The 69,940-nt window shown below is 48.8% G+C and overlaps 2 protein-coding genes and 1 long non-coding RNA gene across 11 annotated transcripts; 1 reads left to right on the plus strand and 2 right to left on the minus strand.

The window, feature by feature from the left end:
* Window positions 1–3,607: 3,607 nt before the first annotated feature.
* BEST1 (bestrophin 1) lies at window positions 3,608–16,229 on the plus strand. Of its 7 annotated transcripts, XM_070487181.1 has the most exons (12): window positions 4,724–4,837; window positions 5,212–5,369; window positions 6,412–6,599; window positions 8,089–8,183; window positions 8,663–8,896; window positions 9,534–9,688; window positions 10,084–10,161; window positions 10,505–10,657; window positions 11,910–11,990; window positions 12,294–12,445; window positions 14,164–14,814; window positions 15,860–16,229. In XM_070487181.1, exons 3-12 carry the CDS (start codon window positions 6,448–6,450, stop codon window positions 15,876–15,878), a joined length of 1,770 nt encoding a protein of 589 aa, XP_070343282.1. In that variant the 5' UTR covers window positions 4,724–4,837; window positions 5,212–5,369; window positions 6,412–6,447; the 3' UTR covers window positions 15,879–16,229. The 7 variants fall into 7 exon arrangements, with proteins under 7 accessions (XP_070343283.1, XP_070343282.1, XP_044605991.1 ...); XM_070487182.1 differs by lacking the exons at window positions 4,724–4,837; window positions 5,212–5,369 and adding an exon at window positions 3,608–3,689; XM_044750056.2 differs by lacking the exon at window positions 5,212–5,369 and having other exon boundaries at window positions 4,727–4,837.
* A 93-nt stretch (window positions 16,230–16,322) lies between these two features.
* Window positions 16,323–19,273, minus strand: FTH1 (ferritin heavy chain 1). The gene is made up of 4 exons (XM_044750060.2): window positions 18,861–19,273; window positions 17,189–17,335; window positions 16,740–16,865; window positions 16,323–16,646 (listed from the first exon to the last, which is right to left on the minus strand). Exons 1-4 carry the CDS (start codon window positions 18,972–18,974, stop codon window positions 16,485–16,487), a joined length of 549 nt encoding a protein of 182 aa, XP_044605995.1. The 5' UTR covers window positions 18,975–19,273; the 3' UTR covers window positions 16,323–16,484.
* A 15,876-nt stretch (window positions 19,274–35,149) lies between these two features.
* LOC139040799 (uncharacterized) lies at window positions 35,150–44,411 on the minus strand. Of its 3 annotated transcripts, none has more exons than XR_011495125.1 (7): window positions 44,207–44,411; window positions 43,600–43,848; window positions 42,350–42,450; window positions 41,095–41,201; window positions 37,913–38,034; window positions 37,020–37,189; window positions 35,150–36,494 (listed from the first exon to the last, which is right to left on the minus strand). It is a non-coding gene; the product is annotated as an uncharacterized lncRNA (long non-coding RNA). The 3 variants fall into 3 exon arrangements; XR_011495126.1 differs by having other exon boundaries at window positions 37,913–38,013; window positions 41,095–41,245; XR_011495124.1 differs by having other exon boundaries at window positions 41,095–41,245.
* Between the last annotated feature and the right edge of the window lie 25,529 nt (window positions 44,412–69,940).

The following is a 69,940-nucleotide window of genomic DNA, read 5'->3' on the forward strand; positions in this document are numbered from 1 at the left end:
ATGGTGATTTTATAGTATGTGAATATTACCTCAATATTTAAAAAAAAAAAACTGGAAGGAAATACTTCCAAATGATAACCTTTGGTGATTTTTGTCTTTTTTACTGCTCTGTATTTTGCTAACTGTTTACCATAAACATGTAGTACAATAAAACACTTGAATCTCTCTTGTCATCGTCTGAAGCAAGCCTCTCTAACTTAGGGCACCCCTGACAGATGTCCTCACTCCAACCGTTTTGCAGAGTCATATTGCAAGGACTTTGGACCAGGCAGAGGTCTTTTTCTTTTGAGGAAGATTAGCCCTGAGCCAATCCTCTTTTTTTTTGTCGAGGAAGACTGGCCCTGAGCTAACATCCATGCCCATCTTCCTCTACTTTATATGTGGGACGCCTACCACAGCATGGCTTGACAAGTGGTGCATAGGTCTGCATCTGAATTGGCGAACCCTGGGCTGCTGAAGGGGAACGTGGGAGCTTAAACACTGCACCACCGGGCCGGCCCCCAGGCTTGGGTTTGAGTGGAGGTTTGGGTAAGTCTTCACTCTGGGTCTTCTTTACTCCCTTCCCTTCCTTCCTTCCATTGGCCCTGAGCTAACATCTCTTGCCAATCTTCCTCTTTGTGCTTGAGGAAGATTGTCCCTCAGCTAACATCCGTGCCCATCTCCCTCCATTTTACATGGGACGCTGCCACAGCGTGGCTTGACGAGCAGTGCTAGGTCTGCGCCGGGGATCTGAACCTTCAAACCCCAGGCGGCCAGAGCGGAGCACACGAACTTAATGACTAAGCCGCCAGGCTGGCCCCTCTCTCTGGACGTCCACCCATGACAGGCGGCTAACACCTCCTATTCCCCGGTTCTGATGATGAGATGAGATCATTTCTAAAAAGCTTTTAGTGGGTGGTCTGGCACCCAGTAAACGCTAAGGTACTGGAGAAACCATTGTTCCTTCTCTTCTTTCCCTCCCACGATGTCTAACACAGCGCTAAGCACAGCCGGCATTTAGCGTGCGCTCGGGAACCGAACCGCAGGACCATCCTGGCACAGTGAAGCGACACACAGCTCTGACCTCCACAGTGACCTTCTTATACCTCCCAGCCCTGACTCTAATTCTTGGTCACTTGAGGCAAGCCAACTTCCTTCCCTACAGCTTGGTTGCTCTGTGTGCAAAATGGGCGGCTGGATGGGAAACCATTCATTCTCTCATAGCCTGGGAAACTGCTAACATGCCCATTCGACAGACGAGGAAGCCCGAGGCTAATGAATTATAGTGAATGTGTGACAGCATCCAGGTCTTCTCACACCCAGTGCTGTTCTCTAGGAGGAGCCTGCCTGGGGTGTTCCCCCTCCAGGCCTGCCCATGAGTCCCAGTTCTGAGCTGGTTGGGGAGGGGGGTGCAGACGGGGTCTGTGCCTCACCTGGCTGGCCTCAGCGGGGCAGAGTCCATGAGTTCCCAGTGTTCTCCCCAAGGCTGTGATGGATGCTGTCGCCTTGCGCCTCTAGTTGGGCCGGCTCCAGCCTATTCCATGCTACTTCACTGTCATTGGCACGACTGGGCTTGGTGAAGCTGGACCCAGGCGTGTCCCAGCCTCTCCCCGCCTCTCCTGGTCCCTGTTGTCTTTCTGCAGGGGCCAGAGCTTATGTGTTCATCTCTGAATGTTGAGTCTACCCAGCCCTCGGGGACCAGGGCTGCCTGGCCCCAGGCGAAAGGTGCTGTTGTGTCTTGCTTCCAGGCTCCGGACTTGCGGTAGATCTCTTTCTTGTCCCGCTGTGCCAAGCGGCCTTGTCCTTTTTGGCTTCTGTCCTGTTCGTTCTGGGATTGGCCCAAGAGAGGGGTGTGGGCTGGCGGGTGCCCTACACAGAGCCTGGAGGCAGCATCCAGGCCCGGCTGGCTCACCCCAGGGCCCCCTGCCCACTGCCCTCAGCCCAGCTGGGTCCTCTTCCTTCTGCCCAGCTGAGGCAGGGCCTGGAAGGGCACAGTGGCAGGCCCTCTGTGATGCTCCGGTTGCCATGGTGACCCTAGATGAGAAGGCCATGGCATTCTGCCTCTGGAACCTCCACCCATCGTCCCGGCTCTGCTCTGCCTGCCCCCAGAGATGGCTCTCTGCTGGGGGGCTCAGGAGCACAGGCTCTGCTGCCGTCAAAGGCTCTCCTGTGCATCCCCCATCCCTTGGACCTCCTTTCAACCCCAAATGAGACCACCACCCTAATGGGTTAAGGCTCCGCCCCTCTGAAACTGACCTCCACTGGAGAGGTGATGGTGGGCAGTGGAAAAGGCACAGGATTCAAAATCAGAAGACCCAGGTTCCTGTCCCAACCTGGCCCTTTATAGCTGTGTGACCTTGGACAGGGCAGGCCTCGCACTTCAGCATCCTCCTTTGTAAAATGTGGGTAATAATGCCATGCTGAACTGTCCCTCAGTCATGCCTCTGTGACTTTTCATGGGCTGTTCCCCTAATATGTAATGCTCTTCTATCCTGCTCAGCTCAAACTCCTACCCATACCTCAAGACCCAGCTCAAATGCTCCCTTCTCTGTAAAAGTTTCCTTGACTTCTGTGCACTTGGCACAGATAACAGGCCTTGACGTTCTGTGTTAGAGTTATTCGTTTCCTTGGTTTTTATCTGACTGTGAATTCTTGGAGGCAGGAATAGGATTAGGTTCAGTGTGGGTATTGGAAATGGTTTGTTGAATGACTCCTTTGTGAAATGGAAAGCAGAAGAGGCCAACCCTGACTGGGTTGGGCCCCGTCCTTGCAGGGGTCAATCCTGGGGCCTTTTGTCCAAGCATGGCATGGCTCCATCAGGGCTTGCTGTGGCCTTTCCGCGTGCCTGAGCTGTGCCTGGCTGGCTGGGGACATTTTCACAGCAGAGACCCAGTGAAAGCGACCATGACTCGTGCCCAGGGTGTGCCTGTCCTAGTGCGGGGGTGGAGCCAGGAGCTCATGGGTGTCTCTGGGCACATCCTGGGGCGTCTGGAAGGGGCCGGGGGGGCGGCGGCAGCACTGTCAGCTAGTCCTGGTGGGATTTGGGGGATACTGCCAAGGAACGTGCAGTTCAGGGGAAAAGGAGGGAGGACTCCGGTGTTCCCAACTCCCTCTCATGGCTCTATAGCTGCTGGTCAGGGTCAAGGAGGCGAAGGCGGCATCCAGCGCCAGATCCTCCACGCGGACTCTGATCAGCGGACCAGGCTTCCGGGGCCAGAGCCAGCTGGTCAAGGGCGCCCTCCAGTGGCCACCACAGGGGAGGCAGGAATCTGACCCCACAAAAAGGCAGGTATTTCATTTATTCCTTCAACTAAAACAAGAGTGAGCATTCGCATACCAGGCGTGGTGCCGGCACTTGTTTCAATTTTGATTAAAAAATATATCTGTTAATCATCTGCTAAATGGAAAGCGCTCTCTCGAGTGTTGATTCGCTTTGGTGGGGGAAGAGGGAGTAAATACAAAGTAGGGAAACACTCCCTTACAGCACAGATTCTCAACCACACCGTCCATTACACTCGCGCGGGGAACTTAAAAAAATTTCAACGCCTGTGCCCCGTCCTGACGAACTGAATCTGGAGGGGCGGGGCAGAGGCACACAGGGCTTTGCGGAAGTTCCCCAGGCAGAGTTAACAGGAGGCTGGGCACGAGAATCACTGGTTTGGAGAGTTGACTAAAACGTTTCCCGTCCATTATTGTCACCAGCTGCAGAGGTAGGTGTTATTGTCCCATTTCACAGACGAGCAGTCTGAGACTCAACTGAACACCCCTCCCCTCCCCACCCAGCTTGGGAGGCAGGGATGCAGCAAATACTCCACTGTGCCTGATCTCTGTTCTAGGAACCCTGCTAAGCCTTTTTTTTTTTTACTTGAGGAAGATTAGCCCTGAGCTAAAATCTGTGCCAATCTTCTTCTACCTTGTATGTGGGATGCTTCCACAGCATGGCTGATGAGTGGAGTAGGTCCGCACTTGGGATCTGAACCTGCCAACCCAGGGCTGCCGAAGTGGAGGGTGGGGAACTTCAACGCTTGGCCACAGGGCTGGTCCCATTGTCCCTGATCTCTGAAGAGACTCCTTAAAATGATGTGCACAAAAAGAGCCTGCAATCTCAGCTTTTTTAACACTTAAGAGTATGTCAGAGAGGGAGAAGGGAGCGAGGGGATGGAATTATTTTAAGGCTCGAGGTCCCGTTGTAAATCAGCCGTTCTGAAAGTGTGGTCTGAAGATCGCAGGCTCCTGACGCGCACAGTGCTTGTTAACAACGCAGCATTCTCCAGGTGGCAGAATGAGACTCTGGAGAAAGATCCTGAGACGCTGTGCGTTTAACGAACATTCCAGGCCATTCTTACGGCCTCTGAACACCAAGAGCCACTGCTGCCTCGAGGTTTCACTTAATACAAGAGGAGCACGTCCCGGACCCCCATCACTTCCAGCGGCTGAGGAGGGCTCTGCCTCTGGATTGTCGCATTAAAATGTATGGAACCAGCTGCTGAGATATTAAGCAGCTCCCTTGGGGAACTGGCTACATGCTCCCAGTTCACACGGGCCGGCTGGGAGCTAGCAGCAGAAACACCAGAGCTCCTGTGTCATCCAGCGCCGGGCCCGGCCGGCACACAGCAGCCCCCTGCCCCCATTCTCCTCCCTCAGCTCGGAACCAGCCTACTCGCTGCGTCTCGCCAGCCAATCACAGCCCGAATAACCTATGACGTCACCAGCAGCCAATCCGAGCCCCTCATCTGTACGTGCAGAATTCGCTCGCTCTTACCCAGCTGATCGAATTCTAAAGCAACGCCATCTTTTTCCGGTTGGGATGCTGAGGCCTGGAGAGGAGCAGAGGCCCACCCAGGGTCACTACACCCAGGTGGCAGAGCCAGGACGTCTAGACTGGGGTCCATTGGGGTCCACTGCCCACAGTGCTGCCAGAGCCCCATAGGGCCTGAGCAGACACCCCCGGTCTGGGTAGCTCCCGACACAGGAGATGAGGTCCAGGGCCGCGGCCCCTCCTCCCAGAGCTCTCCCTGCAAGACCACGGAAATAGGTCTCCTAATGTCTGGATTTCAGGGCCCAGAGAAAAATGACAGGATTGGCAGGGCCCATGATGGAGGGGGTTGCCCCAAATTCCAGCCCTGGTCTCAGCCCCACGCCCTCCCAGGAAGGAATTACAGGGGCCCTGTGCTGGCTGCTGCTTAAGGGCAGATTAAGAGGAGGGGCCAAGACAAGGGTTCCTTTGTGTAGGCCCTGGCTTAGGGGGTCAAGTGACCGCTTCACACAGACGTGGGCATCGCCAACCCCTAAGTGTGGGCAGGGGCCCTGGCCACAGGACCCCAGAGAGTCCCATCAGTCCAGTAGCCAGACCTTTTGTGGGATCGCCTGACAAGCCTGGAGCCCCATTTGTGAGTAGGGGTTGCCGCAGGCGGGCTGGGCTGGGGCTTTGAGGGCCTTTGGGGTAGATGACTGTCCCTGCATATGTGCTTGGGATGTATACACACAGGCAGCATGAGTGCAGGTGTGTGGGCAACTCTGCATCTGTGCAAAGGCCCTGAGGTGGGAATGAGCTTGGTGTGCACCGGGCGCAGAGATACAGCCACTGTGGCTGCATCAGAGCAAGTAGGGGAAGGGTGGGTGTCAATCACTGTTTCAGTAAATTTTTATTGAGCACCTCCTATGAGAACACAATAGAAGCTTCCATTTTAAGGAGGGAATAGGCAGTAAACAAGCAGGCAGCCTGTAAAATGTGATTTCAAATATAACATGATAAATGCTACGTAGAAAAATCTAGCAAGGTGAGGAGGCAGAGAGTGCCAGTGGCAATGGGATGCTATTTCCAGGTAGGTGGTGGGGGATATCCTTTCTGAGCTGACCTGAAGTGGGAATGAGCCATACAATTAGATCAGGGAGAGCATCTCCCTGGGAAAGAGGATCAGCAGGTGGAAAGGTCCTGGGGCCACCATTCAGAAAGTATTATTTGACCATCTCCACCAGCCAGGCTCTGTTCTGGGCACTGGGCACAGGGTGGTGGACAAGACTGAGCAGGCTCCTTACCAATTCCTGCTCCAGGTTGGTTGAGGGAGCTTGGGGAGCGGATGAACAAGATGAGTTTAGAACACTGCCTGCCTCAGAGGACTGAGCCCAGTGTGTGGACATTGCTGCTGTCATTGCCGTTGTCACACAATTTAAGGGCACAGACCTATTTGTGTCTTCCCTGCCAAGGCTATGAGCAGCCTCTGGGTTCCCTTCCCTGGCTTCCCACCTCCCACAGGCAGTCAGTGCTGGAATGGCCTTAGAGGCCACCTCATCCCCCGCCCTGCCATCCCCCCCTCCCCCCGCCCCAGTGTCCAGACGGGAGAGCTGAGGCCCAGAGCAGGGACTAGCTCTGACCAAGGCCCCTGCTCCCTCCCGGTCCCCCATCAGTGTCCCTCTCTGCCTGTCCCCCAGGACCCAAGCCCACGTGCTGCAGCCTGGTGCCTGGCCATGACCGTCACCTACTCAAGCCAAGTGGCTAACGCCCGCTTGGGCTCCTTCTCCCGCCTGCTGCTGTGCTGGCGGGGCAGCATCTATAAGCTGCTGTATGGCGAGTTCCTCATCTTCCTGCTCAGCTATTACACCATTCGCTTCATTTATAGGTACAGGCGGATGGGCTGGGGCCGGGGCCCGGGAGGGGTGCAGCTGGGGATTGGAACTCCTAGGGGGCCTCTGGGCCATTCAGGGGGCCAACACACCAGAGCCGTCTAAGGCTGAGCTGAGCTTCTGGCCAAGCCCGGGGGTCCGGTGGGGAGAGAGAAGGAGACAGACTGGGAGGGCATCTCAGACACCCTTTCCTCCAACCCCGGGAGGGGCCCCGGAACCCAGACCTTCCCTGCTCCCACTCAGCCAGCCTGTTTTCCTGAATCCCACACAAGCTCACAGGCCTAGACTGTATTTTTTTCCCCAATAAAAATGTTTATTTAAACAATAAAATATAAGACATATAATCACAGAATATAAGATAGCATTTTATTTATTTTTTATTTTTTGAGGAAGATTAGCCCTGAGCTAACAATTGCTGCCAATCCTCCTCTTTTTGCTGAGGAAGACTGGCACTGAGCTCATATCCATGCCCATCTTCCTCTGCTTTATATGTGGGACGCCTACCACAGCATGGCTTGCCAAGTGGTGCTGTTTGCACCCGGATTGGAACCAGTGAACCCCGGGCCACCAAAGCGGAACGTGCGCACTTAACCACTGTGCCACCGGGCCAGCCCTAAGATAGCATTTTAAATGGAAAAAGCATTAATGACAGCAACAGATTGAAAAATATCAAATACATAAAATTCTTGAGTTCATAATAATAATACTAATCACAGAATACATTGGTTTCCTTTGGCTGTTCCTAGGGCACCAATATACTTTTTTTAAAAAAAAATTACTTATTTTTTTCGAGCAGTTTTAGGTTCATTGCAAAATTGAGCAGAAGGTACAGAGAGTTCCCATATACTCCGCCACCTCCAACACACACACACACAGAGCCTCCCCCGCTATCAACATCCTGAAGCAGATGGTACATTTATTATAATAGATGAACCCACGTGGACACACCATTATCACCCAAAGTCTGCAATTTACATTAGGGTTCACCCTTGGTGGTGTACGTTCTCTGGGTTTGGGCATATGTACAATGACATGTATCCATCATTATAATATCACACAGAGTATGTTCAGTGCCCTAAAAACCCTCTGTGCTCTGCCTCCTCAGCACTCCCTCACATACATCTTTGAAAGACCAAACACCCTTTGTTTCTATCAGCTTTTAAGCAGCCGTCCTTTGGATTCTTTAAAAGGGTCAGCGATGCCTAAAACTGACTCTTCAGCAGGATTTTCCTTTCTATACCTCACAGAAAACCTCCCAGGAGGCCTCCTCCAGCCATGGGGCACAGGCTCCATTGGGGTTTGGTGTGCCAGAGAAAAAGTGGGACCAGGCTCAAGCCAGAGGAGGGGCGCTGGGCCAGCGAAAGGGACAGGGAGGATGTGGGGCAGCACAGAGACAGCCACACTCCTACCCTGGGCCTGGCTGGACCCAGGACCCGTCTCAGCCATCTCCTCCCAGACATCTCTCCACACCCCTACCCCGCTCAGGATGGCCCTCACAGACGACCAGCAGGTGATGTTCGAGAAGCTGACTCTGTATTGTGACAGCTACATCCAGCTCATTCCCATTTCCTTCGTGCTGGGTGAGGTCCCCCTTGCGGGTGTCGGGGTGCGGCGGCTGCTCCAGACGGGCAGGCCACGGGGAGCTGGGATGGGTTGGGGGGAAGGCAGGCCAGTGGCACGTCAGTGCCTCTCGTAGTTTAGGGAAATGAGACTCCAGCCAGAGCGACTGAAGTTAGACATTAGGAAGGACTCCTGCAGTGAGCACTCAAGATCTCATTTTCTGAGGGCAGCGCTAACATTCTGGTCCCTGGAGCCTCTACGCAGGAGGGAGGGGTCCTAGTGGATTTCTGGGATGGGCAGGGGGCCCCGGGAGAGAGAACTCGGAGCTCTTGAGCCTTCATGCGGGGCTCTGGTGGTCTCCCCCTCCCGAGCGCCCTGCAGGAGGGTTGGGGCTGGGCCCGCTCCCGTTAGAAAGATGGAGAAACCGAGGCGTGGCCCTCGCTCGGCTCTGGCCGCAGCCTGGGCCCTCGCCCCGCGCCCCCCCGCCCCTCCTGCCCAGGCTTCTACGTGACGCTGGTCGTGACCCGCTGGTGGAACCAGTACGAGAACCTGCCTTGGCCCGACCGCCTCATGAACCTGGTGTCGGGCTTCGTAGAGGGAAAGGACGAGCAGGGCCGGCTGCTGCGGCGCACGCTCATGCGCTACGCCAACCTGGGCAACGTGCTCATCCTGCGCAGCGTCAGCGCCGCCGTCTACAAGCGCTTTCCCAGCTCGCAGCACCTCGTGAAAGCAGGTGGGCGGGCCCAGCGGCCCGGGGCGGGGCCGTGGGCGGAGCCGGACACCGACAAGGGCGGGGCCGGAGCTGGAGATGGGTGGAGCCAGCGGCCCCTGGACTGAGGGTTGGGTGGGAGCGGGTGCGGGAGCGGGGCGGGGTCGAGACCTGGGGGGGCGGGGGGGTCGAGCTGGGGGGGCGGAGTCAGGTGCCTGAAGGTAGGGTGAGGCCCGGAACTGGCCCTCGGTGGGTAGGGGTTTGAGATATCGCTAAGGACCCTTTAGGGATGAGGGTGGAGCCGGGCGCGGGGACGGTGGTGGGGCCTAGGGAACTGGTGAGGAGCTAGGGTCTACCTCCTTCTGCTTTTCCCCCTCCTGTTTTCCGATTTCCAGTCTGTACATCTGCAGCCTCCCTCTCTGGCTTTCCCTGACCTGGTCCTGGTTAACAAGACAGACCCCTCTCACGTGCTCAGCACATAGTAGGCACTCTAATTATTTGCTGAAAGAAAGAGGATGGCAAAGGAGCCCCGAGTTTCCTCTGGGCACAGTAGGGATTTGGGCCTGAATCCTGGGCCGTGGCAGGGCCTGGCCTGGCCGCCCCGACAGCCACTCCTTCTGCAGGTTTCCGCATCCACTGCCTTCTTCTCTCTACCCCGCAGGCTTTATGACCCCCGCGGAGCACAAGCACTTAGAAAAATTCAGCTTGCCACACAACACGTTCTGGGTGCCCTGGGTGTGGTTTGCCAACCTGTCAGTGAAGGCCTGGATTGGAGGTCGAATCCGGGACCCTATCCTGCTCCAGAGCTTGCTGAAAGTGAGCCCACTAAACAGATGGGGCTGTTGCCGAGTGGGGAGGGTTGTGCCCCAGGTGGAGCAAGATTTCCTACAAAAAGAAGGCTTGAGCTCCTGAGGGTCTTCTTAGAGCCTGCTTTGGGATTATAGGATCTTTTCCAACAAGATTCCACAGCCTGAGGTGGCCCTTCCCCAAATTCCCTTCCCATCCCCTCTCTAAAGAGAGCCTCTGAGATCCTGGTTCCTTTTTGATAGATGAAGAGGCTGAGGCACAGAGAGGTTAGCTGAGCAGCCCATGACCACACAGCCAGGGCTGGACCATGAGCGCCAGATCCTGGCACCTGGGGAAGAGCTGGGGGGTGAGCCTGAGAGAAGCAGGTGGTGGCCAGAACCTCAACCTTCCCTCCTTCCCCCCAGGAGATGAACACCTTGCGTACTCAGTGTGGACACCTGTATGCCTACGACTGGATTAGTATCCCGCTGGTGTACACGCAGGTGAGGACTAGGCCAGTGAAGCAGTCCCTTTGGGAAACAGGCTAGGAGGACCCAGGAAGCAGCCTGTGATGGGAAGGGCTCACTTAGAGGCCAAGGAAGAGGTCCACCCTGGGAGACAGGCCTGGACACTGCAGGTTCTTTCTAGTGCCAAGTTCGAAGGGTCCAGGCTCCTGTCTGGTCCAGCAGTGGAGGCAGTGTGATTATCCCCATTTGAAAGACGAGACCACAGAGGCTCAAGGTCACCCGAGTGTGCAAGCTGGAGCCTGTCCTCCCAGTCTAGGGAGCTTCCTGACCCCAGGTTCCCACCTAGCCCGTTTCTGCCGCCGCCTCCGTTCCCTCCCAGGTGGTGACCGTGGCGGTGTACAGCTTCTTCCTGGCTTGCCTGATTGGGCGGCAGTTTCTGAACCCAGCCAAGGCCTACCCCGGCCACGAGCTGGACCTCGTGGTACCCGTCTTTACGTTCCTGCAGTTCTTCTTCTACGCTGGCTGGCTGAAGGTGAGCATCTCTGGGACAAGGCTGTGGGCGTGGCCAGGGGAGGCGTGGCCAGCCAGGAGAGGAGGGTCTCAAAGGAGGAAAGCAGGGCGCTGGGCTACCCCACCGCACCTCTTGGATCTGCTCCTCCCTCCTATTTTCACATATGAAGAAACCGAGACGCAGAGGAGTGGGACCTGCTGGGGGCTTGTGTCTGATTGCAGTCCTTCACCCAAGACCCCAACTTAGCAGGCACCGGACAGACGGAGGGACAGCTCGGTCCGTCTAGACAATGTTCTCCAAATGTTCCTCCAGAACGAGGGGAGTGCATGGAGTAAGAGCGGCAGGGGCAGGCCCTGCTGGTGAGGCAGCTTCTCACCGTCCCCAGCGATTGGGCTCTGGTCCCAAATTTGTCCCGTTTGCTTAGTAAAACGAAAGCCCTGAGGTTAATTATCTACCCCCAGCCCCAGCTCTTTAGAAGACAGCGTAGCACCACTTCTTACTCAAGCTGGCTGTTGGGGGTCTCATCTGCACCCCAGGGGCTTAGCCAAGTCTTCCTTCCCACCACACCCACTACTCTTCCTAACAGGAATAACACACTTTTCTCTCCACCTCTTTATGTTTCCATCTCTTTCCCACCCACTCTCCCTCTCTTCCTTTATTTTTTGGTAGTCGTGGTGGTGGGTGTCCCTCTCTCTCTCCTGTCCGTGTCACACACACACACACACACACACACACACAGATCCATTCCCTCCCTCCTCCCCCCAGTTATCTTTGCTTTCTACCAAGGAGACCAGATCACAACATTTTGCTGCCTGGAATTCTCCAGCGGTGCCCAGTGGCTGGCAGGGTGTCCCCTCACCCCTAGCGCAGTGCGGCTCATCACCTCTGCGGGGCTCTGTCAGGGCATTTCAGAGGTTAGTGCCCACGGCTCTGCCCGCCTGGGCCACCTTTTTATTCAGCACAGCCTCAGGGTATGCCTCTGTTGCATTAGGAAATCATGAATAAGTGAATATCTGGAGACGTGAATGGGTAAATGAGCGAATGAATAGAATTAGGCAGCTCCAGGTGAGATACAGTGAGGGGAGCTGAAGGTGGTGACTCCACAGGCTTGGGTGGCCAGAGCCCTGGCACAGTGACTTTGGAGACAGGGGTCAAGCAGAAAGGGTGTCGTGGAGGAAGGGGGTGGAAATGACAGGAGCCGAGATTTAAGGGGTGGGAAGCGAGGCTGCAAGGAGGTCTACCTGAGGATTTCCAGACCTCGCCTACCCCCAAGGTGGCCGAGCAACTCATCAACCCATTTGGAGAGGATGATGATGACTTTGAGACCAACTGGATTGTCGACAGGAGCTTGCAGGTATGGAGGGAGGGATGGGGCCTGTCCCAAGGACCCTCCCCAAATTGGACCCAGGGAGGGGGACCCCACAGTTCTATAGGGTGGCCTCACGGTGAATTGCCCCCCACCCCCACCAACCATTCACTCACAGGATTCTCACCCCAACTTATGAGGCTGCAGGTAGGCGTTAGTCTCTCCATTTCACAAGTAGGGAAACTGAGGCCCAGAGAGAGGGAAGTGACCTCTCCAAGTCGTCTGGCAAGTTCAGGGTCCTGCCTGGGCTGACCTTTCTGTTGGACTTCTCCCTCCGTCCCTGGTGACTAGGTGTCCCTGTTGGCTGTGGACGAGATGCACCAGGACCTGCCCCCGATGGAGCGGGACATGTACTGGAATGAGCCAGAACCCCATCCCCCCTACACGGCTGCTTCCGCCCAGTCTCGTCGACCCTCCTTTTTTGGCTCCACCTTCAACATGAGGTGGGCAGTGGCAGGAACCACTCAGTGGGTAGCAATCCCCTTGTACAAGGGCCTGCCTGAGAACTTAGGAGGGCACTGGTTAATACATGTCGGGTGCCTACTGAGCGCCGGGCACTATACTCTTGATATCTCTTAACCATTTTTTTCCTCCCAGTGACCTTGGTTTATCTTCCATTTACAGATGATTAAATCCAGGTTCAGAGAGATTAAGTAAACTGCCTAGCCCAAGGTCACATAGCTAGTAAGCAACACACGTGGCCCAGGTGTGTCTGGTTCCACCTCCACACCCTTACCCCTTACCTCGACCTGCTTAAGGACTCCTGAAGGTGGAAGGGCTCGAGGGCCCTCCAGTCTAAGACCCTCATGTCCAGAGTTGGAAACTGAGGCCCAGAGAGAGAAGGGACTTATTCAAGGGCAGTCAGTGATCAGTGACGCTGGTGGGATGTCAGGGCCTGATTCCCGATTCTGGTCCAGACTAGGTTTTCTGATAAGCCAGGGTGTTTGGATGGGGAGTGGAAGTGAAGTTCCCTGGGATGCGGGAGGGGCAGCAAGCATGTCCCAGCAGGAGGCTGCTCATCACTGCTGCTTTCTGGGTAGACTTTTTGCTACAGAGTAAAGGCTTCACGTCACCCACAGCAGCCAAACTTTCCTCCCCATGGGTCCCGTCTCCCTGCTTCGGTCAGAATCCCTTTTGAGCTGAAGGGCTGCCTCAGGGAGCCCTCTCTCCCCGGGAGGACAGAGAGGACTCTGGAGACTGATCCATGTCAGGGTGCACACCATCAAGCTTTTCTTCCATAGTATTCAGCTCTCTCTTCTTGCCCTTTTAAGAACCAAATATCCTATTAACCTGAAATTAGAATTAGAGTTCCCTAGTCGGTGTGAGGACGGTTTGGAAAAGTGATCAAATGAAGAATGGAGGCTTGCTTAGGTGAGAAACATTTCTGGAGGTTGCCTTTGAGTTCTACCTAGTCTGTACTCCAGCAGCTGAAGGTTGGGGCAGGGAAGGGTGAGTGACGGAGAGTAATAACGCACAGACCTTGCCTCCAGAGAACACACAATTTAGTAAGGGAGCTCAAACCCAAGGCCCAAACTCTGAATACACAATATAACGTACTGGATGCCTGGGAAAGGGGCAGAACGTGGAAGAGAGATCACCTTTGGCCCCCCAGAAGGCAGCCTCCAGCTGGGCCTGGGCCTTGAAGCATGGGGAGAATTTGGACACTGGCAAGGACAGGCCACTCCTGTGGGTAGGTGGGCTTTCTCTTGCAGAGGAAAGGCTGTGGGCTCCCAGGAAGCCAGGCTTCTCTCCCTGTGGAGGCTGCTCCCCAGTTGGAACCACAAATCCCTGGCTTGCCCAGAGTCACTCCTGGGCCTCATCTGACCCTCCATACCTGAGGACCAGTAGTTGAGATTACCTGGAGTAAGGGGTGTTAAAGGGAAGATGTGCAGGATGAAGAGGAAGCCCTTAAATGCCAGGTTGAGAGTTTGGATGTTAACCTGGGCAAGAGGGAGCCACAGAACAGTGAGGAGAGCTGGGGCAGGAGGGACTAATCGGGAGGTACAGGATGGATCAGGAGAGAGGAGAGTCTGGGCCCTGTGAGCAAAACTGTGTGCCCTTGGCCTTGGGCCAGAGGGAGGGAGAGGAGCGGGGAGAAGGGAGAAATAAGGTCAGGCTTCCGTCCCCCCGACTCAACGCTTAGTCTCCTGCTTCTTTCCAGTCTGCATAAGGAAGAGATGGAGTTCCAGCCAAATGAGGAGGAGGAGGAAGAGGGCGCTCACCCTGGCATCCTTGGCCGCTTCCTAGGGCTCCAGTCCCATGACCACCATCCCCCCAGGACCAACTCAAAGACCAAACTACTGTGGGCCAAGAAAGAAGTCCTTCTCCATGAGGGCCAGCTCAAGAACCTCGGGGGGGCCAGACAGAACTCTAGGGACCAGGAAGACAGCAAGGCCTGGAAGATTAGGGGGGAGGACGCCTTCAAGTCCGCTGCACTGTATGGGAGGTCGGGCTACCACAGCGCCCCCCAGACACCGCTCAGCCACACGCCTATGATCTTCCCACCCGGACAGTCAGCGCCCTCCAGTCTTTGCAGAGTCTCAGGCATAGACGGCAGTGTCAAAGATCAAAGCCTACAGCTTGTGATGCCTGGGACCAAGAGGAGTTTTGAAATGCTCCCAGAGAGTCCTGGGGCCTCAATGGAGCACCCAGAATTGTGTCATTTGAAGAGGAAAACTGTCGAATTTAATCTGACGGATATGTCAGAGGCCCCCGAATGTCATCTCAGAGAACCACATTTGGAACAGTCGACAAGCAACATACACACCATACTCAAAGATCATGGCGATCCCTATTGGGCATTGGAAAACAGGTCTGTCCTCTACCCAAACCCAGGGCACGGCCTCCCCTCCCTTGTTAACCCTCACCAGCCTCCCTTGCTCTGAGCCTACTCTTCTTGCATCATTTCCTACGGTTCCATCACTGCCAGAGCATGTGTGCCCAGCACTGGCTTGGGGCACATACCTGGCCACCTCAGCAGGGGCCTTGGGGACGTGTTGGGGACTTTTGCTCATTAAACCCGACAGCCTGACATCACCAAGACTTCCCTGGAACCCAGGTGAAGGAAGATGAGGGTGCACTGACAGGAGTGATGCTGGAGAAAGGGCTACTAGCACAGGTTTGGGTGGGCAGATGTTATCATTGGACCCAGCTCACTCTGAGCAGGGGTGGCAGACACAAAACTGTGGGGCAGAACTGGGGGCTCTAGGCTGTAGCCCCAGATCTCAACTCTCTGCCCAGGCTTAGCTGGGAGATGGCCTATGAGCACTCCCCCACAAGCACCCACAGGGGTCCTGAAGCACTCCTGGAAAGGGTGGCACCCCCCCCCCCCGGGAACTGGCAGATGGGGAGGCTCCAGGTCCCTTGGGGGTAACTTACTACCTTGGGGACCTCACGAAAAGGCTTCTGAACCTAAATGTGCTTTATGCTTCCTTGAGGTCAGTCCAAAGCTGTCACAAAACTGCCCAATGTTTCCCTTTATTTGATTTCCTGGATACTCACCCAGTTAGACCCACCCTACCCCACCCCCAATCATGATGTAGGGGGGAAGTGTAACTTCCCATTTCTAGATTCGCAGTTGCTTCTGTGGTCAGAATACACAGCCCTGTGATTGAAAACTTAAAAGGGCCATAATCTTGTCTTGCTTGTAGGGCTAGACCAACTTTTACCCATCACCTTGTTTAGGAAAGGACATTAACGTAGTTGTTAGCAAGGACACAGGTGGCTGCAGCCTCCTGAAGCTACCCTTGGGTCTTAAGATTTAAGATGTCTCCACCCTTGCCCTTCTACTGCAGCTGTTAGTATTGAAATAAGGTTTTTCCGTACTCATGTTGTGAACTTTCTCAAATTCTCACCAGGGATGAAGCACATTCCTAAGCCTGCTTCCCACGGGAGATGGATGCTTCACCGGCCTGGTCCTACCTGCGTGTACACCAGCGGGACACTGATCCAGTCATAGCCACATAGCTGTCCACACTGAAGAATATATTCCCATGACAGCCTGAATTAAATGGGTTAGCTTAATGGACAAGAAAAATCAGTAGTTTCAGGACTACTTCAGCCTTTAAATGCCTTTTGTACCTAACATAGCTAGAACAAGCTACTGGAAATATTAATTCAAAACATCGAATTCAGAATCAGGAGTCCTCAAGCCCTCTCTGAATTCAGCACACCCAAGCCTTGGTATCTTTCCGAAACTAAGGAGTTTAATAAATACAAATCCTCCTAGGTGTCTCATTTTGATTAGTGTGATGATCACAGATCTAGCAAAGATGGCTTAGACACGTTTCTAGCCCATGCCAAGAACTCAAAGACAACAGCTGGGTACCAAATTACTTTATTTGAAGGAATGGTACAAATCCAAGAACTTAAGTAGATGTTTTGGTACAACTTATAGAAAAGGTAAAGGTAACCCCAACATGCATGCACTGCCTCGGTGGATCAGGGAAGTCACCCGGTGGCTGAGGGAAGCTGGTCCAAGACTTAGCTCTCGTCACACTCTCCCAGGGTGTGCTTGTCAAAGAGATACTCTGCCATGCCAGATTCGGGGGCCCCCATCCTGCGCAGGTTGGTTACGTGGTCACCCAATTCTTTGATGGCTTTCACCTGCTCATTCAGGTAATGAGTCTCGAGGAAGTCACACAACTAGAGAACAGAATGGGGAAGCAAGTTAATGGGGAAGCTTTCTCAGCCCAAGGCTGGGAAACCATCTCCTCCTCCCAAGTTGCCAATACTCACGTGGGGGTCATTTTTGTCAGTGGCCAGTTTGTGCAGTTCCAATAGTGACTCATTCACATTTTTTTCCAAGTGTAATGCACACTCCATTGCCTTCAGCCCATTCTCCCAGTCATCCTGGTCTGGTTTCTGAACGAGAGATGGTTAGGTCAGTGCATCTGCAGTCTCTACCTATTAAATCATGACAAGTCACCAAGCACCTACCACGTAACCACTGTGCTTCAGCCAAAGGAACAACCACATTTCCCTGGGTGACAATTCCCAATGTAACCTCCTTGCCTGTTACTGTGTGCCTACTGTAGCTTAGACAGCAGGCCTAAAAAAGCACAAAAGACGGAAGCCGAATATATCCTCATTGCTTAAGGGCAACTGTCAGTCTCTGGGTGATCTCTGACACCCGAGGACTGCTAGAGAGATGATGAAGCATGATGTCCCTAGGATCTTTTGCTCACCTTGATGTCCTGAAGGAAGATCCGGCCGCCTCGTTGGTTCTGCAGCTTCATCAGTTTCTCAGCATGTTCCCTCTCCTCATGAGATTGGTGAAGAAAATATTTGGCAAAGTTCTTCAAAGCCACATCATCGCGATCAAAATAGAAAGACTGAAAGGGGAACACGAATGTGTTCTGTTAGGGCTGTCCCAAGGAAGGCAGTCTGCTGGCCTAGCCCTCCTTTCTCAAAGCCGGGGTGGGGGGTGGGGGGGTCGGTGCCTAAGGAGATCGGGGGCAGCCTGGGGTCCTGGACTGAACACCACAGTAACTAGTTTCCACTCTGAAGTACAACAATGAAACTTGGTCCTTGGAATTCAAAGTTTGCTCTAAGGAACCTTTAGGATATCACAACTGCCTCCAGCATGCAATGTCTTAAGGATCTGCATTAGCGCAAAGTAAACTTCTGACAGCCCGTGTCAAATGTGATTGAAGAGAAGGTGTTGAAATATTCACCCTGCACTGTTAGTGCCGCCTCCTTGATCAATCCGTGTTCAAACAGGAGCTTGCCAGCTCACGGCAGATGCATGGCTTTCTAAAATTAACCCACTAGGCAAGGCGACAGCTGTGGGCAATGCTAACGTACGGAAACATATTGACAGTAGAAAGCAAAAATGATTCCGTTTCAGACACTTGCTGTGTTTTCAGGTGTTCCTGAAATGGAAAGGCAGTTCCCAGAAATCCAGGCCTGTTTTCAAATCCATCCGGAACACGTCTATTCCTGGATAATCTGCACAATCATAAGGCAGTTCTAACTAAAACTCCCACCTAATCGCCTAAAACTAGGATTTTGGGAAAACGAAAATTCCACTGCGTACTGCATGGAAAAATTCCTTGCCCGCTAACTGCTGGGGGACTTTATCCAAGGACTAAGGGTTCGGATAGAGGGCCAGGACTCTCAGACACAAAAAGGATGAAGAAATAAGCACCCAGGCCCACAGACGCGGGACTGACACAACTCTGCCGACAGAAGAGGAGATGTGTAGATAGGCTGCAATTCCAGCGGGACTTCGAGATAAGCACAGGGGTGGCGGCAGCTGCTCGGGAGTGGCCGCCCACGGCAGATAAGCCGCCTAGCGCTAGCCCCCAAGGTTGCTGCTCGACGCCATTACCCAGCAGGCTCCGCCATTCCCGGGCGATGGAAGCTGGCCCTCTTATCCCCAACTACCCAAGCAAACCGAGAGCCTCAGGGACACGTGATCGGACGTAGAGGAAGGGATGGACACACCAAAGTCCACCTTGCCAACTGCAGGATGACAGAGGGGGCAACCCCGGGATTTCCAGAAGGCCGCTCTCTTTACATATAGAGGGGAGGCGGCCCTCTGTCCCATCCGCACCCCGCCCCCCGAGGGGACGATCGGAAAGCGCGGAATGCCCAGAATTTCTGCGCAAGGTAAGTCCCGGGGACCTCGGCCGGCCTCCATCTTCCCGAAGCGAGCGCGGAGGCGGGAGAGCCAGTCCGGAGGCCACGCCCCCGCCCGCCCCCGCCGCCCGGAGGCCACGCCCCCGCCCGCCCCGCCGCCCGGAGGCCACGCCCCCGCCCGCCCCCGCCGCCCGGAGGCCACGCCCCTGCCCGCCCCGCCGCCCGGTGGCCACGCCCCCGCCCGCCCCGCCCGCCGGAGGCCGCGCTCGCCCTCACCATGGACAGGTACACATAGGAGGCGTGGAGCTCCAGGTTGATCTGACGGTTGATGGCGGCCTCCGAGTCCTGGTGGTAGTTCTGGCGCACCTGCGAGGGGAACGCGGTCGTCATGGCGGACGGCTGAGGAGAGGAGAGGGCGGCGGCGGCGGGGCGGCGCTGGAGCGGCGGCGGGAGCCTTGCGGCGGGCCGAGGGCGCTGTGAGGAGATGAAGGAGGGCTGACTCTGGGTGGCCGGCCGGGGTGGGGAGCGAGCGCCGGGTTCCGTTCAAGCACTGTTGAAGCAGGAAACCTCGGCAACTCCGACGAAGACTGTGGCGCAGGCCGCCGCCCGCCGGGCTTTTATAACGGGAGCCGGCGTCAGGCCCGCCCCGGCCAATCACGCCGCCCGCCCGCGCGCCAGGCCCCGCCCCTTCCGGGGGCGCGCGGCCCCGCCCCGCCGCGCGCTGGGGGAGGGGCGGGCGGGGCGGCCTTGGGGCTGCGAAGCGGTCCCCGAGCAGGGGGCCCCGGGAAGGATCTGTGAGCTGTGGCTCGTTGGGTGGGGCGGGAGGGAAGGGCTGGGGAGGGGCGGGAGGGAAGGGCTGGGGAGGGGCGGGAGGCCCAGCTCGGAGCCCTGACCCTAGGGGCGTCCTGGGTCGTGGAACCGACGGGAAACCGCCTCTGGGCACGGGGGGCGCAAACGGGCACCCCGAGACTCTTGGCCAAGGGCACGTTCAAAATCAGAGCAGTCACCACACCCCAGGTGACTGCCTCGTGATGCAGATGGGGAACTGGGAAGGTGGAGACGTGGGTCCTAGGAGGCCGAGTGGGTCGGGGTTCACTTTCTCTTCCTCCAAGTCTACGAGGAGCAAGTGGGGGCGGGGTGGAGCCCACTGCCCTCGATCGGCCCCCGCCCTCCCGACCCCGGGCCCCCGGGCCGCCTTTTGCAGAAAGCAAAGATGGCTCCGTGTGCAGTTTATACAACAAAGGCTGGGCGGGCCTTGTTTCCCTAGAGACTCGGGAGGCTCGGAGGCCGCCTGCCCCGAGGGGGTCCTGGGGGTGAGCCGCGGGATCCTGAGAAAATCGCCGGTGGCGCTTAAAACTCAGACAGAGATGGGCGTTAGAGAAGAAAGGAGAAGCCCCTTGGATCTGGAGATCAAGATGTCAGTGAGGCCATTTTGAAACAGCCTCTTTTATTCGCCCCAGTCACAGGAGCCTCCAGCCGAGGAGCCCCTCCGGGGAGCCACCCCCCAGGGCTGTCCTTGGACCGAAGCCGCTGGGGCTGAACACGCGTTCGGGCGCCAGGGACCCTGAAGGGGCAGGGCCACTGCGTGTGGCTCGCAGCTGTGTCCCAGGCACGGAGGGTGTGAATTCGTGGGTGGCAGAACTGGAGCCAGGCCCGAGCACCTGCCGTCCAGTCTGCTGGCTTCGAGGTCCCCTGTCCTTAGCCAGGTCCATCAACATGTGGGTGGGGGACCTACCCAAGACCCTTTTCAAAATGTTCACAAACGTGCCCCCTGGAAGCTGGACTTCCAAACCTTCAAGGAAGAAGGAGCTTTGCTACAATATTAAAACAAGTGGCTGATGGAATTATGGCGATTTCGCTTTCTTGGGTCTTTACAGGATTCATTTCAAAATGAACATAGGATACTTTCAGGACATTACATTTTTTTTTTTTAATTTAAAAAATTTAGTGGGCTAGAGCTATCATAAAGGAAGCAGAAGGATGCCGGGCGAGTCCAGACAAGGGGGGGCCTTACCCAGTCTGGGATAGGAGGTCAGGGAAGGCCTCCCTATGAAAGGGACACTTAAGTTTGGCAAAGTTAAAAGGAAGGTGAGTGGAGGAAGGAGATGGGAGAGGGAATTCCAAGCCTGGAGAACAGCATTTGCAAAGGTGTGGAAAAGCACAGCCTGTCCAAAGTACCTTAAGAAAGTGTGTTGGCCCAGAACATAGAGTCCACGTTGGAAAATGCCAGAAGGGTTGTATAGGGCAAGGTCAGGAAGGTTGTGTGCCGTAAAAGGGGATTAAATTTTATCCTGGATGATACGGAGACACGAAGGGATTTCTAGCCAGGGAGATACCACGTTAGTTTTATTTTTCGAAACCTTATGCTGAATCAACAGAAAAACTATTAAGGATAAGAGTACAGCAAAGTTGCAAAGCTTTTCTGTATAACAGCCACTTCCAGTTAGAAAATGTAATGAAAGAAAAGAAATTTCTTTTGGTTTACATTGGCAGCAAAAGTTTGCGGCACCGAGGAATAAAGCTAACAAGAAATGTATGAAGAAAACTCTAAATGTTTACTGCAGGACAGAAAAGAAAACTTGTATAAGTGAAGCGGTACCATGTTTCTGGGTAGCCAACTTTAGTTTTGTAAAGATGTTAATTCTTCCCAAATAAACCTATACGTTCAATGGAATTTCTGTAAAATGCAGTGGTCTTTTGGAACTTGGCGTAATGATTCTAAAGTTCATTTGGAAGAGTGTATAGAATATCTGGTAAGTATTTGGGGGAAAAAGGTTACGAGGGTACATTTGCCCTCTCTGATATTAAAAAAAAAGTGCTATAAAATACCATAAGTGGTTGGTACTGGCACAGGAATTGATGGCTGGAACAATGTAACTAAACAGTCCTACCCACCTATGTATGGGAATTTGGTAGGCGCTAAAGTGATATTTGAAATTAGGAGAGAAAAAATGGGTTCAGCAGATGCTGCTGAAACAGTTGATAGTCATGTGGAAGACAGTGATTCACTCTGTATTTTCAAAATACTTTCCAGATAGAGGCTTAAAGATCTTAAAAAAAAAAAAAAACCTATGAAGTTACTAGAAGAATATATAGAAGATTATCGTTTAGAATTTTGGAGTCGGAAGTGTTTTTCTGAGGCTGTTGAAAGCCATAAAAGGAGAGTTGGCAGATTTGACTACAGTTGGCCCTCTAGGTCCGCGTCTGCTGACGCAACCAACTGCGGATCAAAAAGCCTACGATGGCTGTGTCTGTCCTGAACGTGGACAGACTTTTTTCCTTGTCATTATTCCCTAAACATTACAATATAACAACTATTTACGTAGCATTCACATTGGATTAGGTATTATGAGTGATCTAGAGATGGTTTAAAGGATACGGGAGGATGTTTGTAGGTTACATGCAAATACCACTTTATATAAGGGACTTGAGCATCTGTAGATTTTGGTATCCGCAAGGGTCCTGGCTATGAGAGATGACTGTCCTTAAAGATGAAAAGCTGGGAGTCTGAGGGGTTTGGTGACTTGGAGGGTGGGAGCTAGAGGGGGACCCCGACCTCCACAGAGAGGATGGTGGGGGAAGAAGTATCAACTGTAGAACCCCCAAAGAAAAAAGCCACAGTCTTCAGAAAATAAAGAATCTGCCAAAGAGGAGAAAGTCAATGACACTCCAGTTCCTGAAAGAGCTCCAAACCTTCACAAGATGGCAGAAAAGAATCTGACTAGAGTGCCTTAGTTATCAGCTACATGTGATCACAGGACGGAGATGAATTTAGACCAGAAGTGGCCTATTTACAAGCGGGAATGACGAGGAAAATAGAGAATCCAAAATTTCTGAGACTTGGGGTGTTGAAGTTAGAACTCTGTCTTTTTCAACCAGTGAAAAATAAAGTCGGGAAATACTTTGAGTAACAAAGGCTGATTAAGACGAATCCTCAGGACAATGACCAGATCGAGGGCATGGCTGTTGCATAGTTGGTTAAAACGTGTGAATGGATAAGGCAGTTCCTAGTAAGCCCTTTCAGTTGGACAAAGCTCTCAGGGACAAGAACAAAGGGCGTGGTCCCACACGAGCTTGATAAGCTCAAAACACGTATAGTTCAGGCTTTGAGAGAGGCATATCTAGAAAAAAAATTGTGGGTAGTGTTGTTGGAATATGGAACTGACTGGAATCAAGTAGGTAAAAAGCCAACAAAATTGTCCTTTTCTTGGCAAAAATGAGTGATTTAATTTTTTAAAATTAAGGTATGATTGACGTACAATAAAATGCACAGACTATTAGGTGTTTAATGAGTTCTGACATTGGAACACAGCTGAAATAAGATACAGAACATTTCCTTTATCCTAGAAAGTTCCTTTGTATCCCATTCTGGTAGATTTTCCCCATACCCCCCAAGATGACCACTCTTCTGATATTTTTCAACGTTGAGTAATTAACTTCGCGTGTTCTAGAATTTCATATAAATAAAATCATACAACAAAACCCCAGAAAAGCTGTAAGACAAAAGATGCTATGAACAAAGTTAAAATATGAATGACAAGCTGAGTTGATACTTGTAGCTCGTTAAGAAGTGAAGATTAGTAACCATCCTATATGACATATATTTGTACGTACAATTATATGTTATATAGACATAAATCACTTTTTGATAGTCTTCCCTGCTACTGTATACTGTAAGCTCCTGGAGGGCAGGCCTTGTTTCTATCTTCTTCCTCCTGCACTTCCGGCATTTTGCAGGATGCTTGTTACTTGGTGCTCTGTATTTGTTGAGCAAAGAGATGGATGCATGACTGAAGGTGGAGGGTGAATTAGTCGGGCAAGATGGCCAGGTACCAATTGGGAGGCAACTAGTTCTCGGAAAGCAGATTTGAGAGAGAAAGAGAAGACAGAACAGACAGGATGAGGGGGCTGGTTGAAGAACGTCGGAGGTGGAGGTGGGGGGTGGGAGGTGGGCAAGGGAGCCCCCCAGCTTTCTGGCCTGGGCGGCTGGGTTGCTGCTGCCGCTCCCTGAGAATGGGAGCACAGGAGGAAACACAGTCTGTGGGGGAGGCGGTTGGGGAAGGCCAGCTTGCTTTTGCACTGGATGTGCTGACTTTCACAGCCTCCGGGACACGCAGGAGGATAGAGCCAGCAGGAAGTTGGACCCACCTGAAGAAGCTTGGTCTGTTGCAGAAAGTAGGTTTCATGAATCAATATTGACTCCGAGCTTGGGTAAGCACACAGGCAGCTGCAGTGACCAACCTGGCAAATCTGAGGGACAGCTTGGGCCGTAGAAGGTGTCTGGGGAAGACTGGCTGGGAAGAATGAAAGAGAAGTCTTGTGCTCGGGTGTGTGTGTGTGTGTGTGTGTGTTTGCTTGGGTCCGTTCCCCACCTGGGAACCCTGGGTGTCAGAACTGCCATCTCCAAGCCTCTAGATTCTTCCGAAGCTATTGCCTGATCTTTGGACCTTTGTTGACCATGATTCGGGCCCCCCTGCCCTCCAGCTCCTCCTCGTGACTTTGAGGAGGCAGGGAGTTTGGCTGGCCTCCCAGGACAGCCACCTCAGCAGGTGGCGGGAGGAGCCGCAGGCAAGAGAAGAGCCAGGCGGGATGTTTCTGACTGGCTCATCCTGGAGCCGGAGGGGCCAGAGGTGGGGTTGGCGGGAGAGCTGCTGCCCCACCGTGACTCAGCATTCTGCTGGTCTGGAGGGGTTGGGCTGGGGCTCCAAAAGTGCTGTGTCACCCAGGGGAGGGGAAGGCTGGAAGGCTTGGAGGGCTGTGGTTTCACTATGGGGTGAGGAAGGAAGAGCGATCCGCGTTTCCTAATGTGGCTGGCGGCCCAGGCTGGACCAGGAACAAAGGGGTATATGTCACCCAGCCAGGCCAGACTGTGCTTTTGTTAGAAAATGGGGTGCCGCTCTTCCCCCTCTCTCTTCCTCAGTGCTTTCCCACCTCTTAGTGAATTCTCAACAGACGTTGGGTCTCTCTTTCCCTCCTGGGGATTGTAACGGTAGGGTTACAATTTAGGATTCCACAGCTGGGAAATCACAGACACTCGGAATGTTAAGGCTGGGAAAGGACCTTAGAATTTCCAAATCACCGTGTTTTACAGATAAAGAGGTGAGAGGCCCATAGAAGACCAGGGCTTCCCTAAGGCCATAAGTCACAAGCTGAAGATGGGGGTCGGCCCCGTGGCCTAGTGGTTAAGTTCAGCGCTCTCCACTTCAGCGGCCTGAGGTTTGGCTCCGGGCGCGGACCTACACCACTCGGTGGCAGCCATGTTGTGGCAGTAGCCTACATACAAAATAGAAGAAGACTGGCGCAGATGTTAGATTGGCGAATCTTCCTCAAGGAAAAAAACAAAACAAAAAACCTGAAAATGTAGGACAGGGCACATGAGAGTATATGCTGTGGTTGTTAAAAACGATAAATTCATTGCTAGAATGTGTATATGAAATGATGTTATCTGAAAAAAAGCAGAGCCCCAAATCGTTCACGCAAAGCTCATTACAGTGCAGAAAAATCCCAGGGCTGGAAATGAGATGAGGATTGGGAGAGAATGGGTCTGGTGATGTTTTAACTGAACAGTTGATGTTTTGAAAGTCTGGGGTTCCCCCAGAAGTTCAATAAAGCAAAGTGTGCAGGAAATTAGAGTTCAGAAATTTAGGAACTGGAAAAACCAATGCTGGATTGGATTCGGGTACATTTCTGGATGGAGCAACCATGATTCAGAGAGCTCATCTTGAAGGCGTTTCTTGAAAACCCACGCGGCAATGTGGACTCAAAGTCTGGGGACTCGGGATCCTTCTTTTACAGGACGTTAAGGTCAAAAGCCAGGACCTCGGATGTTAGAGGATAAGAGAATGGGAATCTCACTGCTTTCAGGCAACTCAGACCTTACTGCTGTGAAGGATGACACGAGTGGAGCCATGTTCAAATAGAACCAGCGACCATTCAGAGGAATTGCGTTGCACATCTTGCATTCATTATCTTCCAAACTGGACCATATTCCAAGAAGTCAGTAAGGACAAGAATGCCCTGTCTAGGGGCCGGCCCAGTGGCACAGCAGTTAAGTTCGCACGTTAACGCTTCTCGGCAGCCTGGGGTTTACCGGTTCGGATCCCGGGTGTGGACATGGCACCACTTGGCAAAAAGCCATGCTGTGGTAGGCGTCCCATATATAAAGCAGAGGAAGATGGGCATGGATGTTAGCTCAGGGCCAATCTTCCTCAGCAAAAAAAAGAGGAGGATTGGCAGTAGTTAGCTCCGGGCTAATCTTCCTCAAAAAAAAAAAAAAGAATGTTCTGGCCGTAAGGACTGATGGATCTGAACTTTGCTGGTGACCAAATTGCTAACCAACTAATGAAGTACAAGTCTAGCCTTTTGCCTGATGATGGAACCTCAGGCCAATCCGTGAAGCGCAAACCTAGCTTGACCTCACCCAGCACGAATGAACTCTTCTTTAGTACAACTCACCTTATCCTCCCTTTGTCCCATAAAAACCCTAAGCCCTCCTCCTGTAATCGGGACACTATTTAGGTTTCCACCTGAATCTGTGCTCCCCAGATTGCAATTCTTTGATCTCAAATAAATGCTTTGCCTCTTAAACTGGTTCCTGTTTTGCAGGTTGGCCCTGCCTCTGAGGGAGTTCCTGCCGGGAGAGCCTGCACACCACACCTCTGCCAGAGTCCTCGTCCCAGGGGCCCGGGCTGTTGTTTGCTTGTCAGCCTTCCCACTGGACTTTGAGCTCTATCTTGTGCTGTGTCGCTGGATCCCAGCACGGCCTGGGGGCCCTTCCAGTCCTAGCAGTTCGCAGGCCTGGAGCTCTCCTCTGGGGTCGTCGTGCCCAGTGGGACATCTAGGCCCCTGGAGGCCCAGCATCTTGCCTTTGATGGTCTCCTGCTGTGTCCTTCCAAATGACCCGCTGGTTATCTGCCCGCATTCTAGATGCTTTGAAGAGGCCACCTGGCCTTACTGAACTTTGATTCCTGTATTTATTTACAGTATCTGGAGCCAGCCCTCCCCCAGGCTACCTGGGGTGCCCCCTCACTTTCCATGCCCTCATCGCCACAGCTCATGCTGCACCCCATGACCTGGTACCCAGCCACGTGGCATGCCCACATCACCCACTCCCACCTCAGCCATGCCCACCTTGGCCAAATCTGGAGAGGCCGGCTCAGCAAAGGTGGCGCGTGGGGAGCAACAGCCAGCAGCTCTCGCTGTGGCAGGGGCCGGCAGCCAGGGACTGGGGGTGCCTCCTCGTGGGAATGGAGACTGTGTTTGCCTCGGCCTTCCATGGTGTGGACCCTCAGTTTGCCTAAACCTCGGGGAGGCTTGTAAGCACGGTCCCTTGTCTGCTGTTGGCTGCTGAGAAGTTGAGGGAGAAGCTTGATCTTCAGGCTGTGCAGAGTCTGGGGAAGGGGATCCCAGCCTCTCTTGTAGGGCATGGGGAGGTGGAGGACAAGACGAGAAAGCCCGTTAGGAATCTGAGAGGTCGGCAGCCCGGGAGGTGGGAATGAAGGGCAGCCTAGGGCTGACCAAGCTGGAAGGCAGCAGAATGAGGCAGCTGGAATGAGCAGCCAAGGGACCTTCTTGTCCCCAGTGAAGGTCATAAGGACGCAGTGCGGGTGAGCAAGTTTGTCTGGCTCGGCCAGAGTCCTCCGAGATCCACACCTGCTTCCCATCATTCACTTCCCTCCTGGATACTAGTTCCAGATTTTCCTCTGGGGAACCACCTCCTCTCCTATGTGCTATGATTAGAATGGCCTGCATCCCCAGATTCAGGGGTAACCCATGTTTTCTGTCACTTGCAACAAAGTTTTCATCCAACTTATCTTTTAAATCATCTAAATGGCAAGTAATTCCTTCATGGGTCACAGAATTTTGAAGCCAAGAAGATGCCTTTGAGACTATCTAATCTAATACTCTCATTCAGTCACTCAGCTAACATTTTAAAATGCCAGCTTTGTGCCAGGCTCTGAGCCCGATGAAGAGACTGAGGCCCAGAGTGGGGAGGGGACTGACTCGGGGTTAGGCGGAAAGTGGCCCAGCCTAGGTCCAGACCCTCGGCCTTCTGACCCCCAAGCCAGCGCCCTTTCTTTATGTTCCTTCACTTCATGGGATTAAATTCCAATGACACCATTTACCTGTGGTTATGTGAGCATGAATAAGTATAATGGGGAGCAGGGGGTGATAGATGCTAAGCAGTTGTCATTAGATTCCTGGGCAAGGCAGAGGGGGTGTAGGTCGCAGAGAAAGGGAGAGAGGAGGAGAAAGGAGAGGTAAGAAAAAAGTGTCAACGATAAAAACAGCATTTGTGAAAAATTTAGCACACACACATACAACTTGCCTTGCATATGTAGAGAAGGACTGGAAGGGATGATTAAACAATTAAGTTATTCCTTCGACACCGGGCCGGGCCGGAGATTCCGTGATGAGTAAGACTCTGTGTCTGCCCTCAGGCGCTCCCAGCCACGTCTGATACGCATTCCCTGAGAATGTCTTTAATAACCACCGTGCCTGCCTTACCCACTTGCTGCAGAGGCTGCACTGGGTGCAGGTGTCATCCCCTCAGTGGGGCTGCGGGGCCAGCAAGCAGCAATCAGCAACTGTGAGTGGGGCCTGATGATGCTCTGCTGGTAACTGATCAGGAGAAATCTCAGATGTCCTGGGTTTCTAACCAGGCGCCAGAGGGAAACGGGAGCTGGAATCAACCTACTTAGGGAAACTGTCGAGGGGCCGTCAAAGTTCCTCGGTGCCCCACAGGTCCTGTGTGGATCCCAGCTCTCTCCCTTTGCTTACGTCTTTCCTGCCCATAGCTGTCCCCTTCTACCTATCAAAGACCTACCCTTCCTGCAAGCTCCAGGCCAAATCCTTCCTCTGCCGAGGAGCCTTCCAGGATTCAGAGCTAATTTCTTTCTTCCTCCAACATTGGTCCCTTCAGTCTGTTTTAAGTGACAGTAGGTGCTAGTGCCCTTGGCGTCGTTCCTCTCGCCACGGGGAGACGGAGGGCTCAATGGACGCAGGAACCTTGTTTTCATCTCTGCTCCCGGCACACAGGCCTGTGCCCTGGCACACAGTAGGACCTCCAAGAAAACTCGGGTTGGATATATCGGGTTGGATGTAACTGAGTTGTTGCGAAAAGGAGGAATCCTTGCCCCAGAGGGTCCTTCATTCCTTGAGATATGGTTCTCTGCATTTACCTATGGGTATGGGAGGGCCCCTCCTGTGGTTTCGTCTTAGGGTCCCCAAATAGGAACCTCAAAAGTCAGAATTGGGGAGCCCTGTGGCTGAGTGGTTTAGTTTGCATGCTCCACTTTGGTGGCCCAGGGTTCGCCGATTTGGATCCTGGTTGTGGACCTATGCGCTGCTCATCAAGCCATGCTGTGGCAGCATCCCACGTTGAGAACTAGGATATACAGCTATGTACTGGGGCTTTGGGGAAAAAAAACCCCAAAAACAAAAAGAGGAAGATTAGCAATAGATGTTAGTTCAGGGCCAATCTTCCTCAGCAAAAAAACCCCCTGTGTTGGAATTGGTCTCTGGAGTTTGCCTTAAGCCCAACCAGCTTAGTCAGGCTTTAGCCAAAAACTGCTATATTCCAGGGTAACGGGTCCTCAGGCCCAAGTTCCATCCAGCTGGGCAGGTTACACTCAGTCCCTTTTCTTAAAAAAAAAATCCAATAATAATAAAAATTAAGGCTTGGGGCTGGCCCCCTGGCCAGGTGGTTAAGTTCGCGTTCTCCACTTAGGCGGCCCAAGGTTTCGCCAATTTGGATCCTGGGTGTGGACACAGCACCGCTCATCAGGCCATGCTGAGGCGGCATCCTGCATGCCACAACTAGAAGGACCCACAACTAAAAAAAAAAAGTACACAACTATGTACCGGGGGGCTTTGGGGAGAAAAAGGAAAAATAAAATCGTTTTTAAAAAAATTAAGGCTTAATAATAAAAGTGAATACTTCCTGTGATGCCAAACACACCATATGACAGATGAGGAAGCCGAGGCATAGGACTACAAAGTAAACTTGCCCAAGGATACCCACAGTCCGATGCAGAGCCCACCCTCCTAACAGCTCCTGCTCCCCGCCCCCTGCCCCGTCACTCATCGCTCTCCTTCAGCTCGGCCTTGGCTCATCACTCCGCTGTTTGCCCAGGACCCAATGTGGGGTGGCCTGCACAGGGGTTTAGTAAATGCTTACGGAATGGGTGAATGGAGTCTGGGAATTCTGTCTGTTTACCAGGTTATCCCTAGGAGGGCATGGAGGCATCAGAGGGAACAAGAAAGCTGCCAGATGCAGTAGCACAAACACTCCCGCCCCAAGGCCAGCTTCCTGGGCTCCTGTTACTCTGCCACATCTAGGGAGGGGGATGTTTCTGAGAAGTTCCCGGATTTCAGATTGGCTCTTGACACTGTTAGGGTAAGATCGAAGGGCATGAGAGCAGTTGCCTCTTGATCAACCCTTGTGCAAGTCCTCCGCTGAAAAATCACACTGGAGAGCAGTGGTTTCTGAGGTGACACCCGAGGCGGCTGCATGAGAGAGCTGGGAGGTATGCATCAGTCAGGAGGATTTTGGTTTCAAGCAGCAAAAGCCAACCCACAGTGGCTTAGCAACAAAGAGGACTTATTGGCTCTTGTAGCTGAGAAATCAATAGGAGATGGGCTTCAGGCATGGTTCCATCAAGGCTCTGGTCCCATTTCTCTGTGATTCTTTCTTGGATCTGCTTCCATCCATGGAGCTTCATCTTCAGGCTATCTTCCAGCAGCATCTAGGGTTTGCAGTTTGCAGTTTGCATCTGTGCCTTCTTCTGGGGTAATGCTAGACCCCCTGACTTGCTGGTATCTGATTTTACCAAATAATACAATTATCTTGGTGGCAGGACATCACCAGCCCTGTGCCCTCAGAGTTCACTAACATACATGGGTCTGTTTGACCTATGAGGGGCCCAGTGCTCAGCTTTTGGAGGCCCCCCTGCATGTCACAGCAAATACCTTTAAAACGTGCCTACATCCCACATTCAACATAATCAAAAAATAATTTAGCGCAATCACAGTTGAGCAGGTGACAGTGTTACAGTTTGTAAACATTTACTTTTATTGATTTTTGCTGTTTTCTTTTTGAATTTAGGAGCCAATACACTTTCTCGGGCCCTTGCAAAGTTCATGGGCACTAACCTGGACGTGTGTACATAATGCAGAACTAGCCTCATTGAGGCCAGTGAGGGTGATTTGTGGCGATTTGTGTGTAGGTGTGTGCCTAAAAGAACAGTAGGCCTGGAGCCAGACCCGCAGAAGCATGTCCCAGCTCTGCTGCTGATTAGCTGAGTGACCTTGGGCAAGTCGCCAACCTCTCTGGGCGTCCATGTGGTCAGCCGTCAATTGGAGATAAGGATGCTTGCGTCTCTTCCCTTAGGAGCATGCCTTCCAGCTGGAAGAGCAGAGAGGATTAACTGAGCGCTGCTGTAGACCCAAGTAAACCCAATTCCTTTGGGATCCATGTAACAGACACTAGTTGACGCCCACCCTTGGCCAAACTCCTGCCGGGTGCTGAAGATGAGGAGCTTGCTGAGCCAGCACTTCTGAGCTCACAGTGGTCTGGGAAGATGGACTTGGAACCAGCAGACACGTGAGGTAAGAGCAGAGGGATTCAGAAGAACAGGCTGGGAGCCGGGGAGCCATGGGAGAGGCAACCAGTGGAAGGGCCGCTTGCACACGAAGGTCAGTTCCTTTGTAAACCAAGTCCATTCAGCAGTGATTGGGGAGAGGTCTGGGGGACGCAGAAGTCAAAGGGCCCGGCTGCAGGCGCCTCCCTTAGCCCCAGTGTGGTGACTCTCTTCTTTCTTGGATCTGCCCATGGCTGCTTTCACTGAGCATCCGCATCGGGCTGCCGAGGACTCCAGGCCTGGCCTGGGGCGGGACAGGGTGGGACCAAGCCTGTGCTCAGCCGGCCATGACTCTTCTCCTGGGCTGGTTAGTGTGGGCAGGGGTACGGTAACTGCCCATGGCTAAGGATCAGCCTCTCTAGCACAAGAATTAATTAATTAATTTATTTATTTATTTATTGAGGAAGATTAGCCCTGAGCTAACATCTGCTGCCAACCCTCCTCTTTTTGCTGAGGAAGACTGGCCCTGAGCTAACATCGGTGCCCATCTTCCTCTACTTTATGTGTGAGATGCCTGCTACAGCATGGCTTCATAAGTGGTGCTAGGTCCACGCCTGGGATCCGAACCTGCGAACCCCGGGCCACCGAAGTGAAGAGAGCGAATTTAACCACTATGCCACGGGGCCAGTCCCTTATTTATTTTTTTATCACGGTAAAAAATACATAACAAGAATTTACTCTCTTAATTTTTTTTTAGTCTTCATTTTTTTTTTTTTTTTTAAATTCTGCTTCCAGCTATTGGGAACAGAGAAATGAATTTTTTTTCCTTGCCAAAGCCTCAGTGCATGGCCGTATATCCTAGTCGTAAGTCCTCCTAGTTCTTCTATGAGAGCCACCACCACAGCATGGCTACTGACAGATAGGTGGTGTGGTTCCACGACCCGGAAGTGAACCTGGGCCGCTGAAGCGGACAGCATGGAGCTTTAGTCATGAGGTCATCAGGGCTGGCTCTTACCCTCTTAATTTTTAAGTGTGCATTACAGCATTAACTCTATGCATGTTGTACGACAGATCTCAAGAACTTTTTCATCTGGTGTGACTGAAACTTTGTACCCATTGAACAAATCCCTCTTTCCCCCTCTCTGCAGCCCCTGGTAACCACCATTCTCCTTTCTGATTCCATGAATTTGATTGCTTTAGATGCCTCATATGAGTGGAACCAAGCACTGTTTGTCTTTTCATGATTGGCTCGTTTCACTTAGCATAATGTCCTTCAGAGTCATCCATGTTGCAGCATTTGGGAGGATTTCCTCCTTTTTAAAGGCTGAATATTATTCCATTGTATGCACAGACCACATTTTCTTTATCTATTCCTCTATAGATGGACACTTAGGTTACTTCCACCTTTTGGCTATTGTGAATAATGCGTGGAGTGCAGATATTTCTTTGAGATCCTGCTTTCAATCCTTTTTAGTATACACCCAGAAGTGGGATTGCTGGATCCTAGGGTAATTTTATTTTTAAGTTTCTGAGGAGACTTCCTCATTCTTTTTATGGCTGCAAAGTATTCCATTGTGTGGCCGTACTATTGTTTATTCTGCTGGGCCTTATTGGTGGGCATTCGGCCTTTTTCTAGGTTGGCTGTTACAAATAGAGCTGCAATAAATAGCCTGGTCCCTGGGTCTTTTTTTTTTTCTTTTTGAGGAAGATTAGTCCTGAGCTAACTACTGCCAATCCTCTTCTTTTTGCTGAGGAAGACTGGCCCTGAGCTAACATCCATGTCTATCTTCCTCTACTTTATACATGGGACACCTACCACAGCATGGCTTTTGCCAAGCAGTGCCATGTCCGCACCCGGGATCCTAACCGTCGCACCCCGGGCCGCCAAGAAGCGGAACGTGTGCACTTTAACCTCTGCGCCACAGGGCTGGCCCCTCCCTGGGTTTTTTCACAAGGTTTGCAGTGTCTCTCTAGGACAGATTCCTAGAAGTGGGATTGCAGGGTCAAAGGGCAAATTCACACAGAGTTTTGTTAGGTATTGCCAAATTCCCTTCCATAGGAACCGTCCCGTTTCACATTCCCACCAGCAAAGTGTAAGAATGTCTGTTTTCTCAGAGCCTGGACAAGAGAGTACTTTGTTAAGTGTGGATTTTGGCCAATCTTCTCAGCAAGAAATAGTTCTTTGGGTCAATTTGCGTTTCTTTAACTATAAGCAATGTTGAAGATCTTTTCTTTTTTCTTTTTAAAGATTGGCGCCTGAGCTAACATCTGTTGGCAATCTTTTTTTTCTTCTTCTTCTCTGCAAAGTTCCCCAGTACACAGTTGTATATTTTTAGTTGTGGGGCCTTCTAGTTGTGGCATGTGGGATGCCCCCTCAGCATGGCCTGATGAGTGGTGCCATGTCTGCACCCAGGGTCCGAACTGGCGAAACCCTGGGCCACTGAAGCAGAGCGCGTGAACTTAACCACTCCGCCACGGGGCCGGCCACTTCTTTTGTTTTGAAACATTTACCTTTCTTTTTCTGTAAACTGTTCCTACATTTAGTGCATTCTTCTGGCAGGTTCTTGGTCTTTTAACTTACATTAGAATCTCTTTATAGTCTAAGAATATTAGCTCTATGTGATGTAAGGTTGTGAATCTTTTTTGACTAGTCTATCATTGTCTTTTTTATTTTACTTATTTATATTTTTAAATTAAATTTTATTATTTTGCCATACAAAACTTCAGTCCCTTGAAACTTATTAACTTTCTGGATGTTGAGGTAGAATTAGAAAAGCTTTCCCCACTCCAAAATTGTAGAAGGATTTGGGGGCCGGCCTGGTGGCGCAGCAGTTAAGTTCGCACGTTCTGCTTCTCGGCGGCCCAGGGTTCACCGGTTCGGATCCCAGGTGCAGACATGGCACTGCTTGGCAAAAGCCATGCTGTGGCAGGCGTCCCACATATAAAGTAGAGGAAGATGGGCCCAGATGTTAGCTCATGGCCAGACTTCCTCGGCAAAAAAAAAAGAGGAAGACTGGCAGTAGTTGGCTCAGGGCTAATCTTCTTCTTCTTCTTCAAAAAAGAAGAATTTGCCTATGTTTCCTTTTAGTACTTGGATGGTTTCATTTTTAAACTTAAATCTCCAATCTCTTTGGAATGTATCCTAGTGTATGAGAAAAACGCCTCCAATTGCCTCTAATACCACAGGGCTCTCCCGTTATCCTAACACCAACTATCAAATCATCCATTTTTTCTCCATGATTTGCGATGCTGCCTTTATCATCACACAAGCTTTCTTTAGGCAATGGGGGCTATTTCTGGATTTTGTACTCTGTCCTCCAGAGAAATCACTTCATTTCAGTCACCACTGCTCAGGACCCTCCTCGCCAAGGTTATCCTTGGGGAAAAGCTCCTACTTGACAACAAAGCCCTTTGCTCCAGGCTCAGAAGTCAAGCTTTGGAGGCAAATGCTCTTGAGAACGAGATCTATGGGAGCCAAATTCATACTAACCCACACTCTGCAGGAAAAAAGGGGTTTCTAGAGTGTCACCTTCACGAGACAGGGCTCTCTGGCAGCTGGGCACCCCTATTCTGTCCCTGAGGAAGGGATGGGTGGGAGCAAACATTCTATGCTCACAACCCGTGCTGGGGCTGAGGAAGAATCGCATGCTTGGCTAATGGTGGCCCTTGAAGGGCCATTTCTTCATGCAAAAGACAGAAAACCATTTATCACCCACCCACTCATCTTATCAATATTTACTTAACTTCTGCTTCATAGCGAATACCATACTCTATGCTGTTGAGGAAAAGAGTCGATACGGTGTTCTTACTTCTTTTGGCGGAGATGAGAGCAGAAGCTCTGAGAGCGAAAAGCATCATAAAAAGAGGCATGGGTCTTGTTTTCTGAGCAGTGGTCAACGCATCTGCTTTAGTAAATCAGTGTCTCTTGTTGAAACTCTACTGGTTGCAAGTTCGAGGAGGAGGAGAGGACGGAAGCAGAGGAATGGCTGGGACACACCTTTAATGATACATCAAGGTATCATTTTTTAGACAGACAAGTAAAGCAACAAAAAATACTTTCTGAAAGACGGGCTTGAAATTCAGAGGGGGAGAGATCATTTCCAGTTTGGGAGCTCTAGGGGGAATTTGCGGAATTGATTTTGCCAGGAAGTGGAAGTGGGGGGATGGGTAATAAGTCAATTCAATTTGCAAATCAATCTGTAAATTGATTTCTGGGGATTTGGTTTTCAATGAATTGGTCTGCCTCCAGCATGGGCTGTGGGTGTGGAGGGAGTCCTTTGGGAGGGTCGCAGCTCCCACTTCGCTCCGGCACCTAAAAGGCCCTGAAGGTCCAGAGCAGGGTGGGGCCACAGGAAGTGGAGGCCCATCTTATCCCCTTTCTGGGCAGCTGCATGATGTCATACTTGCTCTAGTCACTTCACGGTATCACTGTGAGGATCCACGGGTGTGTAGACTCTGTGTAATTTGACTTATAGTCAAGTGCCCCCCAATATTATGATGATTCATACACCCTAGATTTTGCAACCACTGCCCCCACCCCCAAACCGCCAACCATAGCTTAGCATCTCTGATCCCTGTACCACCCTTAGCACTCCAAGATGACCTTGAAGCCCCAGTTTCGTAGAATCAGACATTGTTTACAGTTAAAGTGACCCTAGGAATCATGGTGCCCAGGATTCTCAATGTTGGAGGTGTTTTGGTTCAGGTAAAGAACAGTGGCAGGGATGGACCCTGCTGCCTACACCCGCCTCTTGTTGAGATTTACTTTCATGGGAAACCGGAGGTCCTAAGGGAGCATGTCCTACCCCTCAGGTGTGTGCAAAGGGAGGATTTGGCCAGGTTGTCTGCTTCTAGTCCATCCTGTCCTGCATGCAGGCCTCGTCCAGATCCAGGACCAGGCTGGTGACCCTCGCCGGCTCTCCTGGACTGCCCCCTTGGACCAGGAGAATCAGGGGCTCAGCGTGGGTTGGGTGGGGGTCTTGCCACCCGAGGTAGCCCAGTCCTCTGGTGGGCTGCAGCAGAACTGGGCTGTTCCTTCTTAGAGTGAAGTGACCCTGCCCATCCCCCGAACCCAGGAGAGTCACACCCACGCCATCTGAGTGCCCCCTGTCGTGTCGCCCGCCGACTCCCACTCTGTCCATCCTCTTCAGGCTGAGCCTCAGCTTCCTTTGCCTTTGTCCCATGTGGCATGCCTTCCAGCCTCCTCTCGCATCCTGGTCCCTCACCAGCCTTCCTCTCCTGCGTGCCAGAGTGGCGCTGGTGCAGAGGACAGAGGGACAAGCATCTCCCTGATGTGGGGCTGGGCCTCTCTTCGTGTTGCCTGTGGCGGCTGGTGGAGAACGGCTTTTGAAGGACCCTCTTTAGCATCAAAAACCTCCACAAAATGATGAAACCAAAGTAGACATCACCCTGAGACTTGAGAGGGGTCTGAATGATGCTCCCTCCCCGTCCACGTAATTATTATGACTATTTTCATAGACAAAACCAAGCCTGTGAGATCGAATCTCACAGTCTTGGTGTCTGGAGTTAACTCAGGCATGTAAGCTGGAGGAACGAGAGGGTGCCACTTGGGGCTTGAAGTTCCTAAGCTCATCTGACCTACCATTGAGATCATTGGGCATTTTTCAATAAACTGTTCTGAGCCAAGCCAGTGACCAGGCAGCTCAGAGGCCAGTGGAAGAAGGAAGCTGGCTTTGGGGCTGAGCTGAGCCACTGGGTAAGGATGCTACTGGGGGAGGCTCTTGGCTCGGGTCCTGCTGGGAGGTTAATCAGCATCCCTGTCTCGTACCACATCTCCTGAGAGAAGAGATCAAGGCCCCCGATCCCTTGGCTCTAAGAGGTGTTTTGGACCTACCTTGCTGAAAGAACTGTTTTGATTTGTAAGTTTTCAATATGTTCTGTGTCCAGAGAGAAGTAAGTTGAAGCCTTTGCACCCAGACAGGACGTTTCATCATCCCCATCCCCGCCACGTGGCAGTCAGCAGTCGGTACAGAGAGTGACCAGCACATCTGGCTCCATGAGGCACTAAGAAGAGAACACAAGGCTGCTCTCTGTCCTTCTGAAAGCTTTGGGTGACTCTTGAAAACCTCGCTTATGGTGTAGAAGAGGAGATGCTACCCCGGCACAGAGCTCTGCTCTGTCAAAATGACACTCAAAGTAAATGTGTATAAACTATGCAGATATATACGATTTCCTGCTTCTGTGGTCATCCCTACAAGAAACCAGAGGAAGGGGAAGACAGTCCCACAGGATTCCCCAGAGATCTCTCTGGTGCTCCTGGTTTGGCGTGTTTAACACGCTACAGGACTTGTGTATTTGCTCTTCCCTCTGCCTGGATGTTCTCCCCTCAAATCTTTGCTGGAATGGCCTCTTCTCAGCACAGACAGCTCAGCTCAAGTGCCAGCCTTCCCTGACCCCTTCCCAAAGTGGCCCATCCCCCTAAGACTCAGTTTCTCTCTAAGCCATTACTTTTTTTTTAATAGTACACTCACACTTCGCTTAAGAGGGACATGTTCTGAGAAACGGGTTGTTGGGCGATTTCGTCATTGTGAGAACATCATAGAGTGTACTTACACAAACCTAGATGGCCTAGCCCGCTACGCAGCTAGGCTGGACGGTACTAATCTTATGGACCACCATTGTGTGTGTGGTCCGTCATTGACCGAAAAGTCGTTATGCGCCGCATGACTGTAGTTAATACTATTTCTGTTCGATAGACTTACTTCTCTTTCTTTTTCTCATACTGACCAGGATGTGAACTCTCTGAGAGCGGGGCTTCACCATGGTGAGGACGCCATGTCCTAGTGTCTCGAACAGGGCCTGGCCCCTGGTGGATGTTCAGTCAGTATCTGTCGAGTTGGTGGGTGATACTTGGATCAGATGGAGAAAGGAGGAAGATGGCTTAGAGAGAGAAGCGGATGTGCAAGGGGGAGATGGCCTTTCCTTCCCGTCAGCCCTTCCTCTTCATATGCCTCTTGAGGGGCTGATCACATGAGGAAAGAGCCATCCCACCATCTCTGTCCCTTTAAGCGCCTTCACCAACAAGGAGGCCGACACGCCCCCTTAGGCTGGGATTAGACAGACGGACCATCCCCCAACAGAGGAGTTTCTGGCAGCAGGATTCACACCTGCCACGGTTCTTCACCTGAATCCAAACACCACCAGCCCCATGAGCCAATCCATTGGGAATTCTTCTGAGTGGAGCTAGAACCCAGAAGCCCCATGCTGGAAAAAGGGGAGTGGGCCCCTTTGACTTGCTGAAGTTGAAAAGTAAGCAACACAGATCGGAACAGGTTGAAGGAGCCAGGTTTCCTTCTGTCTGGTCTGCCCACAACGCCAAGTTCTAGCATCCAAGGTCCTCTTAACTCTGCCTTATGCTGGCCCTAGTTGGGTAGGGTTCCTCTGAGGCAGAATCTGAGATAGAGTTTTTTTGTGTGCAAATGATATACTGAGGGATAACTCTCAGGATGAAAACAGGATAGGGCAGGTGAAGAAACCCAACAGAGCTGTTTTCAGCTCAAGTCTGACCTCAGCCTGATCTCATGGGAGCTCTGGAGTGTGAATAGCATCACAGAGCTGTTCCACCTTGACACAAGGGGATGGGCGTTTGTAACCCCGTGTCACACAGTCATTGTCTGCAGGTCACTCCCTGGGGGGTGTAATGACCAGGTGACTCATGTCAGCCAAAGGCAATGCTCCAGAGAAGTGTATAGCTGTGGGCTGGAAGCAATGAACATTTACAGCTGCTGGGGAACGGTGCGCCTGCTGGTGACGGGGATCTGGGTGGGACATCTGTAGTGACTCCTACGGCTCCAGCATGAACCACACCCCTCCCCCAAGGTGCCTTTGCCTCCGCCATCTCCCCTGCCTCCAAGGGCCCCTTCCTACTCCTCTGAAAGCCCGCCTCAAATGCCTACTTGCACCCTTTGATTCCTAAAGTGCTTACTGAGCCCAGTCATGGCCTCCTTAGTCCACCCTTGCATCGCATCTGCTGTGTGGGTCTTGTCTCCACATGCCCATGGAAGGGCGCCCCTCTTTTCCTCTGTGTCTCTAACAGGCTCGCACAGAGCTGGGCATCTAGGAAGTGACACAACAGAACTCAGAGGTCCCTAAGCTCAGGAAGCCACAGCCCAGGGTCTGCCAAGGTCTTCGGGCCATAGGCAGACCTGGGATTAGAACCCATGATGCCACTCAACTCTCCCACGTTGCCAAGTCTAGATGAGGGTCTGTATTTTCTAACTCACTCACCTGGGCTCAGTGTTCTGTGTTTCCGCGTGTTAGCCTTGTCAGAATTGTAAACTTTGCTCTCCCTGGCCGAAAGCTCTAACTTTGTGTGTGCTCTTACTGAAGTTGACCCACTGCTCAGAAAATGCTGGAACCAAAGCCTCCAGGGAAATTAGGATACACACATATTGCAGTAGGCTCAGAGGTCAAATGCGTGGGGTTTCCAGAGGAAATGAAAGCTTGATGTAAGCACCAGCCAGGACACGCAGACCGGCTGGCCAGAGCCCTCCCCCACAGCCAGCTTTGCCCTGCAACCCAGAACAAGCTTATTTTCCCTGAGCCAAAGCTCACAAGCCCCCCCGCAGACAACAGAAGTTGGCCACGTGTCAGTGCCACTGCCGCAGTGTGTCCCCTGAGGGTCTGGGAGGCGTTAGAAAGACCCTGAGGCCTGGTCACGGACATTGCACTTAGAAAGCATATAGGGTCAGTCCCGCTCTCTCTCTCAAGTGAGCAGTTGCCCTAGGACCCAGCCCTAGGACACCCCGGAATGAACAGAAGGACAGACAAAAAGCACAAAAGATGTTCCCTGAACAATTTGGAGGCCAGTGTCGTATCTGTCTCAAACAGTGCAAAGAAAGGACATGTCCGTTGATGATAATTTGAGCAAAAGCCCAGGCAGCAGCTGGGCTGTGCCTCCGAACCAATCTGGAGGAAGAAAAGAGCGCAAAGAAAGAAGTTATTCAGGGCCACAAATGCCTTCTCTCTCCTGCTCAATGCCCCCCCACTCTCTGAAATTCTTCTTCCCACCCATGAGCGCCGGCCTCTTCTGCCCCATGATTGGTACGTGGGTGGAATGGAAGAACTGGCTGCCCGACTCTGCCTGGCCAGCTGGCTGCCAATTGTAGGTCGTGGATGGAGCACAGGGGGATCCAGGCTCAGAGTGATGTTGCCCAGACACCATCTGTCAGCACTTTGGTGTCTTCCATTTGCTACCACTCAGGGGACCAAAGGTTTTTCTCTCCTTCAAACCATACAATTGGACTCAGAACCTTTTTTTTCAAGAGAGCTTATCAGGGGTGGATAGGAAGAGTGCCTGATGAAATGTGGGGGCCACCAGCTTCCCCAGGGAGAGTGACTTCTAGGCCAAGACCTTGTAAAGTCTGTTCGTGTTTATCTGAATTGGAATGTTGTTTGGGATGAAAAAAGGGAAAGCAGTTTTCAGCATGTGCACATTCCTGGGCAATAAAAAGGAAGCAGAGATTGATACAAGCAACAACTTGAAGAATCGCAGAGGCATCACGCCGAGTGAAGGAAACCAGTCTCAAAACGTCCTATACTGTAAGATTTCATTCAGACGATATTTTTGAGGATAAAACTCCAGGGAAGGAGAAGAGAGTCATGGTTGTCAGGGGTTATGAGTGGAGAAAGAGAAAGGGACAGCAGGGGGGAGTTTTGGGGGGATAATGGAACTGTTGTGTATTCTGATTATGGTGACAGTTGCATGCATCTATACGTGCGCTAAGATTCAAAGAATTGTACACCAAAAAGGTCAATTTTACCGTAGTGATAATTTTTCAAATAAAAACTTAAGAAGTTCACGGTGATAATAATGGCTGGCGTTTGCTTCCCATGTACCGGCTTCTGTGCTAACTGCAGCACACCCGTTATCTCATTTATGTCTCTCAATAAGGCCATTTGGCACTCACCTTATGCAGCTTGCTCAAGGTCACACAGTAAGTGGCAGAGCTGAAACTTGACCCTGTGTCTGTCTGAGTCCAGAGCCTGAGATATAATCACTGTGCACTGGTGTCTCCTTTGGGGACAGGAGTGAGAAATGATGACACAGTGGTTAAGACCCTGGCTTGGAGAGAACACCAGCGAGAGAGTGTCAGGTTCTAACAGAAGGAGATTGTCAGGGGTGGGGGAGGGTTAGCCAGGGTTGTATATGGGGCCATGGGGTTGAATTTACTGCCATCTGCTTAAGATGGCTTTTTAAGACCCAAACCCATTTCTCGAGCTCTCCCCCAGGGTCGGGGGCGGGTAGCTAAGTGGAACTGTCATCCAATGGAAGCCACACCCACCCTGAAGGAAAAACATGGTTGGATCCGTTAAAACCTTCTGCTCAGGGCCAGGCGTGGGGAAATGGGGCCTGAGAGATAAGGGGGCGTTTTTCATTTTCTTCTTATTCATGTGTCCCATAAATTGACTTCTTTTTCTATTTTGTTAAAGAATGTTTAACTTGTTGGACCACACGGGTGGGTGAGGGACAACGGATGGGCTCCCCGCAAGTTACTGAAGTGGCTCCACAGAAGCCAGTGGCCCTATAGAGTCCTGTAGGTCGAGTGGGAGTTACTCAGTTGGGTACGGAATGTTGAAGAAGAGGAAATGCCAGAGGCAAAGGCCCGAGGTTGAAGAGGAGCCACACACATTTAGCAAACTGACGATTTCGCTATATTTCGGGATAGCTGAGCATCCAGCTCAAGGAAAAGAGCATGAGAGCTGAGCCTGGAGAGGGACCAGGGGCTTGAGCATGTGGGCACTCCTATGCTGCCCAGAGGACTTTGAACTTTATCCTAAGGGTGGTGGACAGGCGGGGTGGCAGTGACGTTTAGGAAGATCCCTCCAGACTGGCCAGCATCAGTCTGTTATCTCCAGGTTATATCCAGGTGTGAGTTGAGAGGGCCTGAGCCTGGCAAGGCAGGAAGGCCATGTGGACAGTTTCAAAAGGTATTTAGAGGGTAGGATCGATGGGTGGGAGATGGTTCAGATGTGGGGGCAGGAAGAGAGGACTCACAGAGCTCTGACTCGGTAAGGATAGTTTTCTTGAGAAGGGAACACAAAAAGAAGAGGTGGGTTGTGACCAGGAGTTCACTTTTGGAAACATTCTATTTTAGGTGCCTGTGGGTCGTCAACGTGGATGGCAGGGGGTTAATTTCGCCGCTCTGGACGGAGAAAGCTGACCTGGAGATGCAGGCTTCGGGGTCATCAGCATATAAATGGTTCTAAGAAGGCTTGAGAGTGGACAAGCTGACTGGGAAGAACCGGGAAGACTGCAGAGGGAACTGGGAAGAGAGCCAAGAAGAAGGTCATGGCAGAACCTCAGGACTCCCCACATTTAAACCCAGTCATTCACATACCACTCTCACCACATTTGCCGTATCAGCACACTACCTCTATTATTTTCGATTTAATCTTTTTCTTTAAGTTGTCTCATTGGCAACTTAATGCATTTATGTGAAAGGAAAACTTACATAACAGACGGAAAATCAGCCTCATTGCTGTTACTGAACCAGATTCGTTTTGTCCCCTGCTCGCTGTGCTAATCACCAAGATGACAAGTCTGCAGCAGAGAAAGGGTTTTCTCTCAAGGCAGCCAAATGAGGAGATGGGAGCATAAGTCTCAAATCCACCTCCCTGAAAATGGGATTAGGGATATTTATGGGATAGAGAGGCAGCGTGGTCTAAAGGGTGGGAATAGTTGATTGGAGGCAAGGAGAAGTGAGGTAATTGATGATCTGCGCAAGCGTAGTCAAGCCATGCAGCTTCATAGGAGGCATGTTTACAAAATGGCGGCATTAGCATGATCTGAGGGTGGAGTATTTGGCTCCCTGACGTCAACGGGTCACCTATAGGGCATTTGCACATACCCAGTTGATGGGTTTGTGGTCTCAACCAGCCTGACCTGGACATGAGTCGACTCTCAGTTCCCAAAAAACAACTTAAGCAACTGTTACCATGGTGACCCAAGCATCAGAGATGTTATCTATAAGGAACCTGGTGGGAGTCTGATAATATATCGCTTATCTACATGACATTTAAGAATAATCATTAATGGCCATCTGGCCACCAGTTCCATTGCCATGAATAGACGTTGATAAAAATAAACACAGTGAAAATAAACCAATACTACACATGTCTTGCGAGATGCTGTTGCCTCCTTTCCTTGCTCGGAAAGGAGGTCCACAAATGTTACACCTGCATTCAAGATGTACTTGCACTCAGCTAGGACTTGCTCCTGGAAGAAATCAGGATTGCGAGAGAACTGAAAAGGGAATAGCTTTCTTGTTGACACTTCGGTTCAGCTCAGATCTCACCTACAACCAGCTCACTTGGTACCAATGGCAGCCACGCCCTTTGTTTAAAGCAAGAGTTCTAACTTTTGTCTGTAAAGGGCCAAATAGTAAATATTTTAGACTTCAAGGGCCACTTACGTCCCTGTTGCATATTCCTCTCCTCTTCCTCCTCCTTCTCTTGCAATCCTTGCACACCATTTTTTGTTCTGGGTTGTATAAAAACAGGCCTAATGGGCCGGCCCTGTGGCCCAGTGGTTAACTTCACGCACTCTGCTTCAGTGGCCCAGGGTTCGGATTCTGGGTGGGGACACGGCACCACTCATTAGGCCATGTTGAGGCGGCGTCCCACATGCCACAACTAGAAGGACCCACAACTAAAATATACAACTATGTACAGGGGGGATTTGGGGAGAAAAAACAAAGGGGGGAGGGGGAAAGAAGATTAGCAATAGTTGTTAGAAAATAAATAAATAAATAATAAGAAAAAATACAAACAGGCCTAGAGTTGTAGTACTACCCACAGGCTGTAGTTGGCCAACCCCTGATTTAAAGGACTGATAGAAGAGCAGAGCCCAAAACAGACTGGTGTTTATGATGTCTCAAGGGTTCCTAGGTACTCCACTCCTGACCACAAATAGTCACCCTCATCCCAGCCCTGAATGGCCCTTTGTTGTCTCTGTTTTTAGGGCCCTCCTAAAGGGAAACTCCTGATCCCCCAGAAGTCTTGTAGGAGATTTGGCCATACCTTCTTTGCTCATAGTTTCACAGGATTAGAGGCTCAGAACCCATTGTTCAGGAACTCCCTCTTGGGCTAGGTCAGCATTTCAGTACCAACGCCTCCGTCTGGACTCCCCAAGTTCCTCTTCTGATGTCACCCCTTGCTCAATTCCTTCCCTTCAGGGCCTCTCTGTGGCTCCGCCTGAGGCCCCACTGTTCCTTCTCCCATCACTGAAGATTAGCCACACTGAGATCACCATATGATCTCCAGATCACTATGGCTGCCATCAACTCTTCCCTCCCTCCTGTCATGAGCTGGAGGTCAATGAACCCTCCCCCACCTTGGATGTGAGTAGGTCTTCCATCTGAGGTAGAAGTGATGTTCCAGGTCTTCCAGGGCAAGGCCATAGGAAGCCTTGCAGGTTCTTATGGAACCTGTCTTTTGGACACTCGTTTAGGGTGAAGTCAGCTGCCTTGAAAGAAGTTTGACAATCCCAAGACCACCATGCTGTGAGGAAGCCCAAGCTGGTCCAGCGGCAAGAACCTATGGAAAGAGATGCTCAGCATCCAGCTGTTCCAGCTATCCCAGCCCAGGGACCAGACATTTAAGTAAAGAGACCTTCAGATGGCTCAGGCCCCACTGCAACCTCATGAGACCCCAAGTAAGACCTGCCCGTTGAGCCCAGTTGACTCGTAGACCATGAGAGATAATAATAAATTATCTCTTTAAGCCACTGCATTTTGGGGTGGTTTGTTACACAGCAATAGACAACTGGAACACCACCTGAAAGTGATGTCTCATCAGGAAGTTTTCTGTCACACTCAGGTGTAGGGTTTAACCTCTTTTTTCTCCAGCCCTAGCCAGAAGATCTTTCCTCAGCTTTGCAGGTCAATCTTTGGTCCCCTTGCCAGAAGAGCGTATGAATTTTGCACCGAAATCTAGTCGCTCAAAACCAGGAGTCCTTAAGCTGGTCACTTGTGGCAGGTGCTTCTGGTTGGCTACCCCAAAGTCATTCCCAAACCCTTTCTTCCTGTCCTCCTCTCACTGTAAAGCCTGGGATGGCCAGAGACACACTCTCTGGCTTTGCTGGGGAGGATTTTATAAGCTCTCTTTGGCCAACGATGTGAGGAGAAGTCAGCTGTTGGGTTCCTGAACACAGTCTTTGCTTGCTGATAAGGGAGAAGCTGGGAGAAGAAGCTCTGCCTGATATCACCTCCTGCTTCCTGCTTCTGAATGTGGTATGAGGATGTGATGTATGGGGCTGCTGCCACCATCTGAAACCGTGAGGGGAAAGCTAAGAGGATCAGAAAGGCCACAACTCAGAGCCGTATCATCTCATATGAGAAAAAGAAACAACTATTTCTTGAAGACTTTGTTGGTCAGGTTTTCTATTCTTTGCGGCCGCGTCTATTCCTAACTGTGACATCAATCGTGTCCACTCTAGAGACAGAACGTTTGCATTTGTCCCTGTCAAGGGAGTCTCCTTTTGGAGTCCTCCATGTCGAGCCAAGTTTTTGTCTCCTGGAGCTGGAGATTCAGGTGGAGGGAGGAGGAACGTCCCTCTGCCTGGGGCTTGAGCTGGGGATTGGGGGTAGTAGGTTTCTGGCAGTGAAGTCTTGGGGTATGGCTGATTTGTGCTCTCCCCACTATGGAGCCCAAGGGCCTTCCCTAGCTTCAGCCCTGGGTGTTGGTCGCATGAGGAGTCAAAGATGCCACCTCTGAACTGACCACCAGGGAGCTCCCCTGACACTGATGGTGGACAAAGGCAGGAGATGGCAACAACCACGGACGATGAATCGAATCAGGAGTCTGGGCTCCAGTCCCAGGTCTGCCACTAACTGCCTGTGTGTCCCTGCGTCTCAACCAGCTTCCTCAGGGCAAGTGCTCTGAGCCCTCTGTGTTCACAGGGAACCAGCTGTCCCCAGGGCCCTGGTCTCTGAGCCTCTTCTCAGAAACACAAATAATCATGTGGGGAGGGCCCACATCCAGCAGTCAGCAAGTGCCATTCTGGGAACTTCCAGCTTAATATGGAAATTGGGAATGGAAACCTGAGACCCTGGATGGCTGAGAGCAGCTCCAAGTCACGTGGCTTTCTGAGCACCAGGTGCAATGGGGGCCCGGAGGCGGGGTGGGAGGTAAAGATGAGTCAGAGGAAGACCCTGCCTTGAGCAATGCACAGTGAGGAAAGGAGCCAAGTTCCTAAGCCCGCAGATCTGCTGCCAGCCCCCTCCGGCTTGCTTCCTGCTGCTGGGGCACTGAGCTGGGGGCCTGGCTACACGGTGGAGGTGGGAGGGGTGTCTCAGAAAGCTGCGAGTCCTGGCCTCTCAAAAGGCATTGTTCAGGCTTTCTCTCTGGCTCCCTGGGATGCTGAGCTGCTGGGAAGTTCCCACCAGCCACTGTGGTTTCCTGGAAACTTCTGGAGAGCCATCCAAGAAAGGATCTGCCCACAGGCCCCTGGAGACACAACTCCTCTCTCCTCCCCGCACCCAGGGAAGATCCTCTGCCCGCTCCCCTGAGTGAAGGCCTTCAGGGACAATGATAACAAGCAGGAGTATGATTGCGGTTTAGGGAATGCTTTGAGAGTGCCAGGCCATTTTTACACACTATATCTCATTTAGTTCTTTCAACAAGTCTAAGAAGTATTCTGTTGGTTTTATAGATGAGGAAACAGGAGCAAGGAGGCTGAGTAACTTCCAAGGGGTCACACCTGCCAAGAAGTGACTCAGCCACAATTCCCACTTGTCCCCTACCTCAGGCCCAATGCCCCATCCCCTGGAGGGTAAAGCCCACGGTCTGCAGCACAGCACATAGGGCTGTGTGGGGCTGGTCCCCACAAGTACTCCTCTCCTTCTAATGCTTTGGCCACACTGCATCCTCTAGACCAACCTTTGCCTGGAAAGTCCTTGTCCTCCCCCGAATCCTCCCTATTCTTCTTGGCTAATTCCTATCACGGCCTTAAGGCTAGTTCCTTCTCGTGGGCTTGCATCTTAGGTAAGGGCTAAGTTCCAAAGTCAGGGGGTAAGGTGAAAATCTCACGTGGGAGGACATCATACCGTTTCTCCAGGAGTCAACTCAGCCAGTGCTCCCTCCAGCAGTGCAACCGACGGCCCTTTCGTCTGTCGAGCATCAGGTGAGGGGGTGACCTGCATTTGGGGGCCATGTCATGTATTAGAATTATCCTCTACATGGCGGTACGCTCTCCCTGCGTAAATGGCCAATTCACACCTCCCATCTCACCTCCACTCTGGCACCAATCTTTGAGCGGGATGGTGGCCTGGTTTGGGGGGCTGGGGCCAAGGAAGCTTCCTGGAGGTGATGACGGTGGTGTCATGTCATATGTGCTTCAACTCGTTTGACTTTAATGATGTGAGTTCGGCAAAAAGACACCAAGAATATAAAGCCATGCTTGCAGACGATAATGCCAAATTTAAGAAAATGCTTAAATTCCCTTGAAGAGAAGAAAAGTTTAGGGAGAGCTACTCAAGGGGCTTCAGCTGAGTCTGCAATATACTGTTACTTAAAAGAATAAGAAGCAAATACGGTACAATGTTGAAATCAGACAAAGCTGGGTGGCGAGTATACAGGTCTCTATTACATTATTGTTTGCATTTTCCTTGAAATAATAAGCTTGAAATATTTCACAACTAAAACTAGATTGCCATGGATGTCCTTCTGTGGGGCATTGTGTTTGGGTGAATAATGGACCCCCAAAGATGCGAATGGACCCCCAGGACCTGTGAATGTGTTACTTTACACAGCAAAAGAGAACTTGCGGATACGATTAAGTTAAGAATTTTGAGATGGAGGGGTTATCTGGGCAGGCCCGATGTACTCACAAAGGTCAGACAGGCAGGAACCTCAGAGTCAGGAGATAGGAAGACGGAAGCAGAAGTTGGGGTGGTGTGGTCACGAGTTAAGGGATGTGGGCAGCCCTTAGAAATTGGGAAAGTCAAGGCCGTGATTCTCTCCTAGAGACGCCAGAAGCATCGTGGCAACTGTTGACACCTTTCCAGCTCCTGTAGGACTCATTTCAGACCTCTCACCTCGAGAACTGTAAGATAATAAACCTGTGTTATTTTAAGCTGCTAAGTTTGCGGCAATCTGTTGCAGCAGCCATAGGAAATGAATATAGGCATGGTCAGCAGCTATGCCAACGGGTGGAGAGGCAATTTCTCAAAGCAGGAATAAGAGGCCCAGGGAGGGCCCCCCTCCGACCCAGGATGGCACGGCTGGCGTTCCTGAGTCCTGAATCTCCAGTCCTATGCTTTCACTAGAGTCCAGCCAGCTCTCTCTAACTTCAGCAGGAGAACAAGGATGCCGCAGCCTCATAGAACCAAGAGCTCTGACCTGTGGAGTCAACGTCAACACTTTATCATGGCCTCAAATACCCAGTTCTTACTGGGTTCCGGGTGCCAAGAGACAGGATACTCCTGGTCCGGGGTTTAACTGCCTAGGCCTTCTCTTCTGGGTCTTACAGATGCAAAGACTGATTTTCCAGCAGGTGGACACCCGAGTGCATCTGATCCCTCACCTCGTCCCCTCTACTTCCTTGTTCTACTGCTGCCCTGGAGGTGGCTGGGCAGATAACGGTGGCTTCTCGCCTCCAAGCCAAGTCCACAACTCCGTGAGCACCCAGGCTGCAATGGGGCTGAGTTCCGGGGCACATGAGATGGAGTCCTTTTGGAGATGCCCTGCCCCACTCACCTTAGGAGATTACAGTCTAGTGGGGGCAACTGCGACATGTACCTGGACAGCCATAGAACAAGGCAACATGTGACTGTAGCAGAGTGAGGGATCCAAGATTCCACACTTACTGATTCACTTACTTGTCAAGTCTCCAAAATCATTTCCCAACTGCCCACCCAGACTCGAAACACTGAAAATGTTGGTCCCTTGTCTCAAAGGAGCAAAGAATCTTAGAGAGACAGAAGCACGGGCAAATAAAAGATTTATTAGCAATACCAGGCACAATTGGTAAGGCTGTGACTGTCCTTTCATTGTGGGGACAGCCACAAGGATGCAGCGAAGGGAGAGCAGGGAAGGCTATTCAGGGGAGGTGGGACTCAAGTTGGGTCCTGGAAGACCCTCAGAGCTGGTACTGGAAAAGGCATGGAGGCATTCCCAGCGGTCGGGGATGCAGTCGGAGATTTGAGGGAGAAAGGACAGAATGAGCAAAAGGACGAAGACGCTGACAGCAAAAGGTGTCACAATTACGAGCGGGTCAGGAGCGGCTGGAGTTGGCTGTTGGGGAGGTCAGGTTTTGTGTTGGGAGATAATCTACGTACATTACGTTAAACCCGTGTCAAACCCACGTGTGCCTTTGACGGCATATCCGTGGTGCTGCAGTACCGGCTCACCCTTCACTGGGGACTCTATCAGGGCAGTGGGACGCAGGGACTCAGCTATTCCAGAGCAGCTGGCGAGAGCAGGTGCCCTGAGCAAACAAGATAAGGAGAACGCATCTGACAGGCTGGAGCAGTCTTATAATTATAATTATAATAAACGTGTGCTCGAAGACATAGTTGCGGAGGGCTGATCAGAGGTCGAACAGCATGAGTTGAAGCGATCAGGGTTACCTGAAAGAGCTGAGTAAAGGAGATTGTTCCCAGGAAACGAAAGAGTCACCACCAAGGATTCACACCCAGTCACCTTCCCTGGAGAAGAGAAATGGATCAGAGCTTCAGGAAGAAGCAACCAGGAGTATTTCGTTGCTTACACTGAAATCTGACCGAAGGACAATTTAGAGCCACTGTCGCACAGCCAGAGGGGGCTGCCCTCCTCCCTTGGTTCTCCAGAGGATGGTCGGGAGTAAGACAGTGAAGCAGAGCGGCTGAGCTTACGTGGAGGATTGGGGGGCTCAGGAGCCTGTGTGGAGGAGGTGGGAGGCGGGGACAAGAAGGACAAGGAGAAGAGTGACATTGCATGGAACCAGCTCCAGTATGGATTTAGGATGAAAGCTTAGGGGAAAAAGAAGGGCAGAGAAAGGACGGGTGGATAAGATGTCACTTGAACATGAGAAAGGAAGAGGTCAAGAGGAGAGATAAAAGCTGGAGGCAAGAGTGAAGGATGGGGAAAACATAAAGATAATGAACAGTCACTGAGATGGGGAAAAACAAGATGACAACGCAGAAAGCGAAGGATCAGAACAATGGGTCACGGGAGACAAGAACAAAGGCCCTAGAGCCAGCACAGGCTCCGGGAAGCATTGTACCGCAGTCCCCAGGACTCGGTTACACAAAAGGACTAAGAGCATGGGCCAAACACAGTGACAAGCGCCCTGCTGTCTGGCTGGGCTGGGAAACGGGGCTCTGCAGTTAACCGAATGTTCACTTAGTAAAGTTCTGACACACGGCAAGCCTTAATGCACCAGGTGGGCTTTCTTTGCAGAGCGAGATGTTCAAGGTCTTTCACTCCAATAGGAATGTGAAGAAATCAGGCCACTGAGATGATGACAAGTCTTCATTGAGGTGGGTCTGGAGGCTGGAATATCAAATGGCAGCACTTTTTACCACGACTCTCAAAATGAAAGTCAGAGCCAACTCAATTCCCTGTATTTGATCATTTCTGATAGTTGTACCCGGCCTGGATGGGACTGTCACGTACCTTACAAGGGACAGTGAGACACAGTGGCTGAAGTGCACGCTCTGTGCTCAGTGGCCTGGGCTCGTATCCCTGCTCTGCTGCTTACTGGTAGTGAGAACCTTGGGCTTGGTTTTATGATCTGCAAAATGGGTACAATGATTATACCCACCTCATGGGGTTGTTTTGACTATTAAATGAGGGCATACATGTGATGTGCTTAGAACACTGTCTGGCACATGGAGAGTGCTCACTCTATGTCACTAATTATGATTTATTAGAGTTTATGAGCACAAAATATTAGGACAGACAGTGAAAGGAGGCCCTAAGCTGAGGGAGGGGGAGTTACTTTGGAGTAGGCTGTGTGCATTGCCTACGTGGTGGAGGGGTCAGAGAGATGGGAAGGGGCTTCCTATGGAAGCTGGAGGTTGGGTGTGGCCCTTCCTGGGGTTCGCCAGCATTTCTGATTGAACTAGTTCCAAGAGATGGAACCAACGGCCTCATTCTTTTACCAGGTAATTAGTAACGCTCTGGGCCCGGGCTCTATTGCTCCCTCGCCCTGGAGGTCTGTAATATGGTCCACCTATTTGATATTTGAAGAAACAAAATCAGATTTGGGTTCTGCCACTTGCCGGCATTTTGACCTTCTTTGCCCTCGGTTTTCTCCTCTACCTCAGAGAGCTGTTATGAAGGTCCAGTGAGTAAAGTCAGTAAAGACACGCAAATCTGAATCCCTGATCAACACCATTTACAAAGCTAGGGTGTGGACAGACAGCAGCCCTAACTGTGACATAACAGCTATGACGTTAACGGAGAGAATCTCTGTAAGGTCACATCATTATGGACTAGAGGTGAGGACGGACTTCTTAAAAAAAACTCCCCCCCAAAAAATCATAAGACTCAATAGGGGAATGGACAGGTAAAACCTGGCGGCTGCACTCTATGGATCATCACACAGCCATGAGAAACGGGGTCAACGCGCAGACAGCAACTCAGGTGGACCACGCTAACAATGCTGGAAGAAAGGGCAGTGCACCCTAATTTACATAAACATATCCAACATACATATAAATTAGAATACACACATGGAAAACAACAATTGAAATTTCAAAAGCACAAACAAGGACATATAGGAAACATGTCAGGATGGTCGCTTATAGGGAAAAGGAGAGTGGGAATTGTGATCGAAGGAAATAGCTATTTAAAAAAGGAGTGCAAATCAAGGGTTTAGCACAAAACTGGCGTACAGTAAGCACTCCCTAAGTGTCAGTTATTATTAATTAATTAAAAAAGAATAGTCCCACGATATATGTAAGTGAAGTCATGATGCTGTATGGCTGAAACTTATACAGTACAGTATGTCGATTATATCTCAATAAAACTGGGGGAAAAGAACAGCCCAGAGTGAATGCTATTCCCCAACCACACATCAGGAGGTCCTAAAACGTAAAACTTCTGCTTTGCAAAAAACAACATCAAAAGAATTAGAAGACAAGCCACAAACTGGGAGAAAATATTTGCGAAAGACACATCCTATGAAGGACTGTTATCCAAAATATACAAAGAACTCTTAGCACTCAATAATAAGAAAACAAACAACTCCATTTAAAAATAGGCCAAAGACATTAACAAACACCTCATCTTTGGAGATATACAGACGGCAAATAAGCATATGAAAAGATGCTCCATCTCATATGTCGTTAGGGAAATGCAAATGAAAACAACGAGATTCCACTGCAAAATGGTCCAGCTACTTTGGAAGACAGTTTGGCAGTTTCTTACAAAACTAAACATCCTCTTACCGTATGATCCAGCAATTGTGCTCCTTGGTATTTACCCAAAGGAGTTGAAAACACGTTGACACAAACACCTGCGCATGATGTTTGTAGCACCTTTATTCATACCTGCCAAAACTTGGAAGCAATCAAGATGTCCTTCAGCAGGTGAATGAAGGAATAAACTGTGGCACACTCAGGCAACGGAATATTATTCAGCCCTGTAAAGAAATGGGCTGTCAAGCCATGAAAAGACGTGGAGGAACCTTAAATACGTATTACTAAGTGAAAGAAGCCAATCTGAAAAGGCAGTGTACTGTATGACTCCAGCTATGTGACATTCTGGAAAAGGCAAAGCTATGGGGACAGTAAAAACATCAGTGGTTGCCAGAGGTTGAGAGTCAGGGTGGGGAGGTGAATAGACAGAGCATAGAGGATTTTCAGGGCAGTGAAAATACTCTGTGTGACGTTATAATGATAGATACGTGTCATTGTACATTTATCCAAACCCACAGAATGTGCAAGACCGAGAGTGAACCCTAATGTAAACTGGGGACTTTGGGGAACTATGATGTGTCAATGTCAGTTCACCCTTGGTAAAAAGTGTCCCATCCTGGCGAGTGCTGTTGATAATAGGAGAGGTTATGCCTGCGTGGGGCAGGGGGTATATGGGAAATCTCTGTACCTTCCTCTCCATTTTGTTGTAAACCTAAAAGTGCTCTAAATAAATAAAGTCTTTAAAAGAAAGAAAAAGGAGGCAAGGTCCATATCTGTCTTTCCATGGCCATTTTTCAGGAGCCTAGAACACTGTCTGGCAATGAAGAGGTCTTGAATGACTGAACAAAAGCTAGTTAATGTCAGAGTTGCCTGCAGAACACTCAAGTCTTCCACTCAACGAGGAGAAACATTCTGGTCCTCTCCTCAAAGGTCTAAATTAGGATGGCCACATCTTGTATTTAGGCGTCTCCTTTCCTACAATGATCTCAGGGCCCAGAAATACCACCTAGCTGTCCATGCAGCCTCCTCCCGCCCCCCACCCCGCCAACAGTGAGAGAGTCAAACTAGAATTCAAGGCCCTTGCTGTAAAGCAGGTGGTGTTCACCCCTCCCGTGAACTCTGGGGGGTTGTTGATCCAGGAAGGAGTGTAACTCCACGGGCTAAGGGAAGTGAGTCAGCATGTTGCCGCTCATGGATTTCAAAACAGATGAGACGGTCGACTTCACTGTATGAAGAAACACATCTGACAGCTTTGCTCTTACGTCAAGAAAGCTGAAGTCGGCTGGGGCCTTCTGCACTCAGCAGACAGCCACAGGACGGCGTGATGAGGTTTGTTTTGGCCACACCTCTCCCAGCAGTGACAGAGCAAGCCAAAGGGAAAAGCCCAGACACCATGACTGGCAGAAAAGTAGCCATTTGGGGGAACTATTTTGCATTTTACAAAACCATGTTTTCAACACATAAGGCAGGGCCTTCAGGTCACTGTGTGTCCACAGACCAAACCAGCTCCTGGTTAATGGCTCCTGACCGCGAGAAACAGCGGAATGCCGCCTGGTCCGTGATCCTTCCTTGTGAAACCATCACTGTGGGGCCTGGCCTTCCCTGGCTCTTTTTAAGGTCCCTCTGCTGCAGCGCCCCCTTTGTGCATGGAGGCCACAGTCTATTTGATCTTTAGAGCAGTGGTGTTCAACCTTGGGTACATATAGAATCATCTGGAGAGCTTTTAAAAAAATCCAAATACCCAAGTCACATCTCTACCAATGAACCCAGAACCTCTGGGAGCTGGGTGTGGCCTCAGGATTTGTTAAGCTCCGTAAGGTGGTCTCAATGTGCTGCTAAGGCTGAGCGGCACCACTTCTCAGTCCTGCTTATAGGATGTATTCAGTAAAGATTTATTAAAAAGAGCGTGGAAAAGGATTTCTCCAGAGAAAGCCAGTGACAGGGCCCCTGCCCTTGGCATTTTATTGGGCCGGATTATAATTAAGGATCACCCACTCAAGGCACTGGCCTGCTGGCCCTCACCTCCATGGGTCCCAGGGGAAAAGGGCTTTGCTGAGAGCACGAATGGGACCCAAGGACCAAGAAACTCAACAGTCACCTGAGCCTTAGTATTGTTCCTCGCGTACCTGCCATAACCCTGGTGCTAACCTAAGGGGACGCCACCAGAACCCACTTCTGTAGCTCCCCAGTGGGCATCCAGCTTCTGGGGAAACTGTTTTCAGCGCAGCAGTGCACAGGGTTAGGATGGTGGGGTCGGGAGCTGCAGCCAGAGTTCCAGCAGAATCGGGGAGCCCCTCTGCTTAGAGCTCCCACTGCTTCTCCTCTGGCTTCCCTTGACTCCATCATCAAGGATATTTGTTCCATATCTCTCCTGGTGCACAACAAGGATAGAATTGGACTTAAAGGGGAAAAGATAACTTACTGTATCAGAAGGTTCGAGGGGGGAGCAAGTTTGAGCCCTATCTCCCAGAGGTATGGGGCAGACAATAATCGTCACATCCGTTTGGCTCTCCTCTCTAGAGAAACTGTCCAGAGAGCTGAGACCAGAGATAACAACAGTTAATAGTTTTGTTTTTTAAAAATTTTTATTGAGTTTATGATAATTTACAATCTTGTGAAATTTCAGTTGTACGTTATTGCTTGTCGGTCGTGTTGTAGGTGCACCCCTTCACCCTCTGTGCCCACCCCCCACCCCCCTTTCCCCTGGAAGCCACTAATCTGTTCTCTTTGTCCACATATTTAACTTCCACACATGAGTGGAGTCATACAGGGATCGTCCTTCTCTATCTGGCTTATTTCACTTAACATAATACCCTCAAGGTCCATCCACGTTGTTGTGAATGGGACGATTTTATTCTTTTTTATGGCTCAGTAGTATTCCATTGTATATATATATATATACCATATCTTCTTTATCCAATCATCAGTTGATGGGCACTTAGGTTGCTTCCAGGTCTTGGCTATTGTAAAGAATGCTGCAATGAACATAGGGGTGCATGGGACTTCTGGAATTGCTGATTTCAAGTTCTTTGGGTGGATACCCAGTAGTGGGATGGCTGGGTCATAAGGTATTTCTATTTTTAATTTTTTGAGAAATCTCCATACTATTTTCCATAGTGGCTGCACCAGTCTGCATTCCCACCAGCAGTGTATGAGGGTTCCTTTTTCTTCACAACTTCTCCAAAATTTGTTACTTTTTGTTTTGGTTATTTTTGCCTTTCTAATGGGTATAAGGTGATATCTTAGTGTAGTTTTGATTTGCATTTCCCTGACGATCAGTGAAGATGAACATCTCTTCATGTGCCTATTGACCATCCATATATCTTCTTTAGAGAAATGTCTGTTCATGTCCCCTGCCCATTTTTTGATTGCGTTGTTTGATTTTTTTGTTGTTGAGTTGTGCGAGTTCTTTATATATTATGGATATTAACCCTGTGTCAGATATATGACTTGCAAATATTTTTTCCCAATTAGTGGGTTGGTTTTTTTGTTTCAATCCTGTTTTCCCTTGCCTTGAAGAAGTTCTTTAGTCTGATGACATCCCATTTGTTTATTCTTTCTATTGTTTCCCTTGTCTGAGAAGACGTGGTGTCCAAAAAGATCCTTTTAAGACTGATGTCAAAGTGTGTACTGCCTGTCTTTTCTTCTAGAAGCCTTATGGTTTCAGGTCTTACTTTTACGTCTTTGATCCATTTTGAGTTTATTTTTGTGAATGGTGAAAAAGAATGGTCAATTTTCATTCTTTTACATGTGGCTTTCCAGTTTTCCCAGAACCATTTGATGAAGAGACTTTCTTTTCTCCATTGTAGGCCCTCAGCTCCTTTGTCGAAGATTAGCTGTCCATAGATGTGTGGTTTTATTTCTGGGCTTTCAATTCTGTTCCATTGATCTGTGCATCTGTTTTTGTACCAGTACCATGCTGTTTTGATTACTGTAGCTTTGTAGTATGTTTTGAAGTCAGGGATTGTGATGCCTCCAGCTTTGTTCTTTTTTCTCAGGATTGCTTTAGCAATTCGAGGTCTTTTGTTGCCCCATATGAATTTTAGGATTATTTGTTCTATTTCTGTAAAGAACGTCCTTGGGATTCTGATTGGGATTGCATTGAATCTGTAGATTGCTTTAGGTAGAATGGACATTTTAACTATGTTTATTTTTGCACTCCATGTGCATGGAATGTCTTTCCATCTCTTTATGTCATCATCCATTTCTTTCAGGAAAGTCTTGTAGTTTTCGTTATATAGGTCTCTCACTTCCTTAGTTAAATTCACCCTGAGGTGTTTTATTCTTTTTGTTGCAATTGTGAATGGTATTGTGTTCTTGAGTTCTTTTTCTGTTAGTTCGTTATTAGAGTATAGAAATGCTACTGATTTATGTAAGTTGATTTTATCCCCTGCCACTTTGCCGTAGTTGTTGATTATTTCTAATAGTTTTCCAATGGATTCTTTGGGGTTTTCTATGTATAAGATCATGTCATCTGCAAACAGTGAGAGTTTCACTTCTTCACTCCCTATTTGAATTCCTTTTATTCCTTTCTCTTCCCTAATTGCTCTGGCCCAAACCTACAGTGCTATATTGAATAAGAGTGGTGATAGTGGGCATTCTTGTCTCGTTCCTATTCTCAGGGGGATGGCACTTGGTTTTTGCCCATTGAGTATGATGTTGGCTGTGTGTTTGTCATATATGGCCTTTATTATGTTGAGGTAATTTCCTTCTATCCCCATTTTGTTAAGATTTTTTTGTCATAAATCGCTGTTGGATCTTGCCAAATGCTTAATCTGCATCTTTTGAGATGATCATGTGGTTTTTATTCCTCAATTTGTTGATGTGGTGTATCATGTTGATTGATTTGTGGATGTTGAACCATCCCTGTGTCCCTGGTATGAATCCCACTTGATCATGATATATTGCATCCTTTTGATGTATTGCTGAATTTGGGTTGCCAAAATTTTGTTGGGAATTTTTTCATCTATGTTCATCAGCGATATTGGTCTGTAGTTCTCCTTTTTCATGCTGTCCTTGTCAGGCTTTCATATTAGAGTAATGTTGGCCTTGTAGAATGTGTTAGGAAGTGTTCCATCCTCCCTAAGTTTTTAGAATAGCTTGAAAAGTATAGGTATTAAATCCTCTCTGAAAGTTTGGTAGAATTCCCCAAGAAAGCCATCTGGTCCTGGGGTTTTATTCTTTGAGTGCTTTTGATTGCTGTTCCAATCTCTTTGCTTGTGATTGGCCTGTTCAGATTGTCTGCTTCTTCTTGATTCAGCTTTGGGAGGTTGTAGGAGTCTAAGAATTTATCCATTTCCTCTAGGTTAACCATTTTGTTGGCATATAGGTTTTCGTAGTATTCTCTTATAATCCATTGTATTTCTGTGGAGTCTGTTGTTATTTCTCCTCTTTCATTTCTGATTTTGTTTATTTGAGCTTTCTCTCTTTTTTCCTTTGTTAAGTCTGGCTACGGGTTTGTCAATTTTATTTATCCTCTCAAAGAATCAGGTCTTTGTTTCATTGATCCTTTCTACTGCCTTTTTTGTTTCAATAGCATTTATTTCTGCACTGATTTTTATGATTTCTCTCCTTCTTCTGACTTTGGGCTTTGTTTGTTCTTCCTTTTTCTAATTCAGTTAGGTGTAATTTGAGATTGCTTATTTGGAATTTTTCTTTTTTGATAAGGTGTGCCTGTATTGTGATGAATTTCCCTCTTAATAAAGCTTTTGCTGTATCCCATATGAGTTGGTATGGCATGTTATCATTTTCATTTGTCTCCAGATATTTTTTTATTTCTCCTTTAATTTCTCCAATGATCCATTGCTTGTTCAATAGCATATTGTTTAGTCTCCACATCTTTGTCCCTTTCTCAGCTTTTTTCTTGTAATTAATTTCTAGCTTTATAGCATTATGATTGGCAAAGACGCTTGTTATTATTTCAATTTAATTTATTATTTTAATGTAAAATTTATAGAGGCTTGCCTTGTTTTCCAACATGTGGTCTATCCTTGAGAATGTTCCATGTGCACTTGAGAAGAATGTATATTCTGCTGTTATTGGGTGGAGTGTTCTATATATGTCTATTAAGTCCAACTGTTTTAGCTTTTCACTTAATTCCACTGTTTCTTTGTTGATTTTCTGTCTGGATGATCTGTCCAGTGATGTGAGTACAGTGTTGAGGTCCCCTACTATTACTGTGTCATTTTTAAAATCTTCTTTTAGGCTTGTTAATAGTTGCTTTATGAACTTTGGTGCTCCTGTGTTGGGTGCATAGATATTTATAAGCATTATTTCTTCTTGATGGAGTGTCCCTTTGATCATTATATATTGCCCCTCTTTGTCTGCCTTATCTTGAAATCTACTTCATCTCATATAAGTATTGCGACTCCTGCTTTCTTTTATTTGCCATTAGCTTGGAGTATCGTCTTCCACCCCTTCACTCTGAGCCTGTATTTGTCATTGGAGCTGAGATGTGTTTCCTGGAGACAACGAATTGTTGGATCTTGTTCTTTAATCCATTTTGCCACTCTGTGTCTCTTTATTGGAGAGTTCAAGGCATTTACATTGAGGGTGATTATTGATGTATGAGGGCTTAATGCTGTCATTCCGTCACTTGCTTTCCAGTTTTCCTGCGTTTCCTTTGTTTCTTGTCCTGTGTGTTTTGGTCTACCCATTGATTTCTGCAGTTTCTTATGCTGTGTTTCTTAGTTTTTTCCTTATTTATTTTTCGTGTCTCTGTTCTGCTTTTTAGGTTAGTGGCTACCCTGAAGTTTGCATTTAGAATCTCGTGCGTAGCATAGTCCATTTTCTGGTGCCCTCTTATTTCCTTAGCCTGAACTGATTCAGTCCCTTTCCTCCTCCCCTCCATCTCTTATTCCAACTTGTGTTGTGAGTTTGTGGTTAAAGTGACAAGATTGTCTTCGTTTTTGGTGTTTTCCTTCCCTTTATCCTAATGCTATAGCTGAATATGTGCTATCCTATTCTGATTCTATCTATTTGTCTCCTTACTCTGTAATTTGTTACCCCTTTCTCCCTTTTATTCTTTTTTAAGGTATGAGGGCCTTCTTGAGGATTTCTTGTAGGGAGGGTCTCGTTGCTACAAAGTCCCTTAGCTTTTGTTTGTCTGGGAAAGATTTAACGCCTCCCTCACATCTAAAGGATATTTTTGCTGGATAGAGTATTCTTGGCTGAAGATTTTTATCTTTTAAAGTTTTGACTATGTCATTCCATTCTCTCCTAGCCTGTAAGATTTCTGCAGAGAAATCCGCTGAAAGTCTGATGGGGTTCCTTTGTAGGTTATTTTCTTCTGTATTGCTGCACTGAGTATGCTTTCTTTGTCATTCATTTTTGCCAGTTTTACTACTATATGTCTTGCAGTAGGTCTTTTTACATTGACAGATCTAGGAGATCTGAAAACTTCCTCCACAAACATTTCTCTCTCATTCTCTAGATTTGGGAAGTTCTCTGCTGTTATTTCTTTGAGCATGCTTTCTGCTCCATTCTCCTTCTCTTCACCTTCTTGGATACTATAATTCTTATGTTGCATTTCCTCATTGAGTCAGATATTTCTTGGAGACTTTCTTCATTTCTTTTTAGTCTCAGTTCTCTCTCCTCCTCTGTCTGGAGCATTTCAACATGTCTATCTTCGGTTATGCTGAGTCACTCCTCTATGGTGTCCGCACGAGCATTCAGGGAATCCGTATTTTGTTTTGTCTCTTCCATTGTGTCTTTCATCTCTAGTATGTCTGATTAATTCTTCTTTACAGTTTCAATCTCTTTTGTGAAGTAGCTCCTGAACTCATTGAATTGTTTCTCTATATTCTTTTTTACCTCATTGAGTTTTTTTGACAATAGCTATTCTGAATTCATTGTCATTTAGCTTACTTATTTCTGAGTCCTCAGGATGTAATTCTGGGTATTTATTGTTTTCCCTCTGGTCTGGAGCTTGGATGAACTGCTTGATGCTGGAACTACTGGTTTTTTGCATTGTGATATTATTCGGTTGAAGTTACAGCCTATTGCCACTGGATGGGGGTTGAGAGGCATGTATTCTGAGCCCTCCTCCTTCAGCCGAGCTGTCATGCCACAGTGCGGGTTGGGGGCATAGCGGGGCTTTTTCTTTTGCGTGCAGACCCAGGTTTCCCGGTCAGCTCTTGCTATCTGGTCTCCTCGGGTCTCGGCTTGATGAGGTCCCCCCCATGCAAAAGCTTTTGCCCCATTAGAGGGCTTCCCTTTAGGTTGCAGGGGCGCTGGGTGATCCTCTGGATGCAGGGCCCCTCCCCCACTCCTTCCCTCATGGAGCGTCCTGTGGCAGTGATCCCAGTCTTTAGGGGAGGGAGCGAAGTTCTCTCTTACCCTGTTCCAGCTCCTCCGACGGGGGCTCCAGCCTCTCTGCCCTCCGTCGCTTGGCGGCTGTGACTCTCCAAGGATTCCTGTGCTATTAGGATATTTTCTGTTGGACTATGGTTGCTCCTTTTTGTTGTATGTTAGAGGGGAGAGAGTCCCAGGCAAGCTCACTCTGCCATGACACTGACGTCACTCCAATACTTTTTTTTAAGTTGTGGTAAAATAGACATAAAATTTACAGTTTTCACCATTGTTCAGTGTACAATTTAGTGGCATTAAGTCCCTTCACATTGTTGTGCAACCATCACCACCATCCACCTCAAGAACTTTTTCCATCTTCTAAAACTGAAACTCTGTCTCCGTTAAACAGAAGTCAACATCCCCACCTCCCTAGTCCCTGACAACCACCATTCTGCTTTCTGTCTCTGTGAATTTGATACACTAAGTACCTCATATAAGTGGAATCATACAGTGTTTGTCTTTTTGTGTTGGGCTTATTTCACTTAACATATTATCTTTGAGGTTCATCCATGTTGCAGCATGTGTCAGAATCTCCTTCCTTTTTAAGGCTGAATAATAGTCCATTGTATGGATAGAATACATTTTGGTTATCTATTCACTTTTGTTTATCTAAATCCTTGGGTTGCTTCCACCTTTTGACTATATGATAGCTAATACTTTTTGAGCACTCTCTTGTGCCAGACACTCTTCCAAGCACTTCATTTATATTAACTCATTTAATCCTCCCAGCAACCTGTCAGTTTGGTTCTATTATCACCGCCATTTTTCAGACAAGGAAACTGAGGCACAGAGAGGTAAAGTGGCTTGCCTGGGCACCTAAGCAAGTCATGACCCTGCTAGTGAGTGCTGCAGGCTACACTGTGTCTAGTACCTAGGGCCAGAGTCCAGGACTCTTAGACCAGGAGGGAACTGTAGCAACCACGTGTCTAAATTATTTTACTGTTACGAAAACTGAGGACATAGCATATTAAATAACTTGTCCCATAACTATAGTGACTGTATTATCTGAAGCCCCAAATCAAGATGTGTGGTTTGGTATTTTTAATACTTCTTGGTTAAAAAAAAAAAAGCCAGGAGGCATAATTTGAAAGCGCCCCAAAATATCAGTGATCCTGGATCATCTTGAGGGTTTATAATGGGGTCACCTAGACAGAGCATTCTAAATCAGCATTGTTTTGGAGAACAGGCCTATCCCACTAGCTGGTGCTTGTATGAGTTTTCATTTAGCAATTACCAAACTTGGGTGAGTGAACCTTGAGAGTGACTCCTCACAGCAAAGATGAGTTACCTGAGGAAGATGGCATATTTCTCCTCCTTTGCAACAGGGACCACGGCTACCATCCCGCCTGGTCACAGCCTGGCTCTTGGCCCTAACCAGTCTTATTATTGTTATCTATCCTTGCACACAAGAAGACCAGGGAGGAGAGGGGATGTTACATTAGCTGAACCCATTACCTTCCATGAGAGGGACAGCACAGCACTGTCCCTGTGCCGGAGAGGACAAGGAGATGCTCCTTCGAAGGAGTCCGGAATCAACATCCCTACCTTCAGGTTGTACCCAGTTTTGTAATTTACAAAGAGTTTCCATTTCCATTGCAACAGCCACCTGGTATCCATCCTTCGTTCCTGATATCCAATGCACTTTTTTGCATTGCTACCAACGATCTTCTAAGAAGTGAGTTTGACAGCACCACTCTCCTCTGCAAAATCCCAGGGAGGCTCCCCATTGCCTACAGAGTGAAATAAGCTCCAGTCCCCCTGCCATGGGATGACCTCCATTGTGGAGCCCCAAACTTCCTTTCCAGCCTCATGGGCCACTTTCCCCTCCACACCCATACACGCCTACACATGCCATGTGCTGCCTGCCACCACTCACTGCCTTCCTCATCTGTTCTCCAGCTTCTCCCACTCTCTCAATGCTTCCTCCTTTGTAAACCTGCCCCCTCCTTGCTCCTTCTGGGTCAGAATTAGCGGCTTCTTTCTCAATGCCATCACTGCAAATAGCAAGCAAGTCTACTTAGCCCTTATGTGGCCCTGCCTTGAATTCCTGTGAGGTGTTTATGGATTGCTTCCCCTGTAGGCAATAAATTCCTCAAGGGCGTTGACCATGAATTCACCTTTGTGTAGGGCAGAAACCCAAACTCTGCTGATTATCCATACGATATCCTTTATGGTTATAGCATCTTTTCCTAGACGCCATCTCTCCGTCCATTTTTTTTTATAACAGTGTTTCTTAAAATGGGATTGGAGGAAGATGACCACTTGACAGTCATGCTGTGGTGAACACTGCTACTGATGACAGTGTGAGTTACTAATATAGTGTAGAAGACAATGGGGAAAAGGTCAAGAGCACTGCCCTGTATCCTCTCCTATTGCCTCAACCCATTGTAGATGGAATGTAGTCCCTACAGAGTTGCCAAAATTGCTTTTTTAAAGATGATCCCCATAGAGCAAAAGCCTACCACACTCTATGGCTGTCTATACCATCAGCACCATTGCTTTGTTCTGTTTCAAACTCTCTCCTTCCTTAGCCCTCTCCTTTTGCCCCTCTGCTGGTCCCCGTCTAAATCCCCTATACCAGGTTATCTTCCTGAGCCCAACTCAACGTTAGTGATACTCTTGCTTCATCTGGGTACACTGTCCCCAGACAACTCAGTCACTTGTGGGACATTGGTTGATACCTAAATGCAGAAGAACCAAACCTTGGTCTACATTCTAGATCTTTCTGAGCTGTAGAGATCAAATTTCTGACTCCTAACTGGATGCCCCAAAGCAACCTCAGTTTCTCTCCTAACCAACTATTGGGAGAAATATACTTGCATTCTTGGCCCCAATTCTTTACTCTTCTGCTTCACTGGGGGCTGAAAATACTCCCTGACCCCTTGATTTTGGACTTGGCCATTTGACTTTCTTTGGCCAATAGGGTGGAAGTGACAGTGTGCTTTAGATGAGCCTCTGGCATTGCCATGAGAGGAGCTTCCCCTGGTAGCTGCTGCCTCCTGAGTCTGGGCCTGGAATGAACATACATAAAGCAAAGCTGCCCCCACCAATGAGCATACCTAAACCAAAGAGCAGAGAGCCCCCACCACTGCAGATGCATGAGAGCCACTGGCCCTGCTGACCCCCAGAGCTGGGAGAATGATTGATTGTAGTTTTAAGCCACTGAATGTCCATATGGTTTGTTACAAAGCACTATTGTTGTAATAGCTAGCTGATACAATCTAATATGGAGATGAAGGTGTAAAGCATAGACATACAAGGTTAGTTCTGCTGGGAAAACTCACATAACCACCACAAAGGCCAGGAAATGAAACACTGCTCAACATTCCAGAAACCTCCATGTGCCTCTTCCTCATCACCACCTCCTCCCTCAACCCTAGAAGTAATCACAGTTTTGGCTTTTTTTAAAAAAATAATTTCTTACTTTTCTTCATAGGCTTCCATCCGTAAACGCATACCTAAATTAGATACTTTGCTTTTGACTGTTTTTGATCTTGATAGGAATGGAATCTCACTGTTTGTATTTTTTCATGTCCTATTTTATTTGCTCACTATGGTTTATGAGAATCATCCAGATTGTTACATGTAGCTATAGTTTCTTCATTTCCATTGCTGTGTAATATTCATTATATGAACAAACTACAATTTATTTGTTTTCTCTACTGTTGATGGATAGTTCAGATGTTTCCAGTTTTTGTTATCATCAACAGTCCTGTGTGAGTATTCTAATATACTAGGGGTTGGCAAACATTCTTGGTAAAGGAACAGATGATAAACATTTGGGCATGGTGGTCACATAGGGTCTCTGTTGCATATTCTTCCTTATTTTTAGATAATTTAAAAAAGGTTTTAAAAAAGGTTTTAAAAAAACGTTTAAAAAATGTAAACATAGTTCTTAGCTCATGCGCTGTGCAAAACAGATTGGAGGCAGAACGTGGCCCAGGGGTTGCAGTTTGCTGACCTCTGCTATCTGAGCTTCCTGGTGCACGTCCACAAATTTTTCTCCAGGAGTGTAATGGCTGGTCATAGGGGTCATACATCTTGAGCCTCATCCCCTGGACATCCTGTATCTCATTTCTGCAATCTTCTCCCCTTAGCCGAAGGAACAGTTCAAATATCCCTGGAAACCCACTGTGAGTCCTTCCTTGGGTGACCCTGCCCCACTCTAGACTCCCCCAGCGGACGATGAGATGACCTCACTTCATATGACTTAATGTTGAAGGTGATACATGCCCTAAGTCTATTTCTTCACTGAACTGTAGGTAAGTCTTATCTTTGGGTTTTATCTTTGTAGTTCTGCCTACTGCAGGCCATGGAGGGGGCACTGAAGGAAAGAATGTACAACATTGTCTGGCAACCACCCCAGGACATCAGCAGGGCAGATATGATCCTGAATGTGGAGATTAGAAAACTGAGGGCCACACAGATGAGCCTGCAGCCTGGGTCACCAGGAAAGCAACAGGTTGGTAAAGTGGCCGAGCCGAAACTGGAACCCACAGGGTATGTGGACTCCTTGAAAGATTAAAGACAGGTGGAGAAGAGATGGAGTGGCTTCTGGAATAATCGGCACCACTCTGTGCCTGAGGGAATGAAGCTAGAGGTGCCCAGGGTTGGAACACCCCTAAAGTGGAAACCAAGAACACACCTTACTATTGCCTAACAACGGATTAGTCTTTCATTATCTCTCCTCCTGCAATGTTAGCAGTTATTACAACCACCTCTGCCCCAAAATATGACCCAAGGCACTACTCTTATCCCATGTGAGTGCTTGGCTCCATTCCAGCCTGATCTCCAGAGAAGCTGCAACACACAGAGATAAATTTACTCATAAAAGAAACAAATGGCTCCAGGGGAGAGGGAGAGAAAATGGGGACAGGATTTACATTGTTTTTATTATAAACTCGTTATTGTATTACTTATAATAATGTTTGTCTGAAGTTTGTGTTAAGTTGGCCAGCGCCAGCTTGTAAGGCCTTGGGAAACGGACAGTTTTAGTTTTCAGTCATTCCAAGTCAGAAGGGTGGGAGAAAAATCAGAAACGTTAATTATTGATGAAAGGTACAAAATGGCAGGAGCCAGTTTAGAAAGAGGAAAAGAGCTCAAAGTTAGTGGATGTGACACAGTTTGGGAAGCCAGTTTACTTATAATAGTATAAAGAGAATATGTTTTATGAAAACACAGCAAATTATTTCAAGGTTGGCTAGACCCAGTGCTACACAAACTGGGTTCCAGGGACCAGGACTGATCCGTGAACTGTGTGTTACTAGCCCAAGGAGAGAGAAGTACAGAAGGAAAGAGAGAGTTCATAGAAAGTTTCATAGAAATTTGAGAGAATAATTTTGTGTCTGTCAAGTCTAATAATGAAAACAGGACTTGTATTTTGCAAGTCTTTTTTGTAAATTTCATTATCCTAGTGTAGGAGAGGCAAATCTTACCTCTACCCTCTTAGGGTTTTTGGCCGGGCCTGAGAATTAAGTTGACCTAAGACAGAGTAACAGGAAAAAAGCATACACATTTATTTAATACAAGTTTTATGTGACACAGGAGCCCTCATAAGGAAGTGAAGACCCCAAGAAGTGACAAAACCTAAGTGTTTTTATGCTAGGTTGAACAAAGAGAGGCAATTGTAGAAAAGTCACTAAAGGTAAGGAAAGGCTAAAGAAATATAAGAATTATGTTAACAAGGCTTGTTTTTACAGAAGTCTCTCAGCTTCAACTTCCTGTCCGTGATGATAAAACGGTTACCTTCCTCATGATATAGGGAGGGCATATTCCATCTGGGGGTTTCATCTCCCACTTTTAGGAAGAAAAAGGGGAGGGTCAGAGCGCCCTTCTTGAACCTGCTGTTTTTTAAAATTGCCTTTAGCTCGAAGCAATCCTTATGCCAAAGGAGCATATTCTGGAGGGACGTGTTCTGCCCCTCTCCAGTCCCTCTTAGAAATTTCTCCAAGAGCTTTGCTAGTCTGGACTGAGACAGAAGCTTGCTCCATCCTCACTGAATCAGTCTCTTAGTCCTGAGAATGTCAGTTCAGTTAAACAGTCACCTCTCACCTCAGGCAGTGGTGTTGCTGGTGGGTTCCCCCCAAAGTCAGGACTCTGTATGATGACCAATCAAGCATTTAACGACGGCATTTATATAGAAAAAAAGAAAAAACAAAAGTTAACGGTTTGAGCAAATTATAAGCCTAATGTTTTAGTCCAAGGGGCAGTCAGTTGAGAAGATTTTTACATGTTGGTCTTGAAACATCTTTAGACGGTGGATTGAAGACAGATAGGGGCAATTTCGATGAATTTTCTGGTTTGTAGTTTGAATGTCTCTGGGGATGGCATTAGGTGTCCTCATGAACTTTCTGAGCGGCCCATATAGCAGCAGGCAGGAAGCTGGTCCATACCTGATCGGTGGTGGTGATTTCTCTGAAGTTTGTGTTAAGTTGGCCAGTGCCAGCTTGTAAGGCCTTGGGAAACGGACAGTTTTAGTTTTCAGTCATTCCAAGTCAGAAGGGTGGGAGAAAAATCAGAAACGTTAATTATTGATGAAAGGTACAAAATGGCAGGAGCCAGTTTAGAAAGAGGAAAAGAGCTCAAAGTTAGTGGACGTGACACAGTTTGGGAAGCCAGAAGGGTGTGCTATGGCTTTTATTGAAACAAAGAATTCTCTCCCTACAGTCACCACCACTTTTATCAAAGAAAATAAAAGTGAGACTAGTTTGTTTGAAAAATAAGTCTAGTTTCATTAAATTTGGCCTATTTACATAAGTGCAGCAAAAACAGTGGTTGACCATATAGGCTCTTTTAAGTCTATTTTGCTGGAACTTTTAAAAGGAATCTCAGATTAAACTTTTAAAAGTCTCTTGAGGCTAAGAAGCTGTGCAGGAACATGTCACCAGACTTTACCTTCAGTAGCTATAAATTTGGATGAATTCCTCTCTTGACCTCCCCAAGATATCTTGAGGTTTTGGGCCTGCCAGGAAGTGACCTTCTTTACTCATCTGTAATGCTGGGAACTCTGTAAGCAAGCTACCAGGCTGGTATTTCAAGGGGCTTTATAAGCATTAACTCCATAAATCCAACCTAAGTTTTTTAAATCTGTCTGCTCATATTTGATTCTATGTACATCATTCTCAACATGACATTCCAGTCAATGCCTTAGTAATAATAACCAATGCTTTTAATTATGTCTGGTTATAAGGACAATGGATTCTTATTGAACTGATGTAAATAACTATATTGCCATGAAAATGAGAATATTCAATAAGGGCTTCCAAATTCTGGAGGGATAATCTAGAGAAAAAAATAAATGTTTCAATTCCAGTAGAAAAGTATAATTTTCCAGATTGCCATAAGCTATGGATAGCTTAAGAGAAAAGAAAAAAAGGGTTTCTTAAGTCTGGAAAACAAAATATTAAAGAACCAGCAATGCTTCAATCAAAGAGTCATAATCATTCTCATCAGTTCATTCAGTCCCGTGGAATTAATTCTTCTTTTGCTTGATCTTGGGTTAGCAATTTTATGAATCCATCAGCATCTGCATTTGAGTTCTAGAATTTTTTTTTTCCCAGTTTACTGGTATGACTTTTGAATTACCAGAACCCTGTATTCCAGGATACTTATTAGAGTTCTTTGCATGACTTTTTTTTTTTTGAGGATAAAGCAGTTGTGTTTGTATTTGATTGGAAAAGCTTTCAGGAAGGCATCAGAGTAAAACAATACCTATCTGTGAATGACAAAAGACTTAAAAATTGCCATGGTTAAAGATCTGATGAGACCTTATTATAAAAATGATGGAATTAGCAAGGAAATTTGGTTAATGTTTTTGGCATATAACATTTTAAGTTAATTAGAATTATGACTGATATACAGACAGTAAGGATATTGACAAATTTTTAGGAATCTTATATAATTTCTGAAACACTTATATTTGTAAGATATACCCATACAAGTATAATTTAAAGCAGGTTTAGTATCACTTTTTATTTGACAATGCTTTCCATGTAATTTAATATATCAAATCAGCTTAATTAGTTTAATATCTCTCTTTTTATAAGGAGAAAGAGCAAATCTTTTGAGATTTTTCAGAGTCTTCTGGAACATTTTAAAGTTAGTTTGAGGTTAAAAAGACTTTATTTAGAAATTGATTTTGAGAAGTTTGTCAAAAATGTCAAAAGATTTAAAATATTTGATCAAATAAGATCACAGTTCTTTGGAAAACAATACTTAGTTATCCACTAAAGTAAACTGACAAAGATTTTAAAGTAATACAGGAAGTAACATACATGAGGGGAAAAAAACTTAGCTCTTTTAATATTGAAAAGACTCAATATTTATAAGTAATAAAAGATCTGATAAAGACAGCATGAAGCATAAGAAATTACTTTGATCAGGCACAGAAACTTTGTTTCCTAGGCAAATTACTCAAAAGGTAAAGAAAAACCTTCTATAGTCTCTTATTAAGAGCAAAGCAATAGTGTAAGAAACATTGTCCTTTTAACAGAGAGAAAGTGAAACTCTAGTTTCATGTCAGTACATTACTGAGCTCATTTTTTTAAAAAAACCTCATAAATAAATCCCTTTAATCTTAGTCAATTTGACCTTGCAAAATAATTTTTTTTTAATAAACCTTCCACGACTTTCTATATCCATTTAGATCTCTTCTTTTTATTTTGGAACAACCAGTCATTTTACTTTAGGAAAAAAATTACTCTCTCTTTAAAAAAAACCAACAAAAAAACCAAACATATCCTACATTCCTTGCATACCGTTCGTATAAAAACATGTCCTATCTTCTTACCATGTTTCCCTCTTGTATGAAGTTGTTTTTCTTCACTGTTATTGTTTCTGGTAGTTTTATTTTCACATATTGATCATAAATTTACTGATCAGTAACCTTTATTTTTCAGCGAAAACTATGAAGGAGGCAATTGTGAGCTGTCTGTCACATATTAGAATCTGCTAATTGATTAACACATTTTATGAATATGCCATTTCATAAGTTTTAGAGACGCATACTTTTTCATAGCATAATTTTTTAATGTGGCAAAATACATGTTTATCAACAGATCCA

The sequence above is a fragment of the Equus asinus genome, chromosome 17, assembly GCF_041296235.1.
Source record: "Equus asinus isolate D_3611 breed Donkey chromosome 17, EquAss-T2T_v2, whole genome shotgun sequence".
In the NCBI taxonomy this organism is placed as follows: domain Eukaryota; kingdom Metazoa; phylum Chordata; class Mammalia; order Perissodactyla; family Equidae; genus Equus; species Equus asinus.

Coding starts and splice junctions, on each gene's coding strand:
- FTH1 (XM_044750060.2), bottom strand. CDS start 18,974: ATGACGACCGCGTTCCCCTCGCAGGTGCGCCAGAACTACCACCAGGAC. Junction 16,866..17,188: donor TCTTCCTTCAGGACATCAAG/GTGAGCAAAAGA, acceptor TCTCTCGTTCAG/AAACCAGACCAGGATGACTG. Junction 16,647..16,739: donor CTGACAAAAATGACCCCCAC/GTGAGTATTGGC, acceptor TCTGTTCTCTAG/TTGTGTGACTTCCTCGAGAC.
- BEST1 (XM_044750056.2), top strand. CDS start 4,787: ATGCTGAGGCCTGGAGAGGAGCAGAGGCCCACCCAGGGTCACTACACC. Junction 8,184..8,662: donor TCCCATTTCCTTCGTGCTGG/GTGAGGTCCCCC, acceptor CCTCCTGCCCAG/GCTTCTACGTGACGCTGGTC. Junction 12,446..14,163: donor GGCTCCACCTTCAACATGAG/GTGGGCAGTGGC, acceptor GCTTCTTTCCAG/TCTGCATAAGGAAGAGATGG.